This window comes from Carettochelys insculpta, chromosome 8 (genome assembly GCF_033958435.1).
Source record: "Carettochelys insculpta isolate YL-2023 chromosome 8, ASM3395843v1, whole genome shotgun sequence".
In the NCBI taxonomy this organism is placed as follows: domain Eukaryota; kingdom Metazoa; phylum Chordata; order Testudines; family Carettochelyidae; genus Carettochelys; species Carettochelys insculpta.
This window is the reverse complement of record NC_134144.1, coordinates 4,390,491-4,454,735: the sequence shown is the minus strand read 5'-3', so window position 1 is coordinate 4,454,735 and position 64,245 is coordinate 4,390,491. Positions and strand designations below refer to the sequence as shown.

The 64,245-nt window shown below is 43.6% G+C and overlaps 1 protein-coding gene across 1 annotated transcript; it reads right to left on the bottom strand.

Moving 5' to 3' along the window:
• Positions 1-38,915: 38,915 nt before the first annotated feature.
• On the bottom strand, positions 38,916-58,335 carry COPS8 (COP9 signalosome subunit 8). The gene is made up of 8 exons (XM_075001633.1): positions 58,174-58,335; positions 54,721-54,791; positions 52,463-52,511; positions 50,992-51,124; positions 48,503-48,610; positions 46,278-46,340; positions 42,844-42,885; positions 38,916-40,583 (listed from the first exon to the last, which is right to left on the bottom strand). The coding sequence occupies exons 1-8, from the start codon at positions 58,249-58,251 to the stop codon at positions 40,504-40,506; spliced, it is 624 nt and encodes a 207-aa protein (XP_074857734.1). The 5' UTR covers positions 58,252-58,335; the 3' UTR covers positions 38,916-40,503.
• Positions 58,336-64,245: the final 5,910 nt, after the last annotated feature.

Genomic DNA, 64,245 nt, shown 5'->3' with positions numbered 1-64,245 from the left:
TGTAATTGACCCCTAAATGTCTTCTAAGAGCCCAGTAACCAGTGGGAGTGTTGGCAATGCTGCTAGACAATATTGACCTCCTGTGGCTCAGCAAGTTCTCTCATTCAGCGCCAGTCAGGTCCCGATGAAACCGGACTAGAGGTTCAACTTGTACGTGTAGCAGCACAGCATTCCTATCCCATCTATTTGGTTCAGCAGAGGCCGACAAGGAGGAATACAACCTGTAGGATCATCAACGCTAAGTCCTGCAGAATTCAGGATGTCCTCTGTGCAGACTACTTACCTCTCAAATGAGATCAGAGCTCAATGGGCACAGCTGCTGTCTACCAGCTGATGTATCTGCTCACCATGTTATCTCTGACACATTACCTACATGTGAAGATGCATAAGTAGAAAGGCCTGAGGTGTGGGAAGAGTGAGGACTTTGAGAATAAAAATGAATTAGAAGGCAAAGCAGAAAACCCAGAGTAAATGACATGTGTGTCAGTGTAACTTTCAGAAGCTAATGTGGAGTTAGCAGCAGAAGGAAATAAAACCTGAGAAATCAAAACCACTGAACAAGAGATTCACTGGAAGGAATGAACATCATAAACAAACTCTTTGTTCTGACACAGACTTGCAGCAGTTTTCTATTTCTCCCTCTCAGATGATCGTGAGCAAACAGTTCCCAAGTCTGAGGCAGGAAGGATGGCCTTGGGGATGAGGCATCAGAGTGGACCTCCAAACATCTGGGTAGCATTCCTGGCAGTCTCCCAGCCTTCCCAGAAGTCATTTAGGTTCCAACCCTACACACTGCTTTATGCAGGTCTGAGCAGAGCCAGTTACAGATTCAGGGCCTGAATCTCTTTGTACTCCAGTTTCCACATGCACAAGGCAAATGAGGATGCTACGACCCTCCCTCCTAGGGGTGCTGTGAGGACACGCTGTTTACTACTTGTGCAGAGCTCAGATATTATGTTGATGGGTGCTATTGGTCTGATCCAACACCTATTAAATAAATCAAAGTAAGTCTTCACATTGACTTCAATGGACAAGGGATCAGGCAGCATTTAAACACTAGGTCCAGGTCTACAGTAGACCTTAAAGTCGATAGTAGACACACAATTCCAGTTATAGCAATTGTGTCATTGGAATCAACACATCTATCAATTTACCTGGCTGTCCACCCTTACTCCTCATGAAAATGACGAGTACAGGGGTCAACCATTGAACACAGGTCATTTGATTTCGCATGTCCCCACTAGGTGTGCAAAATCTAACCCTAGAAGATCGACCCTGACTGGGTTGGTCTACTGGATAGTGTAGATGTACCTAAGGTCAGTAGTAGGAGTGGATGAGCTAGAGACACCTGAGTGTCATATGTCAGAGAGGTAGCCATGTTCGTCTGTATCTTCAAGAACAACAAGAAGTCCTGTGGCACCTTATAGACTAACAGATATTTTGGAGCATAAGCTTATGCTCCAAAATATCTGTTAATCTATAAGGTGCCACAGGACTTCTTGTTGTTCTCTGAGTGTCATAGAATCATAGACTCCTAGGGCTGGAAGGGACCTTAAGAGGTCACCTAGTCCAACCCCCTGCCTAAAGCAAGATCAACCCCAACTCAGTCATCCCTGCCAAGATGAATGTACACTTCCAACGATGCAGCCTTTTAACCTTCTAAACAAACTTTAAGCTCATTTCGTCTGGAAGTGATCCTTCTGGTTGTTCAGAGCCATTTGATATTTGACACCATTTTGCAAATATGACCAGATAGCATTCTGAGCAGCAACGGTAGGTCACAAGCACCTCGTAGCCAAACCGCATTACACAGAGATGAATGATACGGTCCAATCATAATTCCCATCCCACAATTCAAATTGCTGGATGGATATTTTATGGTGGTTAAGGTAAGCATAATGAACACTCTCCATTTTCAGATGATATACTTCTTCATGCCTTTGATGTACAGTAAAATAGATGCCTTTAGTAGGCTGAGTGACCAAATGAGCTTTTTTCCTTTCAGCGTGACTGTTCCCTGTTGACAATGAAGCGCTGTGGTTAGAATAAGTCAAAGCTTTCTGCCAAAACATTTTCCCCCAATGGAAAGTGGCTTATCTGACAAAACAGATCTTTTCACCAAAAAAGTCTATTTTCACTTACAGTGTTCACATTCTTTAAAAAAAAAAAGCCTTCCATAAACAACAACAAATTATTGCACTTTTTTTTAAAAAAATCCGTTTTAAAATGGAAAAAAGGAATTTTTGGCTCTGAAATAGTCTGAAGAAAAATTTCTTCAGAAATGGGAAAAAAATCCTCTCACTGAAATAATTTGCCAGGCCAGGGGCAGGGGATAACTTCTTGACCAGCTCTTATTGCAATAGGTAATCCTGCCTCCTCATGCACATTCATTACGGTATGGTATTTAATGACATGGTCATTTCCAGTGCGTTTTTGTGCCAGCACTTGCGGGTATTCTGTACTGGCATCTCTGCAGCCCCAGCAATGAGATTTATACTGGCCTCAGGTTTTTGTTTTTTTTTTCTTTTTACAAAAAAGGCACTGGTCATTTCCTATTATGCAGACAAGATACCTCCATCATTCAGGACTTGATTCTGCCACCCTTACTCCCTTGGCAAGTATCTTGTGCAAGAGTTACCCTGTTAACAGACTACACGTAGATTTAAGATCTACTCAGCATGAGCAAGGGTGGCAGAATCAAACAGTGAGTGTACAGATAGGAGAGCACTCAGTCAAGGAGTTCTAGTTATGTAGTGAATAACCCTGTTACCGAGGATCCGTCCTCAATGAGGGTCATATTCTGTTTGACATGTCCATAGCACAATCTATTCTGGACTTATATCACAGTAAAAAGCAGCAGCTCTGGGGCTTGAGAGTGCAGACTGGACAGTTGAGTAGAAAAATCTGTCAGTACTGAGACTGGGTCTCCATTAGAAAATTAGACTGGTTTAGCTGTGCTGATCAGGGGTGTGAAAAATTCACCACACTATTTCTATTGCGCCCATTGCCCTGGAATTGGAGGGTCCCTGTATAAGACTATACTAAGCAGAGGAATTTTCTAAGTGGCTCTCTGTAACAATAACAGACAAGCAGCCTGCTGAATTGCAGTTGCATGTGCATCCCAGCATCTTTCCTGCATTTACCGGCCGAGACCCAAGGATCTGATTCACATTTTCCACAGCTTTCTGCAGACTGGGAAAAAGAAAAAAGAAAAATCAGTCAATAATCCTCCATCAGTTCCCCCTCCAGGGCTCTTCTTCAGGGCTGCTGCTAGCTAGAACAGATTTCATGTCTGAGATCCCTCCAAGTGCATACCCATGTCTGTTTGAGCTGACGTGAGTTGCTACAAAACCCGTAAATCTCAAAGAACTAAGCCACAAGATGCTGATTGCCTCTTCATTTACTTTGGAGGAACTGCATTCCCAAGGGTTTGGGGTGGGATTTTTAAGTTCTCTTATGTTTGTTTGCAGGCCTTTCATTAATAATCCCCATAATAATAGGCTTTATTTAGTGTTTGCACATGTTCCCTTTCACTGATGTTTCACTGTGGTGGGGCAGCCAGTGATTCTTACAGAGCATATCTGCTGTTGGAAACAGGCATAATTAAAACAAACCTTGAGCTCAGTGTTCTCTCTAATCTCTTCCACACAGGTGCAGATTTTTTTCCAACCATGTGCAGAATAAATTTTTTACATGTGCCGATGCATGTGTGTATGCACACCACCGGTAGAAACACAAAATCTAGCTGTGAGTGCTCTACTAATCAGCTAGGCAGCATTTGAATCACTCCTGAGCAGCCACAAAAGCCCATATCTAACAGGGAACGCTGCTTGCGGTTGAAGTTCTCCCATGTAGTTCAGGATGTGGGAGGGACAATTAGACCATAGTTTTTAAAGTGGCAGCATCCCACTAATGCAGTTCCACATTAGAACAGTTTGATCTTCTGCAGTAAATCTCACACATGTACAAAAGGTAAAACTACTCACTCTAGAGCCTATTCTGAACCTCAAGCTCACATTGGAATGTACTGACTTGCATTCTACTGGCACCAATAGGATGACTCCTGTGGGTAGCTGCTCATCAGTTTGTGCACAGAGTTTACACTCCGACCCAAAGCCTTTCCTAGCGATAACTAGAAAAGAAACATAAAGGGCAGTGAACTACGCCACTGAGAACCACTGCAGTCCCCAGGGCAAGGTAGGAGGGAATGCCAGCTCCACTCCCAGATGGGGAAGAGCCAGTGGTGGAGGGAACAGGACCAATGACGGAGGGGCAGGGCCTCGGCTATTCAGTCCTTGTTGCCAACAGGACTATGGCTCTGCCTCACTCCACTCCCTCCCAGCCATGTGTACATGCAGCTGCACTGCCGCAGACATTCAAAGTGGGCTGTAGTTTGAGCTGCTGCCACTGCTACTTTGAAAGGCCAGGCCCAGGGGCAACTTCCCCCCATTGTGCCCCTGTGTCTGCAGGCCTGGCTGGGAAACAGAGGCAGCGAAAGGCAGAGGGCGTTGGCCAAGGTCACAGAGCAGGACAGTGTCAGAGATGAGAATAGAAAACAGGTCTCCACTCCACTGGTATTTTTTCCAGAGATCCAAAATCAGAGCAATAAGCTTTAAGTACCTACCACTTTTCCATCCTTGCCAGTGATCTGAAGTTGGGGAAAATTCAGCTTTATGTTCCTACAACTTCTTCCACCAGAGGATCTTGAAGTACTTTATAAGCTTTCGTTAGTGCTCTGATGTAGCATTCATTTCATGGATGGGTGAACCATAGCCAGGAGAGGTTAATGAAACTGAGCACCACTGACTGTAAGGAAAGTTGTAGGTAGTCAGGGTCTCTAGAAATTAGACCCTAAGTCATTTGCCTGGTATCACACTGTAGGCAGAAGAGAACCCAAGATTCTGCTTGATTCCCAGTCTTCCCACCACACTGCTGGACAACTCTGCCTCATCTCACTACCTAGACGCCAAGCCAAGCACCCAGGCCCAGGCACATCCTTTGCATGTTGGGTAGGAGAGTCCAGAAACCACAGGACTCTGGGAAAGATCACATCAGCAATAGCCAAGAGAGTCTGTTCTCATGCTTGGCTGTCAGGGGGACTTGGGAAGGAAACCACTGTGACCCTAGAATCATCTAATTAGGGAACAACCAAACAGGGAACTTTTGAAGTGCATTTTCTCTTTCCCAGTGATTTGCAAGGAGACTGGCTGACTAGTTTCTCATACCAGACACACGGACTGGGCTATATCAGCAACCATATTTACACTGGAACCTTTAACACAGACTTTTTATAAAAATTTACTAGCTGCCAAGACAAAAGTTATCGGTGCATCCTTAATACAGAACAGCACTGACACCTAGTGAACTCTGGAGGACATCACAGGGGACTATTTGGAGCTACCCCTCTGTGTGTCTAACCCATGCTGGGAACGATTACACCAATGCAAATGCAGCTTGCACTGGAATTTATGGAAAAGTTGTAAAACATCACAGTGATCGAGAGGCTGATCCCCAGCCCTTGCACCAACCCCAGCTGAGCATCTCGCTAGATGGAAGTTTCACCTTCCACAGCACCTAGAGTACTCAGCACTGTGGGTCCCGCACCCTTGCCTGGATTTTTTGATGCAGGAGCTTGAGAGTGCAGGAAGCCTCTGCTCACATTTTCCTCCTACTTCTCTCACCAGGGATCAGACGCTTTCTCCCCATAGCCCTGGAATCTACTGAAATCACAAAATCTGTGGGATCTTGGGGTTATTACCATGAGTGAGAGCTGATGCGTGGAGACCCAAAGCCTCCACAGTGACTTGCTTCCATGTGGCTCTGGTATTAGTAACACAAAACCCTCCCGGGTGTATTACAGACACATTTGGAGGAATTCCTGCTGATCCAAAAGACAGTAACTTGTGTGCATTCTGCTGCTGGGAAATTCTTCCCAGAGAAACATGGTGCATCCAGTGGATGGGCTCCTCCATTCCCTATTCCAACAATCATGGGAGCCACCTGACTCACAGGCTGGGGGCCAGGAGGCAAAACAAAAGAGCTGGTGCTCTCCCTGATCATCAGTTTGCCCCTTAAAGAGAGATATTTTATTATCCTCCCCCAGGATATTAAAACGCTCATTTGGACAAATGTGTGGCAATCTCCTTTTGAAACTGTGTTTCCTCTGCCAATGTTACTTACTACTTAAGACATGCACTGCCTAGGTAAGTAGGTAAGAAACCATTGGAAAGTCTAGGACAATACCATTTGCTATTCTAGCTGTTCTTCCATTCTTCAGAACTTACATTTCAAGGAAACTTTTTTGCATGGTTGAAAAATACCAAAGGACGTCATCATCTCTGTGCAACCACAGCCCGCAGTCAGACTTGAACCTGGTGAGCTTAGAGCAGGAGCCTCTACAGTTTGAGCTAAAAGGCACTTATTTGTCAGCTAAGGCCATAGAGGAGACTTATTCTTTTTCGTCTGTAAGGGGTCTAGGTGCCATGACATGGGACAATGAACCATACCTACATGTCAGGGTTACGCTGGCACGTCACAAACTATTGGAAGCATCTCAGCTTAATAAAATATGGAGGCTCCTTAATGACCCACTGGCTATGTTAGTAAGCTGACAGTGTTAATGATTAATGCCCCTATTTGTCCACAATGTGAAATTCCCTCTTCTGCACATGTGGGTGCCTTTGGATCCCTTGCTTTGTGGGTCATCTTTGATAACAGGCACTGCATGGATCATCCTCCTGGTGAGGTATTAGGCAAAAAGGAACTTCTCTGCTATACTAGGCTAGTGTTTAGGTAACTAAAGAAGTTTGGGAGGAACTCTGAGCCACTACTGCTTTAAGAAATTACTGAAGTGGGTTAGAGAGATATTTTTTTTATACATGTAACTAAGTTATTTGGGGAAACTGGTAGTATTTACTTGCCTGACCATGTATGTTATTAACCGCTCTTTAATTGTTTCATGACTTTGCTTTTGTTGCAATGTTAATACTGTATCTGGAAAAATGTATTTGCAGAATCATCAACAATAGAAATACTGGATTACTACAGTCACAGGTGCCAACTCTACTCTTTACAACCACCTACTCTTTGCCCCTCTCTTTAGCTAGTCAGAAAATGGAATTTCCACTCTGTGAGAGGTTCTGACATTTAAAAACCTGTCTTTGGTCCAGTTCAGAAGAAGTCAAAATTCATAAATGGAACAAAAAATCCAAAAAGCTTCAGTTCAGTAACATTGGAATATATTGTTTACACAATGTCAAAATATACTATTAACTAATTAAAATGAAAATGATCAAGTGGGAAAAGTTTTTCTACCTTACTGAAGACAAGTCTCAGAGGGGTAGCTATGCTAGTCTCTATCCACAAAAACAACGAGAAATCCTGTGGCACCGTATAGTCTAACAGATATTTTGGAGCATAAGCTTTCTCACTGTTTTTACCTTGCTGAACTGTATCAATATAGCAAAGAAAAGAGAAAAATGGAAGGATTCATTCTGACATTTCCAACAGAATATTTGGTTGATATTTAGATTTAGATATAATGTTAGATTTAGATATAAACATTTCCCTGCAATCATTAGATTTCAGCAAAACTGACAGAAGAAACTTGGGTTGAAAAATTTTGACCTCTTCTAACATACGTTCTAAAATTGCAAGAGACTACAGGTGAAATCCTGAGCCCATTGAAGTCAACCCCCTTCCTCTGGTAGGTATTCTTTGCCGCATCAGACCAGACCATGTCCAGCAACCAAAGTTAGAATTAGTTCTGGGTGGAAATTCCTCCCCCTCCCTTTTTTTTTTTTTTGTCAGTATTTTTTGTGGCGAAAGGTCTGTTTTGATGGACTTCTCATTTGTAAAAAAAATCTTGAAAATATCAGTACGTCCCCTTTTGACATTTTTTCAATGAATAAAACTCCTTCTAGAGATGTCCCTGTTGGTGCTGCTCCCCAGGTCAAGGTGCATCCCAGTGCTTTCAATCAGAGATGTTGACAGCAGTACCGTCTGGGCTGCCCATGTACTCTGCCTGCCTCGTGACCTGTCATCAGCACATGTACAGCCCAGGCTCCTCAGTTCCTTCCGTACCTAGAGTCTGCTGCCTTCCGTTCTTCTAAACTCATTTTTCCTCACCAGTGGCTAGTCAATTATTTAGCCTTTAGTATTAGTTAGCCTTCCTTCGTAGGAAATTAAAACAAAAACAAAAACCCCTCATCTCTCCACTGAATATGCTGGGTTTTCCAGGATTCAAGAGGCGTTGCTCTTGCAGAGAGGCCGTGCCTGTTTCAGATGACCACTCCCAACGTGTTTGCTGTTTGGGGGAGTGCCCTGTACCCCCAAAATGCATGCAATGCCAGAAGCTCAAGGCGTGAGCATGCAAAGACTGGGAACGGCAGGCAAAGCTTTTGCTTCTTCAGGACTCCCTCAGGCCAGCATCTGAACCAGGACAACCCCTCTATCAGAAAAAGATAGGAAGCCCACCAAGAAAAGAACAGCTTCTTGCTCTTTGCCTGGCAGACACAACACCAAAAAATTACAGCTGCACTCCATTTCTTCAGTACCAGCCACCCCGTGGCTCAGCCTATATGACTCTGCCGACATTTCCAGCAACAATCGCGAGTTGGTGACCCTGTAAGATGGCGCCAAAGCAAAGTGCTGTCAGCTACCTGCCTGGGATTACCTCAGTACCCTGGTGCTCAGCACTGTCTCTGTGCTGCCGACAGCCATTTCTGCTTCGGCCCTGCTGCACTGCTTCAAACTCTAGTGCCACTGCAGCAGCACACAACGCTTAGCAACCTGGCACCCACACCACGCTTAGCTGTCATGGTGCCGGCACCAGCTCAGTTGCACATAGCACCAGACTCTTACCCTGCACCGAGCCATCCATTGTGGTTTGACACCACTCCACAGCAGTTCCTCAGTCAGGCTGACCTGACAATACCCATTCCCTGGCATCTGCCCTCCTGGATGTGACTTCTCATCACAGCCCATCACAGCCCCTTCCCACTGGTCCCACATGGGACTACTATAGGACAGGGCATACTACCTGTCCTGCTTCCTGAAGACAAACTCACAAACCTCTCCCATTGGTCTCCCACGTGGAGGCGGACCTCACAAATGAGTCACCTGGAGTGCTGCAGCCACTAGGACAGCTCTTGAAGGAGAAGAGGAGGTTACTAGTCCATGCACTAACCGATGGTCTTTGAGATGAGTGTCCCTGTGGGTGGCTCCACTACCCACCCTCTTCCTCTCTACTTCAGCTTTTCATCTCACTCCATTGCAGAGAAGGAACTGAGGAGCCTGAGCCAGGCATGTGATGTTTAAACAATGACAGCCTGCAAGGCAGGCAGAGGGCGTGCATGGCCAGGACAGGTACTGCTGTCAAAACCTCCAATCAAAAGCACTGGGACAAACCTTGGCTTGGGACGGAGCACCCACCAGGAGATTCATCTCAAAAAAGTCTGTTACTGCACAGGCAAGTGGCCTCATCTTTTCAGACCAAAACAACTTTTTTATTTCAAAAATTTGAGTTACTCTTGGAATAAATTAAAAAGTTTAAAAAATGTAAAAATAAAAAGTTTAAAAAATGTAAAATACTCTGATTTTTTTAATGTTTGTTTTATTTTCAATCTGTAAAAAAAATTGAGATTTTTGACGTCCTGAACTGGGGGAAAAATGTTTGAAAACTCAAAAGATCTGGCAGGACAAGAGTTTCCTGCCGAGCTCCAGTCATACTACACCCACTTTCATCTCTAATCCCTGCCAGAACAGTTGACTGTAAACTGCACAATTTTTCCAGCACAGGGGTTTTGAGGATCAAGATGAAAATCACAAAATCCCACATTTCTTTGGACGTGAACATTCCCGTATGACCTTCCCAATCACCTTCCTGCTAGCTCTGCTCCTGAGAAGCCTTGGTGCTCATTGTAAGATCTCAGTCAAGGCCTCTAGGCACCACTGAAATACAAATAATGACATCCAAAGCTTGATCATTGGTGGCTGAGGTCCTTGCTTGTGGTCTCTGCAGACCTTTAAACCTGAGAGGAAGCCATTTTTCTGTTTCTTCAATCAATTACACCACCCTCTATACACAGATCGGTGCAAGGTGTGCTCCGTGTGATGTTTTTAAACTTTCCAAAAATAGTGCCGTAAGTTGCAGCCAAGGTTAACACGGATGGAATTTCCATGGAAAGCATTAGTAGGAGGGAGGGGAGCAGGGTGGATAACCTGCACTCGTCACAGTTGTGTGGGGGAAACTCCTGCCCAACTTTGCTACCTCAGGCTGACTCACTGGATTTATATATGGAATAGGTAGCACCCTTGCAATGCGTGCCAGCATAGCCACTGCCCCAACTCAAATGGCCCTGTTTAAACTGGGGTGGTACTGCTTAGCAAGGGGGCCGTCCCTGGCACCACTGATTCTTCTTTGAGTGGGCTCCCTGTGGGGGGCTACAACCTAGGTGTTGATAAGTCCTCGTGCTGGAGATGGGAGATTTTTACAGCAGTGGTTTGTTGGACCATGCACGTGCAGGAGCAGTCTTGTGGCATTTGTGCCTAATGTATCACGCATGCAACCCAACCCTCCTCAGTTCCTTCTCTACCATTCTTGGCTGCAGATGGCGCTCCAAAGCAGGCTCACGCATCTGATGAAGCGGGTCTTTGCCCACGAAAGCTTATGCTGCAAAATATCTGTTAGTCTATAAGGTGCCCCAGGTCTTCTTGTTGCTCTCCAAAGTGGTGTTTCTCCTCACATCTTGGAAAAACAAAAGCTAAACCCAATGATATATCTCTGGCATGATTGTGTTTGGGAGGATATCAGCATAGGATGGTGTGATGGGGCTCAGGGTTCCCCAAGCACTGCACCCCGTCCGCAGGCAGGAGTGACTCTCACTCAGCGGGTAGAACAGGAAGTTTATTAGGCGACAGAGGCCCAGTTTGTCACAGAAGAGTCAGTGCAGCAGTCAGAGACAGTCATTCCAACCCGTCCTGGGGAGAGGAGCCCAAGGGGTACCTCTCTGGGGTGTAGCTTCCCCCCACACCAGGCTGGCTGCCTTCCACCTCCCTCTCCCCCCAGCCTCCAACTGCCCACCTCCGATTCAACAACCCCGGCTTTGGCTCCTCTCTCCCCTTTGTTCAGGGGAGAGGTGTTACCTGCCAGCCTAGGTTATAGCCCCAGGGTCATCCTTAGCTGCTGGGAGCTGCTCTGCTTGTCTCATACACATCCAGCCTGAGTCTCACACATGCACTCCCCCTACTCCATCACAGATGGGCAGGGAGAAGTAGATTGACTGGGGGCATATGTTAAAAAAAAAAAAAAAAAAAAAAAAAAAAAACCCCATGGTTTTGTTTCATTTTCAGATTGTTTTAGCTTTTTCCTTAAAAAAACATGAACCTAGCTAAATTTCAAAATGAAGTGTGATTGCAAAATGAAAAGTCAAAACATCTAGCTTAGTGAATGTAAAAATAATAATAAAAGACCCAAAACTCTGATTTCACACACACTCCTTTTTTAAAGGATTTTTTCCAACCAAAACTACTCACCAAAATTGATCCAAAGTAGTCAATAGTTTTGATTTGAACAGAAACAGTTCCCCTGCCCCCAAACAAACTAATCATCTGAAAAAAAAATTGCCCAGCTATCAGCATGCTCTACATTAGCTAGTCTTCTGTAACAGCAGGGAAAGCAAGGCCACACATCTGGACTATGGTGAGATGTGAAATACAAAACTTTGCATGCTGTTGTTGGTTGCATGTCAGCCCTAAAAGCCCAATGGGTGGAAAATATCACAGGCCTCAGTTATGTTTTCTTGTCATTGGAAAGAACTATTTTATTACACTATTTTAAAATGTTTTAGGACAATGCAAATCTGAACTGACTCAGGAATACTGGGTACCATTCATCTGAACCAGCCTGGAAAAAGGCACCTCTGCATCAAACCATTCAGCTCCAAACTGCTGTTATCCCTAACCTGCATGCTTGCCATCTCATGAGTACAACATAAAGCTATGTAGTAAAGGACAAAATGTAGGTCCCTCCACTATTGCTGGTACTTACCCAACTCCTTTTACCATCTAAGCACCTCATAGTTGTTAATACATGTACTGAGGTTGAGCGGTCTCAGCCTGGGACAGAAGAGTTCAGTTAACTCTACCACCATGTCACTTTGCTGGAAGTTCCAGGACCCGCTGGAAGTGTAAATGCAGGACCCTGCCACTCAGTAGGCGCCGGATGTCTACACTAGAGAGAAGCAGCTGCAGCAGAGCCCTCAGCCAGCTGGGGTGGATGCCGATGCCCGGAGACAGTCTGGAGAAAAGACTAAGCACTGCCTCAGGCGATGGAGACACTCAGCGGGAAAGTGGAGAGGGAGCCACTTGACATACAGATGTGAAACCAGGGTCCAGCAACCTTAGCGCCAGTAGGAGATAGTCCAGCGAAGCAAGACGCTGACTTGGCTGTGTTGCCAGGCCACAACGCAGTGACCTACACTTCCCTGCTGTCCCTGGGCTGGGGCCCAAAAGAGCAGAGAGGGCCTCAATCTACTTCCAGCCCCAAATTCGGGGCTGCATGGATGCTAAGCCCTAGGCCAAAGATTGATTTGCTGACCCCTCACTCCACAGGCCTGATCCCTTGCCCGTTTCTTGGTTTAGCCCATAGAGTGAGGACCTGAGCCACAGTCTGCTTATCTGCTTATCCCTGTCCAGGAGGCCTGAGCTACCACTTGCCCACCAAAGGCCTGGTCCCCCTCTTCCCCACCCATGATGAGCACTGGTTCCCCACCACTGCCAAGGAACCTGACAGGGTATTTAGCCTCGCAACCTCAAGTGATGTAGGGCCAGGCTATAATCCTGTTGTACAGATAGGGAACCGAGTCTCAAAGAGGCTAAGTAACTGGCCCAACGCCCCACAGGATGTCTCTTGTGAAACAGGGAACTGAACGCAGGTCTTCTGACACATAAGGCAGTCTCCTAACTCCTTCCTCACTACCCACTGATGTGCAGGCAAAGCGAGTGGAACCCAACCACGGGTGCGGAGTCAGAGGCACACCTGTGATTTTCAACCCACTGCTCGCAGAAACAAGCCATTCTATGGAGCTTTGACCCCAACTCCATTCAGGAGGCGCCTGTTCATGAACGGTTTCCCCTGCCCTATTCTCTGTGCTGTTCCGCTTTCTCTCTGGAAGGGGCTGGAAGAGAAAGAGTGTGACAATGAACTCATTCCAGAGTCTCAGCCAACTCGTTAGGAAACCCGGGTGTTAAGGAGGCGCTGCCACGGTATTTGGAAATCTTCTGTCTGGGCACAGGATTTCGTCACCTTCCTTTTGAAGACATTGGTTTGAGACATTACTCAGCATGCCCAAGGGGAGGTTATCTACATCTCTCCAGGCAGAGAAGCTGGCACCACCTCATTATGTGGCTGATCCACAAGTAGAACAGAAGGTGCATACGACGCCAAACACGTCACTTTAATGGATTTACCATACTGTGAAATCAGAGGGTTTGAAGAAACTGTTACGACTTCCAGTCAGTGTGAACTTTTCATTGCTTGACTCAGAAAACTTTACCATTACTTCCACGTACAGTGCTGCTCACTTCTGCAGGGACGTGCCAGGCACCAAGATGATCAGCAGGATCTTTGTGCATTTCTATGAGAGGGAAATTAGATCAAGGTGTTCAGAGGTAGTACAAAATTAAGGTGTCTTAAATGGAGCAACCTACAAAGGTCCTGATTTTCCGGCAGTGCTGAAGACCTACCCTGTGAAAATCAGGCTCCTCTAAGAAATCTCAGGTTGGTCACTTCTCACAGTCTTGGCCTTTGCGCGTGTGCTTTGAGTACACTTTGGCTGTCAGCGTTTGCCACAATTTACTAATTTCAAATCAACTTCTTCATGAAACTCTCCAAGCTAGAACAGCTAGGACTACATGTGGGTTGAGTGCCTAAGTAGTAACAGATGTTGGGCATTATCTCATAGCTCTCCTGTTTCATACTGCCATATAAATTGCTACTACTACTGGTAATTGTCTAGTAACAAGACTAAGAAGTGATATTTATATAGTGCCTCTCATCTGAAGATCCCAAAGTACTCAACAAATTTTACAAACCAATAATAATACTTAGCACATATACTGCTATATTTCTTTTAAAGGACTATAATACCAGCTGGCTCTCATAACACCCAAAGAATTGTAGGTACTGTACTTTGTTATTATTCTTGTTTCACAGATAAAGAAATGGGTGGGGAAAAGTTCAGTCGTTTGCCAGAGGCCACAGAGCAAATGGCAGCACTGGGATTGTAACTCAGAAGTACACAGCTTCTAGCCCACTTTCCGTTGCAATAGAGCAACCTGGCTCCTAAAAATCTACGTACAGTGGTAGTTTCAATGTCATAACATTCTGACACTCCAAAGCTGCGTCTACACGTGCACGCTACTTCGAAGTAGCGGCAGTAACTTCGAAATAGCGCCCGTCACGTCTACACGTGTTGGGCGCTATTTCGAAGTTGAAATCGACGTTAGGCGGCGACACGTCGAAGTCGCTAACCCCATGAGGGGATGGGAATAGCGCCCTACTTCGACGTTCAACATCGAAGTAGGGACGTGTAGACGATCCGCGTCCCGCAACATCGAAATAGCGGGGTCCTCCATGGCGGCCATCAGCTGGGGGGTTGAGAGATACTCTCTCTCCAGCCCTTGCGGGGCTCTGTGGTCACCGTGGGCAGCAGCCCTTAGCCCAGGGCTTCTGGCTGCTGCTGCTGCAGCTGGGGGTCCGTGCTGCATATACAGGGTCTGCAACTAGTTGTTGGCTCTGTGTATCTTGCACTGTTTAATGAAAGTGTGTCTGGGAGGGGCCCTTTAAGGGAGCGACTTGCTGTTGAGTCCGCCCCGTGACCCTGTCTGCAGCTGTGCCTGGCTCCCTTATTTCGATGTGTGCTACTTTGGCGTGTAGACGTTCCCTCGCTGTGCCTATTTCGATGTTGGGCTGAGCAACGTCGAAGTTGAACATCGACGTTGCCAGCCCTGGAGGACGTGTAGACGTTATTCATCGAAATAGCCTATTTCGATGTCGCAACATCGAAATAAGCTATTTCGAAGTTGGGTGCACGTGTAGACGTAGCCCAAATGAGAAGCAGCAACCTTTTCCCCAGCAGCACAGTGCAAAGTTACACCATTCTCCCGGCAGGAAAGCTACGACTATCAGATGAAATTGCCGGGGAAGTTCAGATTAGCAGAATATAAACATGACACTGGAGCTAACGTGTCCTATGCCTGCAAGAAGTTAAATGGGATAGTCAGAACCTTAGTTATCCCTCATGTCTGAAGGAGGGGGCCCTTTGCTTCTGTGAGCACCAAGACCACAGGGGCCTTGCTTCCGGACTGACTCAGAATACAGAGTGCTTTTCATTGAACCACCAATATGACTCTCTGAAGCAGCACCCAACTTCTGCCCTTCCTGTGCACGACTAGCCCACAGAGGTCAGATTACAGCATCTTACTGGTCCCCTCTGGCTTGTGCATCTATGAAAGGCCAAGGAGGTGCCTGTGATCACTGAAAACAGCAGCACAATAAAACAACCCAAGACCTGGCTCGGATGTGCAGAACTGCCAAGATTCATTATAGGCGGAGTCCCTTTGATGGGTTCAGACCCTGCAGCAAGGTTGACATTCACTTCATCTATGTACAGACCAAGTAATCAGGATTTTTATAAGTGAAGGGAAGAGTAGGGGAGCTGAGATCTATCCTCTCAACTGGAGGCAAGGACACAGGTTGGCTTCCTGTGGACACTAGTCCACGCAGTGGGATGCAGCAGCCCCTCCATAACATTTGCACATGTGCTAGGGAGACTGGCTCAGTTCAGTGGTGGATCCCACTCACCTCAAGAGTAGCCTCCATGGTGGAGCTTACTTGGTGCAGAGTTTTTGGTTGGCCTTTCATTCCAGGACGAGAGCCACCAGGTAACATGATGTAGCTGGTTTTCAACCAAAGGGCAGGCAACTCTTCCTGATATGATCCTACTTTCAACTTCCAAATACTGTCCCTAGAAAATCGTGCTCCCTCCTTGCACCACAAGGGGACTGATGCTTCATTGGCCCTCCACCTTGCTTTGTTACTGAGCTCTTCGTAAAGCAAATGTAAAATGTGGCCATTCTGGTTTGGCGGCATTTCCCATTTGTTTTGCAAATGACAACCGAAGGGGCAATGTGGTAGTGATCAGGCCCTAACATGTTGGACACATGGGACATGGTAATATGCTTCTTGTTTTATAAAGTCTTTTTTCGGTTGCCTGCTTCTTTTGTTGCTACTGCTGCTTTCCGCATTCTGCACTCCTGCCTTCCACTGGCATGGGGAAGAATGAGAGAGATGGACATTGTAAGCATTTTCAGCTACAGGTAGAACCTCTCTCATCCAGCACCTCGGGACCTGACCAGTGCCGAACAAGAGAATTTGCCAGACCATGGGAGGTTAATATTGTCGAGCAGCATTACTAACAGTTCCACTGCATACTGGGCTGTTAGAAGACATTTAGGGGTAAATTAGAGCTAAATAACAGCAGAGAACGCTGAGAGCCAGGACTGGTGGCTGTAAACTTTATGGGACCACAGGAAACTTGGCCATGCCCATGGTAAGTGGTCACCTGGCTAACTAAAATCATGCCGGATTATGGAATTTGCCAGACAAGAGAGTGCTGGATTAGAAAGGTTCAGCGTGTGTCTAGTTTCTACCAATCATACCTAAAAAAAAACTCAGCAGGGAGGTGTCTGGCTGGCAGCTGGACCAGATAAGAACCAGGTTTCGGAGCTATTCTCAGAGGGAGTCCAACAGCAGCAAATATATAAATAACATGAGCTGTAAAATCAAAAAGGAAACATTTTATGGGATTGGTGCTCAGGGGCTGGGAGGAGAAATCTCATCTAAAGTGAAGCCCAGTGCTTCTTAGCTGAAGTAAATCACGTGACTATTGTGGAGAGCCAGGTTTCGTAACCTATCCCAAGAAGAGTACTCACTGGAGAACGGCGGGGATGGATGGGGCGAGAGAGTGTGTAAAAGAGACCAGGGCTTGTTTTTTTCATCACCAAGAAATGTAACAGCTTTTATTTCCTTCTATGACTCAGTGTTCCCAGATGGAAAGAGCATACACATCATGGGTTTGGCAAGCAGCCCCACTCTTATTTCCCACCAGTCCCATCCCAACATGAATCGAAGACAACTGTTTGTTTAGCCACTTCAAGTCACTGGCTTTTGTTCCAACATCTTCCTCAGGCAGCAGGAGGGGTGTAAAGCAGAGGCCAGTGAGGGGTTGGGTGTGGGACCTCTCTCTAGCTGCACTCGATAAAGCACAAGTGCTACTAAATAAAAACAAATAGGACCCCCAGAGGCCAGATCCTCAGTTGGCATAAGGCAGAATAGTACTGTTAGGATAGCCGGGCAGCAAGAGTGAAAAATCAGGACAGGGACTAGAGAGGGAAATGGTCACTTGTATAAGGCAAAGCTCTGAATATCAGGTCCAGCCCTGTGAAATCTGGACAAGCGCTGTTGAAGTCAGTGGAGCTACGCCACATTGTACCAGCTGAGAATCTTAAACCTGCCATCAACACTGCTTACTCCTTCTTTCCCATGCCTTTCTACGCTATTAGCAAGAATCTAACACACCAGTGTGCTCCTGAGCCATGCTGGCACAAGCATTTTAGATGACTAAATGGTCAGGCACAGCAATACTCTGTACCCCTTCTGATTGTCACCCGTCCCTCATACTCTGGGCTGCACACAGAGTTCTGGTTTTAATATTAGCTCTCATTTTTAAGCTAAGGGTAGTGGGCAGGACAGCAGGGTTTGCTGCACTGCTTCCAAGTGTGGCTGCTCCTGCCAATGTGAGCCCGGGTTCCATCTGTCTCTGGCCTCAGGTAAAGAGACCTGCTCAAGGTGATGACTGAAGGCCAACAGCAAACCCAAATAAGGGAAAATGTTCCTCTTATGATGGGGACAGTGGCCCACTGACAACCTCAGACTTATCTGCATTTGCAGCTGTGTGGTCCCAGGATATGAGGGAGAAGCTTTCAAGCCACACAGATTTCTTCTCAGAGAAGCTTGAAAGCTTCTTTCTCTCACCAATAGAAACTGGTTCAATAACATATAGTGCCTCACCTAGTTTCCCCAAGGAGACAGAGTGAATCAAAAGATATTGGACAAACATATAATCATATAGTCTTAGAACACTAGAACTAGAAGGGACCTCGAGAGGTCAACAAGTCCAGTCCCCTCCCCTCACAGCAGGACCAAGCACCATCTGTATCAGCCCTGTTAGATATTTATCTAAACTATTCTTAAATATCTCAAGTGATGGAGATTTTGCAACCTCCCTGGGCAATTTATTCCAGTGCCTGGCCACCCTGACAGTGAGGAAATTTTTCCTAACGCCCAACCTAAACCTCTCTTGCTGCATTTTAAGCCCATTGCTCCTTGTCCTATCATCGGTGGCCAAGGAGAATAATTTTCCTCCCTCCTCCTTGTAACACACTTTTGGGTACTTGAAAGCTGCTATCACGTCCCCTTTCAGCCTTCCCTTTTCCAAACTAAACAAACCCAGTTCCTTTAGTCTTCTCTCTTAGGTCCTATTTTCAAGACCTTTAATCATGGTCCATGACTTAGACCCAGCCCCAGAATGCATATGGTACCCACTGCTGATTCGAGAAAGTTCTCCACATTTGTGACCTGGAATGTACCTACCCTTCACTGAGGACAGGTATCAGGTTTCATCATTCCACTTGCTGCACAGTACAATGCTGCTGTTGCTGGCATAACCCAAGTGAGGCTTGAGAAGGATGGACAATGTGGTTGTGCTCTTGAGCAGTGGTTCTCAAGCAGGAGGCCAGGGCCACCTGAGGGGCCACAAACAGGCAGGCAGCCCAACAAGGCCAGCGTTCTATTCCCTGGGGCCCACAATAGAAACCTGAAACCCCACCACCTGGGGCTGAAGCCAGGGCCCTGAGCCCTGCCACCTGGGGCTGAAGCTGAAAACTGAGCCATTGTAGCTTCATGCCCCCCCCCCGGGAATTTCTCTGCCTAACTCCAGCCCTGGAAAACCAGTGATTGTGGCAAAGATGGGCCATGGAGTTTTTACAGCATGTGGGGGTGGGGAAAGAAAAAGGCATGCTCCATCCTGCCTTTAGTAAGTCCCAGATAACAAGGCACCCTGTTTCTGACTGCTTGCTATCTGCCAGGTTTCTGTATCACCTTTCCACCACAGTCGCCTGTGCTCCCACTGAGGAAGCTACGGATGCTAATAGAGATGAATTTTCTCAGCTGCTAGCAGCAATGACACAATCTGTTCCACTGCACAATGAACTCATTGTACTTGGAGAGCTCAATGCCAAACCAGATTGTCCCAGAAATGGCTTTGATGCCATCCTTGAGCCATTCTGTTCTGGTAAAATATGTGACAACTCCGTGAGATTTCTCTCCTTTTGCACTTCGCATAATATTACTGTCACTGGCAATAGCTGTGCTTAGATGTCCATCAGGAAACCTGGATATCTGGAAATGACCAGACAAGAAACAACCTGGACCATACAGTCATCCAGAATCATACTATAGTAAGGTCATATCAGACGTACAGAGGAGCAGAAGCCCTGGAAAATATTGAGTACTGTCTTGTTGTCGGCAATGGCAGTTAGTCTCCAATTTCAGCACAAGTTTGCCTTTTACAATACATCAGGCACAGTGCACAGTGAAAATTCAGTCCTTGTTAGCCAAAATTTGACACTCTTGGCACTCTCCCAGCTGATACAGAATCAGAAGGGACAGTCAGGCTACGTCCACATGACAGCCTACACTTGAAATAAGGTATTTGGGAAATTGGTGCTGTCTCAACAGTGCCAAATGTTGAAAAACTGCAATATTTAGGGGCATACCCTACTCTTCCTGCAACGAGGAGTATAGGGGTGCCAAAATAGTGTGCCCGTTATTTTGAAAACTGTTCCAAAATGATGGACGCATGTCAAAGACATGGAGTTACTATTTTATCCCCAAATAGCTCTGCCACATCGACATAGCTTCAGAGAAGCTGTATGTGCCATTCCAAAAGTGGAATGCTATAGGCAATGCCCTTGCCTATTTGATGAGACACTTCAAATTCTAGAAAAGACATCTGAGGCCAGACAATGCTGCTGAATGTAGCCATTTACAAAATATGTTTCAGGTGAGAGCAAAAGTGGTTTGTGAAGCTAATTTTGTGAACTTGGAAAAAGAGGAAGAAAAGGGAATAAAATCTAATAGATTATGACCTATGCTCAAAGCTATTCAACCCCTTCCAGTGAAAACTTTGTGCAGAGTTTAGGCTGATAATTATGCCTGGTAGAATATGCTCCAGCCAAGGAGAGGTCCTGCAACGATGAAAAGAATATTCTGTGACTGCACTTAACCATCTTGAAGTGACTCCACATTGACATCTGGACTTGTTAGTAGTAGAGGCAATCCATGACCCTGAAACATGTGTAGACATAACTATATTGGGAGAGGTTTGTTCTGCCCTAAAGAAATTGCAAAGCAGGAGCACTGCTGGTGGCACAATACCTGAAGTTCTCCAATGTGCCATAGAACTCATCAGTGTAACATTACACCAATGTTTTTGCCTGGCCGTGGACTACTAACCAGGATACCAGCAGAATGGAAAGAACAGTTCATCGTTTGCACGGGGAAAGGCCCATGCACTGAATGCAACAACCATAGACCAATAACTGTGTTCCCAGAAAAAAAAATTGTGTGTCCTATTTGCCCCACTCTAGCCCCAACATGCAAAATGCCATTGAGCAATGCAACCAGGATTTACTGTTACTGTTCTGCATTAACATGGGACCTACATTTGCTCTTAATTTTTTACCTGAGATCCACCAGAGATTCAATTGTCCCAGGACAATGTCATACACAGACCCAAAGGCAGCCTTCCATTCTAAAAGACACTGGCATTCCAATCGTCATCTTGACATTAATTCAAGATCTACATAATGACTGAAGGGCCTGTGTGGAATTGAGGTTGGACAAGTTTTGCACTCAAACTAGCATGAAGCAGCAATCATGGTCTCAGCATTGTTCTGCCATGCAATGTCCCCTTACATATCAGAATAACTCTTGGTTCAAACTTCCTTTATCAATCTAGATTATGCTGATGATGGCCTCTTCTGCCAGGATGCAAATGACCCTTAGAAAGCATCCAGCATGTAGCAGCTGCCTTGGGCCAATGGTTAGTTGAGCAAAAACAAAAATCCAGAGTGATGGTGCAAAAATTGTGATACAAGATATCCGTGCTGCTGGACACACCACGGATGTAGTGGAAGGTTTCATCTATCCACTGGGACAAAACTCTGAGCTCCCATGAATCCCCTGATTCATGTCTCTTGGGGTAGGAGGCTCAAGAGAAGGGGTGGAGTAAGGTCAGGGGCACAGCAGAGACAGGACGAGATGGGGCAGGGCATGGGGCAATTGAGGCAAATTTGTTCCTGGGCTGTGCACTCCCTAAGAATGACCCTTCCCACCTTGTCTCCTTGGCCATCTTTTTGTTATTCTGAGCAGCGGGATCAGCACTGCTGTTAAGGCTAATCCTCCTACACTGGACAGATGACTTACAAAAATCTGGGAAGTCTCAGCCATGGAAAAAATGACCTGTCTTTAGAGTGATTCATATGACATATCTGAGCACATGGTTCCCTTTTATTACCAAGGCTGAATTAAGCTGTGTTGAAAAAATAAAACAAATATCCAACACACTTTTCCTTGAGCTTTATAGATTCCCATCAGCTCTACTTGTGTGACTCTTGGCTACTTTTTAACCAATCGGTGTACATTTATAACTTTACTTAAGTGCTTGTATGGATCCTTTTGTGGCTGTAGCTCATGCAATCATAGATGCTCTTCAGACCCTCATCCAGCAATGTTGGTTGACACTCCCTGAAGATCCAGTTTTCTGTCCCATCTACCGAAACCAGCACCCTTCCTTTACTGGAGCAGCAGGTGTCTGGGACTTAGCAAGTGAGCTCTGCATGGAGGAAAATTCAAAGATGTGGATTCTGTCTGTTTTCTTAGAGTAACTTTTTTTACCTACCCCATCCCTCAGCCCTGGAACAGAGGGCTCAAACAGCATGCAGCTCAATTCCTTCTCTCAGGACCCCCAGCCCAACACTAATGCCTAACTTCCAGGGTGCAAGTCTGCCTCAAGAATCAACCCTAATCAGCCCCCAAACCAGACATCACATGCTCCTTCTGCTGTCACCACCCCTTCTGCCCCAAACCTTGAATAAAAACAACACCACATCATCCTAACACTAGACCAGTGCTTGCATGATAAGAAAGAACTTGGAAGATGATGTGCCACTTCCAGCACCTCATGATACCTGACATAACAGTATTACTGTGACTGATTTTTTTCCTATACATTTTTATTTCACACATGTGTTAAAGCTATTAATATAATAACTGAAAGCAGTTGCTTTTTGATGTTATTAAGGACATTTAGGCTACGGCTACACAGCAAAGGTATTTCGAGGTAACTCCTGGAGGTAGTGAGGAGTAAGTGGGTGGGGATTAAGAACAGAGCTATGTTTGGACGCAAGGGAAAGTATGCTGTGATGGGTATAGGGTTGATGCAGCTTCCCTTCCTCCCACACACACACCCTCTGAACATGCATCACAATTCCTCTCAAGAGCTCCTCCTGGAGTTGCCCGGCTTCCATCTACCTCATATACATGGCTGAGGGGCAAACAGAATCAGTCTCTACTAATGTGTTTTACCAAACGTTTCCGATAGGCCTCCCAAAGGAGCCCTGATCCCTCTGTCTGAGGCTAAGTCTTAATCTATCGTGACAGGCATTTCTACAACTGAAAATGTTCTCCAACTCCGTGTGTATATCTGTGTCTGTGTGAGAAAAAGCCAAAAAAACAGAGAGTCGGTCTTCAATAAAAGCCTGAGCATTGGATCAAAAAATGTTCGTTTTCATTAAAATTTCTCCCAGCAAATAAAAAAATTCCTGATCAGTTCTAACCAAGACCTAGCTTCCCTGCTTCCTCACCCAGGTGACTATTCTCGTCAGAGAATCCGAGGGCTGGAAGAGACCTCAGGAGGTCATCTAGTCCAGCCCCTGGCCCAAAGCAGGACCAACCCCAACTAAATCATCCCCGGCAGGACTTTGCCAAGCCAGGACTTAAAAACCTATAGGGATGGATATTCCACCCCGTCTCTAAGTAACACCTTCCAGTGCTTCAGCACCTTCCTGGTGAAATAGATTTTCCTAATATCCAACCTAGACCTCCCCCACTGTAACTTGAGGCCATTTCTCCTTGTTCTGGTGCCTCTTAGAGCTTATCTTGTCAGCCTATAAGCAAAAGTCCCAGTGCTACTACTTACAGCATGTGACAAATGTAGCCCCCTATGAATATGCTCATATTTTTAAAAAGCCTTAATTTGCCTGTAGATGTGAGATTTTTCTGAGGTCTCCAATCTTGCCCATTAGATCCAGAGATGGCAAATGAAGTTAACAGAGCTCTTCAGTTTTACAGCAGCTGAGTTACAGCTCTGTTATACTCCGCAGGTCTGACATGTAGTAGGCCACATGGCCCTTGATTTTATCCATTATTTAATTATATTAAGCTCCTCCATGTTTTTAAATTTTATACCCTGATCCACACATTTTATACAGTTATGGGCCAGCTCCAGCTCACATAAAACTCAAAGAAAGTGTTGTCACTGACTTCAGTAGGAATTGGATCAGGCCCTTAGGAGACAAACAACCTAACTGGAAAACATTTTTTTGAAAAAAAAAAAGCCATTACTCCCAAGACTAGACAGTGGTAGAAAACCACAGAAACATATTGTTCTCACTCTGCTTTCTACCTGCCTCGGAGACCAAAGCGTTTATCAAACACTTATTTGAAGCAGCAGAAAAATCTTCCTCCTCCCCCAGACATTAGCTCAGCTGAGAGATGCTATTGACTTTCAGCTATCACTTATATATATATCTCTCTCTATATATATAGATAGATATATACACACACACACACACACACACACACACACATAATTTCAACCCTTTGCTGTTACTGTGCAGAGGAGGTGGGGGGCGCAGGCACTGGAAATTCTTTTCTGGTGTTTCACAGGAAGCTGAGAATTAAGCCTTCTCCTCTGGAGTGTTTAAAAGGTTGAGCTCTCTTATCTGTCCACCTTTTCCTTGCATTGCAGAGTGAGGAACTATTCTTTTAAAAATCTTACAAGAAATGACAAAAAAATCAAGTAATAAAAAACAGATATAAATGAATTAATTAATGGAGCTGATTGAGACAAAAGGGTTTCCAAGCAAATGCTGTGGGATTACTCTAAACGGAAACTAAAACGAGGTCACTGCCAGAATCTGATAACTCCAAACCAGATTTCCTTTGGTAAACAAATGTTGCAACACATTATCTCTGTGAAGACCTCTAAGGACCTCATGAACTCTCATGGATGCCAGGCTCTTATTTAAGGGGAAACACATAGCACCTGAGCAAATGAAATTAGATTGTACTGAAATGTAAAAGATACAGGTTGAACCTCTCTAATCCGGAACTCCCTTGTCCATAATCCACCATGATTTTAGTTAGCCAGATGACCACTTACCATGGGTGTGGCCAAGTTTCCCATGGTCCCATAAATTTTGTTTCAAGCCCCTAGTCCTGGCTTTCAGTGTTCTGTGACATTATTTAGCTGTAATTTACCCCTTTCCTAAGAGCCCAGTTAGCAGAGGAAGTGTTGGTAATATGCTAGGCATTATTGACTCCTGTAGTTTGGCAAACTCTATCATTCAGTACCCATCAGGTCTTGAGGGTGCTGAATGAAAGAGGTTCAACATGTACAAAAATTCATACTGCAAGACCAGCGGAGCTGCCTGGACGGTCCCAAATGCATCGTAGCAGCCTCACTGAAGAGTGCAAACAAAGCCTGTGGAATCCAGCTCTCTGCACAGCCACCATGCAGATGACACTCATTTTCTATTCAACCTCTCCCCCTCTGCACATGAGTTTTCAGACAAATTCTGCTCCCTTACTCGCCCTTACAGCTTGATTCTCATTTACAATGAAGGCCACTATTCACCACTGTGGCCATGTAAAGCAAGGACAAGACTTCTAGGCGCCCTCCAGAGGTAATTCACTCTAGGCCTTCAAGGGGCCTGCTCACATACTAGGCACAACTTGATATAAGAATTGCAGGATGAAGGCCTTAGGAAGCACAAAGATCCACTACTTTAAACAAGAGCAGAGTGGACATCCCAGGTGAGGAGTGCTAGCTATTTGCTATAAATTATACTTCCTCAGCATTATAGTTCACAGTCACACTCGGAGTTCGTAAAACAAGAGGATATTTGACTGACTGCAGACCCAGACTTCTGGATCCCTCAGTTAAATCACTGCACCCCAGCTAACATGAACAGGGTTACACAGGTGCAACTGTGGGCAGAAATTGGTCTATTGTAATTTGTGCACAAAGCTGGCCTGCTCATTTGCTGTTCTTTCAAAGTAAATGAAAAGACACAATCTTTATCATTTTCCCTGGGTTTTAGAGCCACTTGGGCCTGGACTTTGCTGCTGTGAATTGTGGTGGAAAAATGGAAACACTTAACTCATCATCACAGATGACTCCAATGTTCTGATCACTAATCGCTACTGAACTCCAACTCTTTACTTGGTTCATGTACTCTAGGGGGCTCTGTCCAGAATCTTATCAACTTCCAACAGCTCCCTATGCCCACTTCATACTTCAGCTGTGTCCAAAGACATGGTTCATGTATGCAAGAGTTTCTCTTTTCCAACTGGGCAGCAGCAATTTGCATATATTAAAATAGATGGTCCAAAATCAAAAGAGGCAAGTGTGCAGTTTGAGTAACACTTTGAGCCTTGCACACAACAGCCCTTTGCATCCAAATCTACGGGACAATCCAGAATACTGATGAAGGGACTTCCAGTGATGGAGAACCCACCATATCCTTAGACTAGTTGGTCCAATGGTTAATGACAAATTGCACCTGATTTCTAGACTGAGTTTGTCTCACTTCAGCTTCCAGGCACTGGGTGTTGCTTAGCCTTTATCTGCAAGAATAAAGAGTATGCTAATATCAAATCTTCTCCTCATGTAGCTACTTGAGGCTCAATTGATGGATCAATTTGCTTCTTAGAGAAGGTCAATAAATTTAGCTTAAGGCACTTAACTCAGGTGCCTCTCAACACATCCCAAGAATGATGGGCATGGATGCTTCTTTCTGTTGATCTCTTCATCTCCATCTTTTCCCAAAGAACACCTAGAAAGGTGCACTCATAATATTCACCCCTTTCTTCTCATATCAAGAATATAATGGAACTGGAAAAGGTTCCGAGAAAGGCAACAAGTATAATCAAGAGACTGAAGAGGTTTGGGCGGTTCATCTTAGAAAGAGACAATCATTAGGAGATATGACACCTGTCACAACAAAGCACATCTGGTATCTGGTTTCATAACAAATTCAGGTCAGGTTTGCTGAGTTTTGGAAGCCTGTCAGTAAACCTGGGCTGAATTATGTATTTTTGGGTGGAGACCATAGGAAAGTGACTTATTTTGCCTGGTTTCAATCTGAAATTAGGCAGAATACAGCTGCTTTGGTTTTGAGACTCTGGATTTGTTTCAACATGAAAAATCTGTATGAAAATCAAGGGGTGAAAAGTCATCCACAGTGGAACTGGCAAACAAAGTGGGCAAGAATTGCGGAGAACTGAAACCAAAATGTTTCACACAGATTTTGAGTTGTTTGCCCGTTGAAGCCTCCCTTATCATTGCAGAGTAGCACAGAATTACCATGGCTGCCTTTCTCCCATTCCCTGATGGGTCTACAGAGGGAGAGGGGCTGTTTTGAGCCCTGAAGGTCCACAGCTGTCAGCAGGCATTAGAACAGTTTTCAGACCTGGCCTACTGAGAGACACATGTTCCTCCACTAGGACATGGAGTTCCAGAGCCAGGAGGGGCAGGCAGGTGGCAAGATGTGGGAAGTGCTGATGATTGGTTTGTGCTCCAATGAACTGAGTACACAGCTAACCTATGCATAAACATGCTCGTTGTATTGTCCTGCCCCAATTCCCAATGACCTGTTGGTATCACCCCTCACCTAAATTTGAGACTAAGACAAGGACTATCAAAGGCTTGACAAGTGGATTAGTAGATCAAAGTCAATGGAAACTGGGCATTTAACTCCCATAGGAGATGCTGAAAGTCTCCTCTAAAATCTTTGGGGGCAGGGGCTATCTTTTATGTTACGGTTGGACAGTGCCTAGCACTGCGTTTGTCAGGCAGACTTCTAGGCACTACCGTAGGACTCTGAAATATGACTATCCATGCTGCTTACTTTCTCATGTTAGAAATCCTTTGCAAACCACTGGAACTGTCCTCTCATTAATAGATCTCTACATCCTAACACAGGTAAATCACCTTCAGAATGAGGGTGCCATCTACCTCCAGCCAGCAAAACATCACCACATTTTTGGTCCTGAGTGAATTAACCCCCACTCATCTCTCTCTCTTTCAAGGGCTGGTTGTCTACATCACCCTCCAGGCAGCAAATGCATATGGAATCACTGGAATAGTGGAGCAGCCATCCCTCTGAAAGCTCATGGTACTTGAAGAAACATTAATATTTGGAAAGGCTGTTTTTTTTTAAAAAAAACCTTCCTATAACCTACTGGTAATTCCCCTTCTTTATAAGATGGAACAAATAACTCATCTAAGCCTTTATTTAATTTACCCCAGTACATAACCTGCAGCCTATTGATCCCAGACACCACCAGCAAGTGCTGGACTATTTTCCATCAGGTGATATATAGCGCCATCCCAAGCAACTTTCCCATACCATCATCACTCACCCATGAGGAATTATTCTCCTCAGGATTCCGAACAGTTTTAATTTTTTCACTCATTTCTGATCTGGCAGGTGGTCCAAGAAATTTTCCTGGAATGTTCCCAGGCTACAAAGGCCCTGTTTCCTCTGAAGTTGAAGGTGATTATTTTAGTTACGTTCAATGAAAGAAATGTGTTCTCCTACCTCATGCAGCCCTTCAGTGGGCCTGGTATTACTGGCTAAAGAAAATCCTACAAGCAACAACTATGTTTTTCCCTTCCTGATTTTCGTCTCCCAGCCCATAGTCACCAAGAATCATAGGGCTGGAAGGGACCTAAGGAGGTCATCTAGTCCAGCCCCCTGCTTCAAGCAGGATCAACCCCCACTAAGTTATCCCAGCCAGGACCTTGTCAGGCCAGGACTTAAAAACCTCGAGGGATGGAGCATCCTTCCAATCATCCTTCCAATCATCACTCAGGGTAGATCTACACAAACTGGAGTACAATCTTGTGCACTTAGTGGGGATGTGCGAAACTGAACTTTCACGGCTCCACAGTTGACCCTGGTGCTCCTCAGTAAGGACAGCCAGGTAAGTCGATCCCAGCTATGCAATTCTCATAGCTGGAATTGTGTATCCAAGACTGACTTTCAGGTCTAGTGCAGACCTGCTCTAATTTAAACCCTGCCTTTCCTGTTCTCAAAGAGCACATACCCCTAGTAGCCAAACAAATATCATGGTTAATTATCTAATAGCCCAGCTGTGCTCTATTAATCCCTTCACACCAGCTGGGGCTATGCAGGCAGCCAAAGACCTGAAAGAGGCTGCCTAGATAAATCCCACAAGTTAAGAAAAAGGCTCTTGGGTCACATTTTGAAAAACACTTTTACAAAACATTGCAAAATCACCAGTTCTGTGCACACATGGTGAGATGAGTCACTTCTGACAATTGACTGGAACCTTTGGAATGTTTGGCGTTTTCCCCTCCTGTTTCCATATGCCTCTGGATTTAGTATTATTAATTATTATAATTGTTACAAGAGTACCTACAGTTGACAAGCCCACATGCGTTCCCATTGCACTAGACACGGTATATACACAGACAGTCCCAGCCCTCAAGCTGCTTATGATCTAAATAGAAAAAAAGCCTACAAAGAACGAGAGAAAGGAAGTATAATAATTCCTATTGCAGTTATCCTAGACGGCTAACTGAGACATAGATTGATTCAGTGACATTCCCACAAACAGTGGGTATTATTACTGAGATTCAAACCCAGAGGACCTGAGCCTCAGTACAGAGACCATCCTTCCACTTGGGTCTCCAGAAACAGAAGCAGCAGAAGGCCGGTTTATATATAAAAAGGGGCATTCTAGCACCATGTCCAATCTGACTAGAAAAAGGGAGTTTCACATGCAATTGGACTGGACATTCCTAGACTGAAGCAGTTCAAATATAAGGTCTATAATGCAATGCTTCTCAGCCAGGCATGTGCAGAGGTCTTCAAGGGGGTACATAAATTCATCTAAATAGGTTTCTAGTTTTACAACAGGCCCATATAAAGAGCACTCAGGAAGTCAGTACAAACTAAGATTTCTTACAGACCATGATGTGTTATACTGCTCTATATACTACAAACAAACATAAGTACAACATTTATATTCCAATAATTTATGGTAAAATGAAAAAGTCGACAATTTTTCAGATGTTCAGTGACACTTTTGTATGTTTATGTCTGATTTTCTAAGCAAATAGTTTTTAAGTGAGGTGAAACTTGGGGGTATGCTAGACAAATGAGACTCCTGAATGAGGTACAGTAGTCTAGAAAGGTTGAAACTTACTGCTGTCATGTAGCCAAACCATTACTCAACAGAAGAGTCTCCCTGCATAAATCAAAGCGCATTCCCTGGTGTTAAAAATATCGGCTGAATTTGTACATTGAAATTCTCTTCTCTGAGCCTGTGGTAGCAAGGAACTTCGAAACTACACCGTTCTTTCCCTCACATTAGCAGGAGAGCCAAGAGCATATAGTAAGGAGAGCAAAATGCCAGAGATGTTTTGTACCTTGTGGACCTGAGATGGAAATCTTGCCTTTCAAGTTTCAAAATGTTTTGAACTAATTTTCCATCATTTAATCTCTCAAAAAGTGCAGCTATGCTAGTTATGGTTTTCAAACTCTTCCTAAACTATCAGCCTCTGGTTGGTAAACAAAGGAAACCCTCAAATCTTTCATTGTACAAATACTTTGCTACAGACCATTGCTGACTTTGGAAGTTCACAGCTTCTTGTTAAGTGTGTAGCCTGAACTCCTGCTCTGTGATATCTGTCCTGAAAACTGAAGAGGCCCTTGTAAATAAACAATTAACCTAATAGCGGAGTCTCTGAATTTGATAAGGTTAAGAAGAGCTTGTCAGAAAACGCCCACTAAATTTACACACTCAGTACAAAATACCAAAGACCTTGTATTTCGAAGTATTTAGCATTCTCAGGAGAATGAAGACTAAAAGCAAGACTTTCACAACCTCAGTCATGGAGCTCCAGTACACAGATGACAACATGGTTGTTGCTCTTTCTCCTGCAGCCCGTCAGACCATCTTAAGCCCTTTTGCTGAAGCATACGAAAATCTCTGCCTCATACTGAACATCAAAAAGATCAAGGTGCTTGATCAACCCCTGCCTATGGGACAATCTCATGTACCTTCTATTGAAGTCAATGGAGAACTGCTGGAAAATATGGAGCATTTCCCACACCTTGGGAGTCATCTTTCCACTTAGTCAACCTCGACGCAGAAATCCAGGATTGTCCAAGCCATGCATGCTCTGCTTTCACCTGCCTGAGACAAAGGGTCTTTCAGAACTGGGACATCTATCCCAAGACAAAGCTCCTTGTATACTGTGCAATGGTTCTTCCAATGCTACTGTGGACACGTGAAACTTGGACAACACACAAGCTTCATTGGAAGGTACTTGAACAGTGTCAACACTGCCTCAGAAGAATCCTAAATATCTCTTGAGAGAATAGGTGCGCGAACACTAGCATCCTGGAAGAGTCGAACATGACCAGCATTGAAGCCATTATCATTCTTCAACAACTTCATTGGACTGGCCACGTGGTTTGGATGTCTGATCAGTGCCTCCCAAAACAGATTGATTTTCGAGTTGGAGGAAGGACAGAGGAGTGTTGGAGGTCAGATTAAGTGATATAAGGACACCTCAAAGGCACACAAGAAAAAGTACAGCATAAGTTTCGACATTTGGGAGAACGTTGCCCAGTGGAGAGTGGTAACCTGTGAGGGTATGGTGCGATTTGAGAGTTCCTGCTGCAGCGCAGACAAGGAGAAGCAAAGAATAAAAAAAAGCAGCAAAAACTGGGAATTTTTGCTTCGCCAGTGAGGTTCTCGGCTATTTGGTGCATGCAGTATTCATGTAGCTGTGCTGGTCCCAGGGTATTAGAAGGACAATATGGGTGAGGTAATACCTTTTTATTCAACTAATTACTGATAGAGCATTTGAACTTAAGCAGAGCTCCTCTTCAGGTCAGCTAGGGCAGAGCTCTGTGTCAGCTTGAACCCGACAGACAGCAGTTGGTCCAACAGAAGATATTACCTCTTGGCACCTCAACTACCTTGTCTGGATACCCTCCAGGCTCTTGTGGAAATTCCAGAATGTTGGGCTCAGTCCCACGGACAGTCCCTGTCCCTTTCTGCTCCTTTCCCAACCCTCCCCAAATCGTCTCACCCCCTTTCACAACTGCTACCCTATCAGATCTGCTCCATCCTACATCTGCTGCTATTCCCACACTCTGGCCTTGGCTCCTGCATCTGTAACTGCTCCACACACCCCCACCTGTCTCAAAGCCTACTCCCTATCCCTTCCCTTCTTTGCTTTATCTCTCTCCAGTCTGCATCTTTCTCCATGTTGCCCATGCACCTGCAGAGGGAGCTCTGAAAGCACAGAGCCATGTGGGATTGAGAGCAGGGACACTGCATTGTGGCACAGCAGTCCCCAAAGGAGGGGCTGCAGTGTAGGAACACCCCTACACCCTTGGCCTGGGGCATGCTCAGTACAAACAGAATGTCCAGAAAATTTCTCTGCCAAACTCAGAAGCATTCACTGAGCCTGTGTGAACTAAAATTTTCTTTTTTTCCCAAGAGCCTTATAACTTGGGAGAAATGTTCAACCAGGATGGCAAAATGCAGTCCTGATACTATGCTAGGCCAAGCTCCACCAGAGCTGGAAAGTCAGTGAAACAGCGGTAATTCATTTCTATCTAAACCAGAGCAAGAAACTATATTTCTTTCCTTCCCTAATTCTCAGAAATGGCTGAACCATTTTAGTTGAACCTCTCCCTGCCAGCCCACAAATTTAAATCAATCAATCAGCCTGAAGCAGAAACCTTGCATGGAAAAATGGTTTAAGTCTGGGCACAATTACAAGCAAAGGAAGGCAGGAGCTTTACAAAGGGAAGTGTCAGGCAATCTTACTTCTTGACATCATTACCTGGACTTCCAATAATAACTGTAACGTGTATAAACTCACAAGACCTCCTGCCTCTTCTCCTGATTTATAATAGCTTTTTGTTAGCAGCAGATCTTCATTTATCAGAATAGGAAGACTGCTCAAATTTATGTACACCCTTGTAACAATGTACTATTTACATGCACACCTCAGAATGTAATGGTTAGTGTTTAACATGTAAATATTGAAACAACAAGCTGATCAGATGCAAATTTTTTTTCAAGCACAATAAATATCATAAATGCTCATTTCAAAGGCTGGATCTTCTGAGCTAGCTCTCTTTCTAAAGGCACGATGCGGTTAACCTGGGCGACATGAGCTGCGCGCAGTGTTATTTTTAATTTGGGAACTCTAAAAAAGAATGGATCTGATTCCCACACTACGGCTAGTATTCAGTCCTTCATGCCTGTGCAGTGTGAATGACAGTAGGAAATGCAAAGCAATGGGGCTCAGGCTCTTCAATTATTTTGAGGACCCAGAGGCCTGCTGCATTAGCCATCACCCAAACTGATGCAATGGTTTCAGAGACTGTGACCCTAGTGTGCACCATGGTTAATTGGGTGGACAATGGACTGGGTGCCAGGGGATCTGGGTTCTCTTCCCCATAGTACCCCTGGCCTGATGCGTGACTAGAGCCATCTCTCTGTGTAGCTACCCCCCAAACCACACATCTTGTCTTTTTAGACTGAGCTCAACCTCTAGGAGCCACTCCAACACAAGTCAATAGCGAGGGACAAGGCCACATTCCCCACTGTCGTTCCAGTCACAGTTATGACTGGAGGGGTGTTAATGGGTCACTTCACCTGGAATGGTCCCTTGCAATATGTACTAACTACAGATCCTAAACAATCTGTTCCACCACTTGTCTTTAGCCGTGAGTGCATTTCCCATGCCATGAGCAGTGTGTAAGCTTGAAAACACTTCTGTCTCTCACCAACAGAAGCTGGTTCAATAAACGATGTTACCTCCTCCATCTTGTCTCACACCCATGAACCAAGATAAACTGGTAAATTATGGACACACTTTTTTAATCCTTGTCTCTTCCTAACCTCCTGCCTTTACTCAAATGTATGGCATCTTCCATTACAGTATTCTCCATTCCAAGTTTTCACTGTGCCTCTGAATCCAGAAGACTGGTCAGTAACACTGAATGCCGAGGGCCAAAATCTGCTGCACTTATGCACACTGATCAGTGCTTTAACATTGTGATATAAATGGGGAGAGCTGCAGGAGGAAGAAATCCCACAAGAAAAAAAATGGCACAGACTAGCCCTGACCCATCCATCTTAGGGATGGGAACCATTACAAAAATCTCCTCCCCAACCCTCCACTTACCCAACACAAACTGAAACCAACAATTGGTCATAAAAGTTAATGAGGCAAAAGAAGCTCTCACTCTCTCTCTGATTGGGGCAAAACATGCCAATACACAGTGGGCTGCTTGTGCCAAATCTACCCAGCTTCAGTCCTTATAAAAGAACTGGGTTTTAGTTTTTTTAAAAAATGAATTTAACCAGTTAGAGCATAATCCTGGAATGTGAAGAGCACCCATGATTCTCAGTCTTCTTTGGACAGAGGAGTAGGTTCCCAGCACCTCTCAGGACCAGCACAACTGATCCTCATTGCAAAACCACTAGTGAAAACTAGGGTTTCGGTCATTGTGATTATGTGGAGAGACACTCACATCTGCTAGCTTACCCCAAGCTGTGGGCACTGTAATTATTTGAACCAGAGTAGTGCCTGGGTCCAAATGGAGAGCACAGGCCCATTATACTTGGCACTGTGAAATTACAGAGAGGGAGTCAGAGAGAGCTTCTGCTCAAAACAGCTTACTATCCAGAGATGGGAAAGGGACATAGAAACATGGAGGTGGAAGGACACTCAAGGCGAGCACAGTACCAGTGTCAAAGCTGGGACTAGAAATGAGGCTGCCTGCCTCATCCATCACAGCTGGCATCACTTGGAAGCCAAGAGAAGCATTTTGGTGTCTGAATGTAGCATTCAGTGTAGTAATAGATAACAATAAGTTCTGTGGCACGTTATAGACCAAATAGACTAAACTGGTCTATAAGGTGCCACAGGACTTGTTGTTTTTGGAGATACAGACTAACTCAGCTACCTCTCTGATACTTAGCAATAGGTAGTTCTTGTTAATTAATTCATTTGAATTGGTAAGTATAAGGCTTTCAAAAGCTAATTTATCTGAAAATAGCCAGGCTAGATGTGGGCCTAAGCCACAGTATTCAGTCCCAGATCTGAAAGCAGGACAGTTTAGCTCCAGGATGGTGTGTGTGTGGTTTTTTAAACTTTATTATGCATTTAAGATTCAGACACAGTTTGGATTGAGACTATAAATTGCCCCAAACCATCAGGGTGTTCAGGCTTTGGTAACCTCTAATCCAAAAAGAGGTTTCTAAAACTAAAGTTTGAGAAACCTGACATTCACAGTAGATTTACTCAGTCATGGCTGATCAGCAGCTTCTCAAATTACAGAAGCAGTTCCCTAGCTCTTACATGTCCACCTGCTGTGAACTGATGTAACAAATCCCTTGGTTGTCCCACTGGCTGGTGGTAGTATGTGCATACAACTGCACACAAAGGATTCTGTAATCATTGGTATGCCTTATGTGTATCCAACATAAATTTCAAAGACCCTCTGAAAAATCAGTTGTACTGAAGTTCTAAACAATTCCAGAAGCCTGATCATGTCCCATTTCCTAATGTACAGGTTGAACCTCTCTAGGCTGGAACTCATCTGACAACATCCATAACCCGGCATAATTTTAGTCAGCCTGATGACCAAGGGTGTGGCCAAGTTTCCTGGGGCCCTATAAAGTTTGTTTCTGGCCACAAGTCCCAGCTCTCTGTGTTGTTATTTAGCTGTAATTTACCCCCAAATGTGTAAAGAGACCCGTAAGCTGTGGAAGTGCTGCTAATGCTGCTAGATAATATTGACCTCTCCTGGTTTGGCAAATTCTCTTGGTTCAGCACCAGTCAGATCCCAAGGGCGCCAAACTAGAGAGGTTCAACCTGTACCTAATTCAACCTACAAAAACATTTTGAGTCAGATATGAACTAATCATATTGAGAGGCATTAAAACCCTTGAGGATTTGAGATGGATGGTGTCAAAGGCAACGGTGTGCAATTAACTCTATATTTAGGCAGTTTTAGGCAACTCAGCAGAACATCTGTTTGTACTTACTGTTTCCATTCCTTCTGACATGGTCCATGAAACATACTGAATTGTAACTAAAACAAATTAAATGAATTTCTATTCTTATTTTCAGAAGCTATTCCCTGGAGAAAGCTCCCAAGTTGTTTACTGTAGTAATATATGAAAAGGTTTCCATGTTGGATACCTGGTATATTTAAATACAGGATAAGGTGGAATATGTCATTATGGCACTAAAACAGTACCTGAATGCCAGTTTATACGAAGCTCAGGAAGAGTATTATTGTGGACTGACGCAATGGCTAAAAGCCATAGGTTTTCTAGCACTACCCCTAGGCAAAATAAAATGTGATGTCCCCGCTATTCTTGCCAGCAAACTTTGGCAGTTTGTTGGGTAAATTTGGGAATGATTATTACCGACCTGGGGTAACCTGTTGATGCCTCTCTCTGTCAATATTGGCTTGACCTTTCCCCAGGCATCTGCTGGCAGATGCTCTCACCAACAAATCATAATCCTTTCCCTGCCTGACTGCACATGGCTGCAATGGTTCTTTATGTCAAAAGTCTGCTCCTCCTGCCCATGTTTCTGCAATGGATTCCAGATTGAGGACTGTTCTCTGGCTGAGAGGCAAATCTTCACCTTTATGCTGGGTCCCTCAGAGAAGCTCCCACTGCGCAAATATTTTATTTATGAAGAGACTTGCCTCTGACTATTCACCTAGATAGAGGGTCTGCCTTTATGTCACTGTTAATCATTTGACTAAAGCCATACTATTGCTTTAGGACTGCCTTTTAAATTTTATAGGACATAGAACATAGTCAAAATCACTTTAGAATTTCTTTACTCACCATAAAAACAAAAAAAAAAGCAGTCAAGTATCACTTTAAAGACTAACAAAATAATTTATTAGGAGAGCTTTCGTGGGACAGACCCACTTCTTCCTCTTCTTCAGACCCACTTTACTCACCAGGGAACTCTCCCAGTGCTCACAAATGGAAGACACTGATATAGTGCTGATGTACACTGCTGGGGAACCTTTCATTGGCAAGAACCATGACCTTCAGTTCTAATCTGTAGTCCTTGCTGTTCCAGAATTAAAAATCTCTGTTAGTTGGGTCAATGTCTCCCACATTATGTGTACAGTTTAAGAGAGAAACCTGACCAAATGCAGATTTGCACGTTAAAATGCGTGTCTGATTTGTGGTTGATAATGTAAAACATCCTTTAATGGCTGGATTTATACCAGAAAAAAAAAGGGCAGTCCTGTAGCACCTTAAAGACTAATATTATTTATTAGGTGATGAGCTTTCATGGGACAGACCTACTTCTTCAGATCTGGAGAATCCTCAATAATTTAGGCCATTAGACATACTGGGCCAAGTCAAGCCCTAAAGGAAGAGCCTTCCCTCCCTATATTTTCTAGCCCCACAAATTGAGGATGACAATTTCACAAGGCAGGTAAGAGCCACAGTTAAATGAACAGCAATAAGCTATAAGACTGCAACATGGTCTGAACTATGCAGAAGAAATTGTACATTTAATAGCCTGTGGGATGTGGAGAAAGAAATGGAAAACAACCTCAAATGGAATTTTTTATTTTCAAATCATCCAAGTATCTTTCTGTTCCCAACCAAATTCTTAGTGGTTTCTTAATCCAAAAAGCCTCCCACTTCAGAGTTCCAGCTCTGAGGTCTGGAGAGAAAATGCTGGGGAGGAACGCCAACCCCCACATTTCCCACTTCAATTAAACAACAAATAAAATTAACAAATATTATTTTTCCTTTTCTCCTTGAAGAGCTGAAAGCACAGGGTTAAATGCATCTAAAGCTGCTGACGGAGGTATTTAAATAACAGCAGATTACACTTTAGGAAAGAATTCATCTGCCTAAGTTTTTCACCAATACAGAGTTTTGTTTTGAAGAGGGAAACAAAGCTGTGTTAGACTAACATGAGCGCTGGAGACAGATGCAAAGTGCAGTATGAGAACACAAACCAATCCGATGTTGATTTCAAGGGAATAATACTGGTGCTCCCATTCAACAGCAGCTAGCCAAAGTCTGTTTTCTCTTCATTATTCAGCCCTTAGGTATTGGCCTGTTATGCTGCCAAGCTTCTGACTTTTTCTACCCAGCATTTTCATCTTCTGAACCAAGGAGAGTTAAAATATTATCCCACCACCAACTCTTAGAGACAGAAAGAGGCATCGGAGGTGCACAGCTCCTCAAAAGCCCAAGCAAAATTGTAATTGTAACCCCCACTTCCATTCTTGCATCTCTGTGTGGGCCTCCACACATCCCTTGCATGCCACGGGCACCAGATGCCCCAGATGACAGAAAGAAGACTTTACTATATTGGATACCTGATTCTTTCTTAATAATAATAATAATGTTGGGGTAATTAAACTGTACTTTAATCAGATTTCTCCGTGTTATATACTCAATAGCAAAACAAAAGTATCCCCACACTCAAATGAATTATTTAAATCCTGTAGTCGTTAAAAAGAGCATCTAAAATATGGGACAAATACCTGATTTTACTTCCTGTAAGCTGGCGTAAGTGATTGTCCGATATCTTTGAAGATGGTTATCAAGACTGCCCCGAAGATGCTGAAGAGTCTAGACAAGACATCCACCATAAAAGACGAATGGCTTAGTCATCATGAAGTCAATACTGCCATAATGCAAGAGGGATAGACTAAAAGAGGCTACTGAAATTCACCAGTCAAGCCCAAATGAGTCTGTGAAATGGAGGTTCCCCAGGTTCGTACCAGCAGTATGGCTTTGTTGACTAACACTTGAGTGTAGATGCAGCCATTGAGATCAGCTCTAGGAAGGCTCAACTTAAGGAACTTGCCAGAGCACTCTGGTGTTCACTTCCGTTGGAATGCAGACCCAGAGTTATATGAATGTCACCTCCATCCTCAACATGGAAGAAGGCGTGCATAACCTCTGACCACCACCCACTTAGAAAGTGTACAAACTGATTTCTTGTTTATAGTATAATCCAGTTTCACTACAATAGATTGACTGTAAGTGCTTAAAGAGGTAACAAACAGAACAAAGCAGATTACTAAGAAAATAAAGCAAAGCACCCAAACGAAATTTGGCTCTGAAGAAATTGGTTGCAAAATGATAATTCATCTTTCTAGGTAATGTTTTAGGCATATTGCTTCAGAGGCCAGGTATTTATACTGTGTATAAATCTTCATTAAGTAACTGTGTAAGCATAATATACAATATTAACCTTGGTACAGCAATACCATTCAAACTGACCAGTTAAACAGCCTATACCAAACCTCCAGAGCCATTAGATTTGAATATTTACTCTTTGAAGAGGGAAATCAAAGCAGGTAGACAAGCGTAGTTGTAAACATGTTTTAATATCACTGACATTATATTTGCATCCATATTTATAGAGATCCAAGACTCGGATGGACTTCAAATAAATAATCTTTTGAAAGTAAATGATTACATGTAAAAGGGGTCTAAAAGCAGCAGTGCACTGGTTAGCTCCCCTTCCCCTCCAACCCAAAACAAAAGGTACAGTAGGTAGCACGCACTGGGAGAATGCCACCACAGGTAACAGGAACCTGCCATCTTCGAGTGACAAACAACTGATTATAATCGACAACAACCAAACAAAAGGGAGAGAGGAAGGTAAAGGCGTGCATTGTCCTTTAAAGCACCACTATTTGCCATTTCCATTTCTAAATAATAGGATCAGAGACGAGTGACTAAGTTGTTTCTTTTCCGATGCCGATGTTCATTTTGAATACATAGCTAACACAGCAGCACTATTGGCTGTACGCAGCTAATATAAAGGATGTCTGCCACTTGAACTGACATTGCTGCATGTTCTGACCCATTCGACATAGATTTCTTTTATTCAAGGCAGATAATTTTTAAATTCCTTTCCAATGACATGAGTAATCCATAAAACTAAAAAGACAGGCAAAAAACTAGTGTTGGTGAAACCATCACCAGCCTATGACACAAGGAGATCCAGGCTTTAGGGCAGGATTAAGAATCATGGCATAAGTTTCTAACAAGTGGGAGGGCAAAATATGGGTCTGAGCACCCCAAGACTGGCTGCTCTTAAAGTTAAACCCTCCAGAGGCAAATGCTTTCTCTCAGCAAGTGAAGTGAACATTTGCCTCACTCTCTGACAAAAACAGCATTCTGAAATGCATTCTCTAGGTGCCCCATGTAGATTACAAATAGCCTGAAGTAAAAGCTTACATACCCCAGCCTACAAAAACAGTTGCCACAGAACACTCAAAACTAACCATGGGGGAAATAAGACAACTCAAAAATAGATAAGCAATGGGATACAAGAGTGACCAGTTATTTAAAAAAAAATATTACCATAAATGAAAGGAATCTTTCGGAAAATAAGCTACTGTAACTTAAAGTTCCAGGTGTATGTTACTTAGCGTTTATAACTATGTATTGTACTCCTCACTTTGCAAGTGCAGGTGGAACAGCTTTCCCCTCTTTAAACTTAATCCATTTGTGACTGTTTTTTGTAAGTATTCCATTGCCAGCAACGGATGCATCGAAGCCACCGGTACAAAGGGCCCAATGATTACATTAAATCTGCTTTGCTGATGGAAACTCTTCGGTTACCTTCTATTTGCTGCTTTGCAATAGTCTCTCTCAGTGCGGTTGGAGAAAGGTGCCCTTCCCACTTTAAATCATAAGACAATAAAACATGTAATACTGCTGTGTACCTAATGGATAAATAGTATGGGAGTTACAAATTGTTTCACCTACTAACTTTGCTTATACAAACACATAAGGAACAAAATATATGCTCTCTATATTTTATCAACATATTCCAGTAGTGGGGGCTGTGGCTGCAACATTTAACAAACAGGAGAAAAAAATTAGATGTAGAACTGCCAGTACACAGGATTTCCAGGTTCTGTCTTGAACACAGGGTTGGGCAATTAATTTTCAAGAAAAGCCACATAGTCAGTCAATCTGGCCAACTGTTGTTCGTTAGGAATTGGTGGAACGGTAGCAGGTTCTATAAAGAACACAAACACACAAAGAATTAATAAAATTAAGGAGCCAATGAGAGCCCAGCATCTCCCATCCCTGCTCCTTTGACATTAAAGGAAAAACATGAACCAAATTTCTCAGCTTGTTTCCTCATAGGCCCAACATGAAGTGACATTACCACTCACGAGACCTCCAGATACTCTTATGTTGTTCAGTGGGGGGGAAAAGTTATCTATTTGGTCCATAACATATCATGACTAACAAATATTACAAATAAACTAGCATGTATCTATTGCTTCTTCTAGACCTCTTCAAGAATTATTTGCATGTATTTGAGAACTGCCACATTTCCAGCACATCATGTCTGTTTGCTAAGGCTGGAAAGAACTCCTGCAGCATCTTCACCTACAGTAAAGGCCCCGTAGGTCCTGCCTTCCTCTGCAACAGCACTGTCAAAATCTACTGATCCTCTGACAATCTTCAGACATTCGAGAGCTGGGTGAGGGCTTGGGGGCTTCAGCCTTGCAGGGTGTGCCAGCCAAAATACAGGGCTTCAGCCCTGCTTCTGCTGGATCCCCGTGCCCTGAGAGACCCCTCTCGCAGGGCAGGAGGCCTGGGACCCTTCTCCCCGCAGTGTGGAAGCCCCAGACTTCCTCCACCAGAATGGAGCAGAGTGGGAGCTCTGTGAGCCACACTAACTGCAACAGAGCCATATGAGGCTCAAGCTGTGATTTGGACACCCAGATCTAGAAATACCTGATGAGTCATCCGTCTCAAAGATAATGAGAGACATAACTAATCAAGGCATGATGGAAAGAGCACTGCAGGGTTGGCAGGAGAAGGCAGCCATAGTACATGTGCAAACGCTACAAAAATGCTGAAGCTTGGTGTCCACTAGGCAGGTAAGTCTACCACAGGTACGCAATTCTAGCTACGGCAATTACGTAGCTAGAATCAACTTATCTGGCCATCTTCACAGAGGGAAGACAACAGGAGAAACTCTCCTGTTGATCTGCCTTACTCCTTTCAATATCAAAAGGATTACAGGGGTCGACTGTTGACCCCAGATAGTTTGATTTCACGCATCTGTACCAGGCACACGAAATCGAACTCCGGAAGATTGATCTTGATTGGGTTGATCCTCCCTGTAGCATAGACATACCCTAAGTTATTCAGTGGCTAGGGTGATCTGCAGGTAAGAAAGGAGGGTGACTGAAAGTGGAAGGGAGAAGTAGAGAATGAAATTCAGGAGTAAAAGAAAAGGAGAACAGAATGAAAATAAAGGGCTGTCAAGAAGAGATGCACGAGACAATTAGGAGAAATTAAAAATATTATAGAGTGAAGAAAGGAAAAGGAGATCACAAGTCAAAACTAAGGAAAGGGAAGGCAGGAAAACAATGTAATACTGAAGAGATTCATTCTGAAAAGTCTTCTCAGGTGTAAGAATATGTAACAGATATCCACCTCGCCTGTGTCTAGAAAAGGAATCCTCAACCCCAAGTACATGGAAACACCTCACCTCCAGACAGAGAAAAACAGACAGCTATCATTTAAAAAACCATACTTGCAGAACATGAGACTTCACACTGGCTAGGAAAGACCTACCACCAGTAAATGTAAGTTTACTAGGAACCTCTGATGCACAAGTCAAACCATCGAATCAGATTTATTCTGGACATACGAGGTTGTACAATATGGAGAACAGCTTTAGGTGCCAGCGTCACCAATGAAAACTGTGCAGTTTAATTTATAATGAAGACTTCAGTTTAGTTTTAAAAAAAATTAAATGAGAGGCAGAAGCAGAAAGATCCACTTCAAAATTTTCTTCTAAAGGAAAATTTAAGAACACATTTTTTGCATCACACAAACGATATAAAACCACTTAAACACTTGCAACTTGCTTACTTGAGAGGCAACTGTCCTTACGACAATCCCAGCAGAAACACTTGAGCTGGAACCTGCTCAACTTAAGAGAGGGAACTGGCAGTTCTCTGAGGGTGTTTCTATTTTGGAAGCAGCTCTCCACTTGGTCTAAACTAGCCTGGGTTTTACTGGCTCCTGGGCATGCGACAATGCTCATCTTCACTGAAATGTCAGTGGGAGGAGGGCCTGAGGAGGGAGTTAGTTTTGTCTGACCAGAGAGCGAATTGCTGTTTCTTTGACATTTCTTAAAAGGTGGTGCTGGGTTAGCTATTTGTCTTGCTTATGTATGTAAAGGGCACATAAGAGAGTTTCCAAAAGGCAAATTATTAAAACTTTTAAAATCTATGAAAATGAGTAAATACCTGATAAAGGAACAAATCTGTTAAAGGAAGCATCCAGTGCACCTGAAAAAACGCAAAGGAAATATTAATCTAGACTATGCTGTAACGTTCATTAATTCTTATGTACTTCACCAAAATTGTCTAAAACTATACAATTCTTGGAAACAGAACTGGGTAATATTTTCATGCACATTTTTCGTGCATAATATTAAATACGTTCATTTCAACTCCTAAGCATAGTGAATGACACTGAAAATGACAACTGGCCTCTTGACAATTTCATTTGTCTCATAATGGCAGTTCAGCCCCATACAGCACGTTCAGTTACATGCACTAGTAAGCGTTGAATGGGCTGCAGATAGTTTAGCTGTAAAACATCACCACACAGTAGAGGGAAAAAAATGGAGGATTTTTCTCTTTGGCGGAGTCAGGTGGTGTGTGTGTTCCAGCCTCAAAGCAGTCAATATGCCCAGGCTAAGTCAATTTCTTTGTCTTGTCTGGACTATATTAAATCGTAATTTTCTCTTTGGGTGAGCAGATTATAGCTGTTCAGGAGTTCAAGACAGTAGGATTTTTTCCCAGCTTGTTAAATGCAGCTGTATCTTGCTCCCAGAATGTACTTTCTGGCAGATTTGATCACCTCTCTTCCTTGCTTTTATGGTGTTGTTTAAAACCAGTATTTAAAGTTCAGCACAGCAGTCTCTTCTCTTCACAAAATTTTACTCCACTTTTTACATAAACCGACATTAATAAGCACTGCTTTTGTTAAAGACCAGCATTTCCCAGTGTGTTGTCTTCAAAAACTTGGTTTATCTTTCCAATACTATATCACGATTAGTTAAGAATTTGTTGTTGAATGTATAACCTAGTCTCAAAACACAGACATGAAAACACGTGATCATGCTGCTACACTGCACCACTGCCTCTGATACAAACTTCATTTTACCCTCAGCAGATTCCGCTCAACAGCAACCCAGGTCTTAACATTTTGCCAAGAATAAATCCCATCTCACTGACTTTAATGCTAATGGGATTTGGATACAGATAGCAATGTGCCACTCATTCAGAACTTCTTTTGGAAAAAAGACCCCAGTTGCAGGCAGGTTTGGTAGGTTGCAGCCAGGAATGGAGGTACTGGGAAGCACCTGCCCTATTTGCAGCCCTACAAACCTTCCAGCAGCTTGTGCTCAGCACCTCCCAGCGAATCCTTCGAGGGCAGCACACCTGCAAACCTGCCTGTGCACCAAGACTGCATGGGAAGTTAGGTGCTGCAGTGTGGCAGGGGAGACTAGGGACAGAGCACTAGTTAGAACCTAGATACCAGAGCTGCAATTGCTCTCAGCACTGCAGGGTACAGAGGACTAGGATACAAAGAGCCCAGGTACATGGAGAGCACAGGAAGAGCTACCAAGCACTTCCAAGAGCTCCCAGTACCCCTCACAGAAAGGCCCAGTGCCTGGCCTGCAGCAGCTCTCCCTGCATGCAGGTTAGCAGGGCTACAGACGGAGAAGGGTCATCTCAGTGCTTCCGACTCCAGCCTCACAAGCCTGTCTTTTACTTACTGGCAACTGTTGAATAGCAGCAACATTTGGGAGACAAACAGGTAGCTGCTAATAAGCAGAGCTCTACTTTAACTACTCACAGTGCCAGTTTTCAGGGAATCCTCCTTGTGCAGGGAAACAGCAAATGAACAGGTTCAGATAATTCTTATGTCAGCTGCCTGCACTAATGTTTTCAGCAGGCTCAACTCCATATGTTCCAGCAATTTAATCACAAGGAATGGGAAGGCAGATGCTCTAAGTCTAGCAGTAAAGAACTTAAGTGTGAAACACCACACGTTTCAAAATAGAAAGTTTTAACTAAACTTTATTAAATTAAGAAATGTGAGTTAAGGCCATGTAACATATTCCACTGAGTCATCAGACCCAACAGTAAGTAGAAGGGAAGTAGGAGTAGCTAAATGTCCTGTTTCCTTTTGTTTAAAATGGTTCTGTTCTTTATAATTTAATTTCTACTGCTTCTGCCAAAGCAACCGATTCATTATTTCTTATATTCTGAGCATCTCATATGGTGCTCCTAAGTTAGCCCTTATTATACAGTCTTCTCCAACTCTGCCTTATCAAGTCGGCGTCAGTGACTCTTGTTCATTGCCTCCAAGGCTACGTCTACACGTGCCCCAAACTTCGAAATGGCCATGCAAATGGCCATTTCGAAGTTTACTAATAAAGCGCTGAAATGCATATTCAGCGCTTCATTAGCATGCGGGCAGCAGCGGCGCTTCGAAATTGACGAGCCTTGCAGCCCCGCGGCGCGTCCCGACGGGGCTCCTTTTCGAAAGGGCCCCGCGTACTTCGAAGTCCCCTTATTCCCATGAGCTCATGGGAATAAGGGGACTTCGAAGAAGGTGGCATCCTTTCGAAAAGGAGCCCCGTCGGGACGCGCCGCGGGGCGGCAAGGCTCGTCAATTTCGAAGCGCCGCTGCCGCCCGCATGCTAATGAAGCGCTGAATATGCATTTCAGCGCTTTATTAGTAAACTTCGAAATGGCCATTTGCATAGCCATTTCGAAGTTTGGGGCACGTGTAGACACAGCCCAAGAGAGCTTCTCAAGCACGTATTCCAAGCTGACACCAACTTTCATATCCTCCTTTGGCATTGTGGCCCACCTTTTTTCCCCCACGTCTTCCTCATCATCTTTATCCCATAATTACTAGCTCTTGCATTGGTCAATATAACCCACGCCATTTCACAGGACCCAGCCATCTCAGTCAACAGTCCTTCAGCTTTTCCATAATAGAGACCTTCTGCACCGTGGCTTGTACTATTTTATTATACAGCATATCAGCTCATCTCACTCAAGAGCTCCCCCAACAAGCATTTTCATTTCAGCAACGTGAAGCAGTAGTAGCTCTCTCACTGCTTTTGGCTAGCACTCTGAGCCACACGTCATGGCTGGCCTAGTCATTATTTCATACTCTTTGCTCTGTAGGTTACTCAGCACAGAATTCCCACCAACTCCCTTCATTTACCCCAAGTACTATTCAAGAAGCTCCCTAACAATTACGCTCTCAGAATGGCCCAAGACCAAAACAAAGTATTTCAACTGCTGTACAGACATCAATTTTACTTGCTCCTTCTTGTCCCTTTCAAAGGTGCATTGCACATTTCACATCTTCTGTCAGTTGACTTCTATGCCATTTTCCTCTAATGCAGCCTTGAAAGTTTAGGCCTCTTTCCAGTTAGTATTTATCTTTACAGAACAATGTCACTGGCAAACACACACACACACACACACACACCACAGAGACTCTCCCCTGATCTTCTGTGTCAAGACATCCGTGTTATACACTACAAACTCAGCATTTATTGGGCATAATGTTAATTCCCGCTAAGGATACAATACGAGAACATTTAAACAAGATCCAAAATGCACCATGGAACAACAGCTCCACCTACCCGGTTTTTTAGGCATTACCATACGAGTTGTTGAGTCTGCTTGCCATCCTTGTTCTAACACACCTGAAAATGCATTTTAAAAATGTGTAAGAAAAATTATTACATTTATATGTATTCCCATAGCACCGAAGAGCCCCAGACACAGACCAACACCCCATTTGGTAGGCACTGTATACACAGAACACAGACATGTCCCTTCTCCTGAACAGCTTACAGTTTAACTAGACAATGCAGACACAGGGTGAGGGAAAGTGTACAACACAAACGGAGTGACCAATGTGATGACAGCAAGTGTTATGTTAGACTCAGTTTTTTTCTCTGGCTTTATTTAGGAGGCAATCAGATAAACAGATAGTAACTTTGGAGAAATGATACCCTCCCTGTGTGTTTGACGCTACTAACAATTCTAAATTCCCACCCATTGGAAAATGTCTGAATCCCTTTTACTACCACCCCACCTTTTAAACATTTATTTCACAGAACAGCTCATGACAAGCTTCACTGATGAAGACATTTAGGCTACGTCTACACTTAGCAAAAACTTTGAAATGCCCATGCTAATGGCCAGATCGAAGAATACTAATGAGGTGCTGAAATCCACATTCAGCGCCTCATTAGCATGCCAGCTGCCGCGGCACTTCACAATTGCCACATTTCGCTGCCACGTGGCTTGTCTACACCAGCGTCCTTTTTGAAAGGACTCCACCAGCATTGAAATCCCCTTCCTCCTATGAGCTCATAGGAGGTTTTGGTGAAAATGGTAAAACGTAAAAGCAAATTGCTTAAGCTCATAGGAATAAGGGCACTTTGATGTTGGCGGGGTCCTTTCAAAAAGGACACCGGTGTAGACAAGCCATGTGGCAGCGAAATGCGGCAATTTTGAAGTGCTGCGGCCGCTGGCATGCTAATGAGGCGCTGAATGTGGATTTCAGCACCTCATTAGTATTCTTCGATCTGGCCATTAGCATGGCCATTTCTAAGTTTTTACTAAGCACAGACACGGCCTTAGTGTATATATGACCTTCGTAGAAGTGATAGTATCCTGTATTCAGTCAGGACTGATGCAAAATGTTTACTTTTATTTTCTCTCCTGAAGCATGGACTTCATACAATCTTACAGAAAATGGAATTCCTCTGCTATTTCCAAGGAGGAAGGTTTATTGTGGCTCCTAATCTAGTAAGTAGGGGTAACTGGAGAGACTCAAATACATTTCCAGTCCTAAAAATTAAGCAATTTGCTTTTACATTTTCCCTTCTCGGCCATTTCATAATAATCTCAAACTTATGCTTATTTTGGATCCTTTTTCTACTTTGTTTTACTGTACCACCTTAACCTCCACGCTTTGCCTTAAAATGAGTTACAAGAGCAGCAGTGGAAGTGGGACCTCATTAGGAAAGAACTGAGTAGGATGAAACCTATTCAACAAAATGGACCCCACGTTACAGGTATTTCATAAATCATTAATTATTATGAAATGTTATTTAATATATACATTTAATGCTTTAATTTTACTTTAGTTTAATCCAACAAGCTGAGTGAAACAGACTAGGAACCATCACTATGGTTTCTAACCAGGGCCACTTTTTGGTTCTCATGTACAAGCAACTGTTTTTGAAACATTTGCATTGTAACACTTTGAAATATTTAAATTCCAAAAAAAGGTTTACATTAATTGAAACCCTATTAATTAGGGTTTGTAAAGATTCTCTTATGGACTATAGGGCAAAAGTTAACAAACAGTGTTCCATTTAAAAAAAAAAAAAATCAGGAGCAAGCATAAATCCATAGATCCCTGCAAATCTACAGATCACTGCTTTATAGCCACAGGTATCTGCATCCATGGATGTGAATGCAGCTCATTTGTGCAGAAACAGAAGTGGACAGAAATGTTATATTTAGAACCCTTGAAATATGCAGATATTGCTTTATACCATTTTTGCAGATATAAATCCCATTATTCAAATTGACTAAAGGATAAATTTATTTCCAGTTTTCCTTCAATTTATTTGAAATGTTTTCACCAAAACACAATTTGCCTACAATAATGAAGTGGCTAAATATAGAGGGCCTGCTGGCCTTTTTCTGCCTTCGAGTTAAGAATGAAAAATGTTCTTAAATCCCTTTTCTTTTATAATGCGATTCTTTAGTTGGTCATTTTAAGCCTGGTCTCAGCCTCCAAGCAAATTTGTCTGTGTAAAGACAATACAAAAAAATAGTAAGCTACCTTTCACAGCTTCTTCTACAGGAAGTCCAACAAAGGCTGCAAAATCATCTGCAATTATTGAAGTATATGCCTGAGAAACCAGTCCAAAAGCTCGTCTCCTAGTTGCATCTATTAAGAGGAACAAGACAAAATTGTAGCAGTTTTTAAAACACAAAGCAAGTCCAAAAATTCTTTTTGTGTCCTCACATAACAACGGAGAGCCATATTTCTGAAAATCTGCTTGATACTAAGATTTGATATGTACATAGGCGATCTATAAATTAAACAGAGCTTCAACACCACTGACTTACAGATAGAAAAACAGAAGCAAAGAGATTAAAATAACTTGCCAAACACTGTGACACAGTTAGAAATGGAACCTAGCTCACCCGTCTCCCAACTCTGTGCCTTATAATTTAATTCTTACTGATGTTAAGCACAATGGGCATGTGGTACAGTCTAGTTATTTTGCTCTTGATCCCAGGACTGGGTTCATGCAGTATGACAGCATTGGGATAACACGTTCTGGAAATCAGAAAATTCAGTTGAGTCTTTCAAAACGTTTTTGGTGTAACACCAGAAAGAGCTAAAAGGCCTCCAATTTTATTTTAAGTAGAACTGAAATGTTCACAGCTATGCAATTTTAACTCTGCAAAACCACAAAAATTCAATCACTAATTTAAACTTAACTGTAATTAGTTAATAAAGGATGAATGGTTGCATAAATTACAGATTAATGTCTTCAATTTCTGTAACACTTGGTGCTTTAATCCCAATATGTCTCAAAAGTAACACTACATCAAATTGTTTCCTTATTAGTAGAAAGAATGAACTGGAAATTTGGGAAGGGACACTGAAACAATCTGCAAGAAAAATAGTTTCACAGACTCTACTGCCCTCTTGAAGTGAAAGATGATTAGCACAAATGTTAAACAGAATATTACTACTCAGAAAAATCTGCACCAAGTCTCTTGAACTTTCAAAAAAGAAAAAATAGAACCTTGGCTCATAACTGCTTGTATTAGGCAAATTCCAAATAAGGTTCCTTAGAATCCTGCTAGCTGCAAGAAACACTAATTTTAAAGGGACACTTCCAGAGGCTTGCAAAATCCAACATACAGACTTATTTTGAAGGTTGTGTCATATTAGAAGCTTGATTATCACTATTCCAGATACGCAAGTAAAATTATGTCAGAGCAAAAGAAGCATATCATTCTATTTATGGCACATTACTGTGTTTATAAAAAATAATTTAAATCTAATTCTGAAACTGATGTATTTTTGTAAAGACGTTTTATGAAAGCGTCATAGCTGAAATCTGTCAAGTAAGATCTCTGAAGGCTTTGGGACAATCTTCAAGCTTATTTTTTATTCTTAACAAGATATGTTGAAGCAATACTTTCAATATGGCGTTATTATGAACTGATGATGTCATCTGTATATTTCAATTTTTCAATTAGAGGTCTATTCAAGAAGGTAAGAGCCATTTTTCTCTTACTTTTAGATTATCTACAAGTTTTGATGAGAAGTCCTGTGACACCTTATGGACTAACAGATATTTTGATAGTTTTAGATGTTTAGAGCAGTAAAATATTTCTCTGGTTCATATATTCCACATATTATTAAGTATACACATTGTGATAACATGGAAGGATCACAACCAACCAGGCTGGTCACCACTGTGGTAGGTTAAACTTCAGTTTAGAATATCTACTTAGTTTCTGAAGGTGGAATAAATACTTGCTTCCCACCCCCACAACTGTATATTATTAATGTACTTTTTTGCATTTATTTATTCTAATGGGAAACCCAGGCAGTAATATATTCCTAACACAAAGCCAACAGACCTAAAAGAACATTGAAAAATCTGAATCTTGAACATCATGAAGAAATTTCTTTTTGTATGTAAGTGATTTATAAAAGCAGTAGGTTTTGTACATTCAAAATATTCTGTTTAGCATTAATAGTATTTCATTAACATTGTGTTTGAAAAATAAGCTTTGCCCTAACGCTGCAATGTTCTGTGTGCAAGTAAAACTTCTGCTTATGCAGAACTCCTTACAGAACCAGGCCTAAATTTTATTTAAATGAAATACTAATCAGATTATGAACTGAACACATGCAACAGATGCAGCAAGGACTGTCACTCTCATGTGGGCCTTCACTGTCGCAGTCAACGCTGCAAATGATGATCCCAAATGGAACTACGAAGGGCACGATCCACAGTCTTCATAGACTGAAGGATGCTACTCCTACTACTACTACGAACTGATATATTGGCAAAGTGCTTGGCTGAATGTCCTTGCTCCAAAGTATTTACAAGGTAAGCAAACTTGTTCTCATAGCAAATGAATATGTATTAAAAATCCAATCCAAAAACACAACCTCACAGAACTCACAGGGACTCTTGATCAAGGGTTAAAGGTAGCATATATGGCCAACAAAACAAATTCAAATTAGACTTTTGTCTTTAGTCTGTGTTAATTTTTCAAAACAAGTATTTTTTGTACCTCTAAGCGCCTCCATGATTGGTTGAATAGTCTCAGACCACTGATGTGCGCTGATTGTTGTATAGATTCCTGGAAAATCTCTCTGCCAAATTCTTTGTCCTACTGACCAAATCCCGCCAAGTTCAGAATTTGCCTACAGTGACAAAGCAATCAATCAAAAACATGCCGCCGTGACCACCCCACCACTAATTGCATTTTGCTGAACGTAAGAATTTCCCTTTCTGATTTATGAGGTATCACAATAGCAGTTACAATTGAAATACCACAGTAAATCTTCATTTCAAGATTCAGGTAGTACGGTATCACATAAGTCACTGATACTGGTATAAAAGTGGTTACCCAATTCAAACAAATCTAATTTTCTTACACTGACAAAGCATCTAATGTTACAAAACACAAGCCACACACAGCAAAACACATTAGCCTATTTCATCTTTCTGCACCCCTGCCTTTACCGCCCAACAAGTGTCCTGCAGCCCATCCAGGGCCTGCTGACATCAGATCTAGTAGCCAGTGTCAGCCCAGCTTTCAATATTCACGTGTGATCTGGACACCAAGATACCAAAATTTACTAAATCCTACTCTACAATGATGGTTTAATCTGGCTTGTGGCTACATAGCTCCACTATCTTTTGAATGTGCCTTATATGGAAGCATTGTTATTATTTCTGGTACTTATACATCTCTATAGGCATGACACACAAAATGTGCAGTTTGATTCCTGCTACACTTCTCGCCCATTTTATTTTCAGTCTATCCAGTTCACCAGGAAGTGCAAAGAGGAAGAAGAAAAAAAACTTTTTCCTGAGACGTGTCTTTTAGGATTCTCATGTAGTTCTGCATACCATAGGGAGAACAGTAATTTACACTGTAGCGTCTCCTCAGGCCCAGATAGTAAGTCAGACAGAAACTTCTGAAATTCATGTTACTAAAAGGACATGTTCACACAGAAGTATAATTATAAATAAGATCCAGGGATGTTATCAGTGTTCCCAGATACCATTCTGACTTTTTGAAAAGTTGTCTGAGATTGTAAGTCAATTGCAGGATATATCTGCCTGACTTTTGGTACCTGGCAGTACTCAGAAAAGGAATTTTTCCTTCTTTCTGTCCATGGCAATTTCTGTTGTGAGGAACTAGATTTTCAGTAACAACTATTGCTGATTTGCTGAACTCCAGTATATTTTGAGGTGGCGGCCTGAAAGGCTGATTATTTTTGGAAGCAAGAAAGACAAGAGAACACTTTGCAGCAGCAGACGGAGGGAAATGATCCCTATCAGTGAGGAAACAGGCTGATAGGGCTTGTCAGTGCCATCTGGTGGCAAAGAAGTTGAGGAGCTCAAACCTGGGCCATTCACCATCCACACAGCTCAGACCAACAGTGAAGAATTTTTTTAAATGCTACATTTGGAAAAAAACAAGCAAAATGAAGCACAGTACTTCCTTAAATTGCACTGAAGGGAATACTTACAGACTTAATAGCAGGAGGAATTCTTTTCCAAAGATATCGTGCATTATTCCTAACAAACAAAGAAACCTCAGTTAATATTTTTAATTATTTCGTTCAAATGTTTACAGCTAGAAACCTATGTAGAGGACAACAGGATTAAAGAAGTCTTCAGATATAAGTGCTACACTTAATGAGGTGAACAAATCAAGCATTTAGCAGCGTAATACACTAACTTAGGCTATGCACAATATCCTCATAATGCTTAAAAATCTGAAGTATGATGGCTTTATATTGAGCAATTTATAAAAATTCACCCAAGGAAGTCATTTTGAAATAGCTGCAATCCAAGGACATAGTAAAAGCCAGTGTTCAAAGAATTCTGTAAAGATCATATGAAGTTCATATTTTGGTCTTAAAAGCTTAAGTTTTGACATTTGTCAGGTAGCGATCATTTAGAAAAAATTCCCAAAAATATTACATTTAAAATGAAACAAGGTTCAGATAGGAATATTACCAGAACCAATAAGCCTACATATCAAGGGATCAACATAGTTCAGCTCCAGGTTTAGTGATGTGGGTTTAGCAAACCTAAATTGATAGACTGTCATGACATTGAAGTTGAATGAAAACATTCCCTGCAATATTGCAAATACAAACAGCAGCATGTGATAACATCAAAGAGAAACTGAAGTCTATTTCCATTTATCCAGACTAGTGAAATGCAAGCAGCAAGAAATAAACAAGATGTAAAATTCTCACCTGAAATGGCTCAATATGCTATTTAGCAATATAGGTATTTTTCCCCCTTGTTTTTAAAGTGCCCACTAAAAAATTCATAAGCATTTTAACTGGGAAGTTTGTACTGACCCTCCTCTCCTATCCGCAGCCAGAATACTGATACCACCATTTATCCACAGGATTGAAGATATTTCTCTGAACTTCCATTGTCAGTAAAGGTAAATACAGCAATTTCTGATCTCACTTTATGGTATCCATGGTTAGAGGTGGATTTCTTGAAACACTAAAAACTGTATGTGTGACCCTTGCTATCAAAAGTCTCAAAGCAGGATCATTTCTAATTGTGCTTATATACCCGTAAGAAAAATGCAGATCAATGTAGTGACATTGTATACACACACACTGTAAGGCTAAGAAGCAAAGACTTACAGATTTTATCTATATTGTTGGTCATCTGAACAAGCTTACAGGATTTTCCAGCAGCAATAAAAAAGTGTTAAGTATAATTTGAAAAATAACCAACAGGTCCAATCTCCACACTGTCATAAATTTCAGATTAATGATTAATAATTTCAGATCCTGTGTTTACCAGATCAAGACTTGAATCAGGGCTAGCTGGGTGGCAATACAGACAAGATTACAAGTTACCATTTGATGACTGGGCACCAAAACAGTCAGAAGAACTTATGGGCACCTACCAGTTGCAATACAGGTTTGCAGTCTGTGGGGGATCTCATTTCCCCTCTCTAATATTTAGGTAGCCAACAGCGGTCAATAATATATTTCCATGCACAGCTGACTAGAAGGTTGAGACCTTTTCTTTATTACATGGATCGCACCAATTTTCCACGGTTATCCCCAGAATAGAGCACAGTAATTCACATTACATTGGGCTATGCTGGAACACTTCTTTGGAATCTTCAGCTAGTGAAAAATACAGCCTCTCCCAGTGGGTGGCAAGTTAGAAACTGTGCTTCCTGCGTCGCGCCTGCTGCCAATCTGTTTCCAAATACAATATAAAGCTTTAAGTGGACTGGGTAATGTCTGCTCGAGAAACTGACTCTTTCCTTGCATGAGATCATAGCTAGAGTTCTTGAGAAGAAAAGTCCTCTGAACCAATTGCAATGAATATGAAGACAGGACATTTCAGCAGAGATTTGTCCATTAACTCTGGACAACTACCAAACATGAGCCCACAGAGCTGTGTAAAAGGAACACTCTAAGACTCATCTGATTTTCCAGACTTTCAAGAAGGGGCAGGTGAGAGAAGAAAAAAATAATTATAGGGCAGTAGGATTTATTGTCCTTGACAAGTTGAAAAGGAAGAAGAGAATTATGAGATCTACAACATGCCATTAGTTTATCTGTAAATTTGCTGTTATTCTCATATACATGTGCCCAGTGCTTTGGATAAATGTATTTTTGTAAACCAAACAATTAACACAACAGTTTCAAACAGTTCTGACAATTACAGGTCAAATTCTAATTATGACAGAGTTTCTGTACATATAGATTTTAGGGTGACAGTAACTGCTACTTACATGTCATTGTGCAGCAGGTATAGTGCTAGAAGCTGACCATAAACTGGTGGTGTTGCAATTCCTCCAGGGGCCTTAAAAAACAAACTCAACTCACTTGATTGGATTACAACATTTTAAACAATTAAGAAAGGAAACTGAAGTAATTTTTAACTAAGTACCTCTGATTCCAACTGGAAAGAACCCACAATTTTAACCTAACTCATAAAATTAGCTGTTTTCCACCTCAAACAGATTACCTGTTCATCGCCATTCTCTGGCTTTGTGATAATTACATAATACACAACATTAATATTAAGGTTAAGATTTTAAATTCCAATAAATCAGTAAATTCCTAACTAAGTTTTCTGCTGAAACCTTAGTTCTGGTCCCTAACATGGGTGGATTACAATAAGCTTATGTTCCAACATATCTGTTAGTCTATAAGGTGTCACAGGACTTCTCGTTTTTAATAAGGCCTTTTGTTATATATCAATTAAAGCACTGACATTAGCAGTAGCCATTATTCTTTAAGATTCCAACAGTTCCCATCCAAGCCCCGTTTCTTAGGTTTTCATGTACAGCAAGGTCAAGACATTTGCGAATTTAACGTTTGCAAATTCAATTATCTGTGAACGATGGCCTCCTCTGTGTGGTAGCAGGACAGGAAGGTGTCTCACCCGGACCCTCCATCGTGCGTCCGCCAAAGCCCCCCACCAGTCATCACTCCATACCAAAGCAGCCTGCATGAAGAGGCTTCTTAAGGAAAGGCCACCTACAAGCGATACTCCCCGAGGACGCACCCCCCCCCCAATGTAGCGGCAGAAGTGCAGGTCCTACATCAATTTCATTCCCATTCCCCCAGCATAAACCCTTCGGGATCTGGGGACTCAGCTCAGCAGACATGCTCCATCGCACTGCGCGTGACTGCGTTCCAAGGAAATACCGTACGACCGTTAGGAACACCATCCTCACGAGCAAGCGGCAGCGCGATGTGAGCTCGTGTCTCGGGCCTGCAGCTCCATCATGAACAGCATGGGGAAAGCATGCATGGAGCTAAAGCATGCAGCTCTTCAAGTGCTGCCAATTTTGTATACAGGCGGGACAGCTGGGGGAGGGGCTGCCTTTGGCTTCCATCTGTGGGCAGGGGGTAAAACAATATTCATGAAATTCAACATTTGCAAGGGTTCTCAACACCGAACCCTTGCAAATGTCGTGACCCTGCTGTATAACCTTCCTAACAAGGCCTTTAGTTTCCATGTAGAACTTTACTATGCTTTAGTTCTACATGAAAGCATTGTTTTTATTTTATTTTATTAAATACAGGCTGACCAAAATTCCTCTGGTAATTTTGGAGATGAAGGGAATTTTTTTCCATTGATCACCAACTGAGCTTTGTAACTTCAAACATAACAGGCAATATGATAGCTGCACACTGCTAAGCTTGACGAATGTTTTTAAAACAAAAATCATAAATTTGAAAACATGGACCTCATTACACACATGAAAAATATTTAAAATTTCAGTTGTGCTGTGTACAAAAGGAAAAAATGCTTCAAGTATTTTTATGCAGACAATTGCACAGCTACTTGATTTGGTTAAAAAGATTTAACAAGCCCATTTATTGAAACACAGCAACTGAGAATTAGTTGCAGTATTATGCTTGAAGTGCAGGAGAAAAGGGGTAAGTCATCCTTCAGCTCCTCAGATCTGATGCTAAGATAACTTACAGCTACCTTAAATTTCCTCTAAAGTTTATGTTGCCGCTGAGTTCCAACAACTCCATGCTCCCAACTGCAGTAGGGGAGGGCACAGAGTTTGCTCAAGCTGCAGTAGAAAAAAAGTTGACCGCAGCCTTTCCAGCTTCCACTGCTGTTATTCAGAACATTAAGTATAGAAGTGAAAGTGACAAGATACTCATGATTACAGATAAAATGATTAATCCTAGGAAGTAGACCTTACCCATGAAAGGATGTGATGAAGTGGGTCTGTCCCACGAAAGCTCATCACCGAATAAATCATTTTGTTAGTCTTTAAAGTGCTATATTTCTGCTGCTTTGTTTTGTTGGCGGACAGACAAGCACAGCTACCTCTCTGCTACTAGTAACTTTGTTAATCTGTAAGGTGCTACATGACTGCTTGTTGTTTGTGAAGCTACAGACTAACACAGTTACCCCACTGAGATGGATTACAGGCACGAACAAAGCACATACGGAGCAGGACCCAAAAATACACAGATGGTTTTATTAGTAGAGAACAATTTGCTGTAGTCCACAGGCTTTGGAATGTGTGGGGGGGAAAAAAGAGAACATTCCTTCTTCCAAGTGTAACCAACACACCTACGTATGGTTTATATTGCTCCAGGTAGGTGCACCTACACCACTTACACAAAGAAAGAATGAGTCTTCTCTATAACCTTAGCTGAGATCCAGGGGGCTTTTAGCTCAAACTGGAGAGGCCCTGCACTAAGCTCCAGAGATCCCAGGTTTGTCTGCCTGTGGGCAGTTACACATGCAACTACCATCGGTTTTGGGGGCGGGGGGAGGGAAATTCAGTTTTATTACAAAAGGCCCAAGGGATAACCCCGTGGAAGGAACTATTATTAGTAGCACCATTATGGTAACAGATCACAGAATCACAGAACACTAGACCGGAAGGGACCTTGGGAGGTCATGGAGTCCAGTCTCCTGCCCTCAGCAGGATCAAGCACCATCTAGACCATCCCTGATCAGTGTCTGTCTACTCTGCTCTTAAATATCTCCAGTGATGGAAACTCCACAACCTCCCCAGGTAACTTATTCCAGTATTAACCACCCTGACAGCCAGGAAGTCCTCCCTAATGTTCAGCCTAACCCTCCCTTGCCCGTTTAAGCCCATCGCTCCTTGTCACAACCCCAGAGGCCAAGGAGAACGGTTTTTTTTTCTCCCTCCTTCTTGTAACGCTCCTGTCGGTACCTGAAAACCACTATCATGTCCCCCGTCAGTCCCCTCCCCTCCCCTCCCCTCCCCTCTCCTCTCCGCTCAGCGAGCCCCGTTCTCTCGGTCTCCCCTCAGAGCCCAGGCTCTCTAGACCGCCAATCACTCTCGTTGCTCTTCTCTGGATCTTCTCCCTTGCCAGGTGGGGCCCGGAACCGGACACACCACTCCGGCTCAGGCCTGCGGAGCGCTGCGCGGAGCGGAAGGGCTCTGCGGAGACTGGCGCCGGAGCACGCCGGGCCCGCTACGGACACACCCGGGCCCGCCTGCGCGCTGCCTAGGACCACTCCGGGGACACGACGGCCGGCCGGGGGCGGGGCTGGGGGCGAGGAGAAACAGGCGCACACAGAGATCTCAGGAGCGGCCCACCCAGCCCCAGCCCCAGCCCCAGCCCAGCGTGCGATGCGCTCGGCCGCGCTGAGCTGCTCCCCGGGAAGCGGCGGCCCCTCGCAGCGCCCGTGGCTGAGGGGTCCCCCCGCCCAGCCGGGCCCCGGCCGCTACCTCCAGCTCCTGCGTCTCGCACTGCTCCAGCAGCTTGCGGAAGCTGAAGGCGGGTTCCGCCATCACCGCCACTGGCATCTTCCCGCCCGGCCCGCGAGCCGCCCCGCTCGCGGCCCTCAGGAGGCGGCTGGACGCGCACCAACCCCCCCTCCTTCCGGCCGCGGCTCGGCGCGCTACGCACTTCCGCCCACGCCGAGGGGGCGGAGCGGTGGTCGCTCTATCCCGCCCGTCTCGTGTGCTCTGGAGGACTGGGGAGGAGCTGGGGGGCGTTACTGTAACGGAGGCGGGTGTTGGGGAAGAGGAGATGGGGGTTGGTGGGGGGTGTTGGGGAAGGGGAGATGGGGGTTGTGGGGGAGGGGAGGTATTGGGGGGAGGGGGTATTGGGGGGTTGGTGGGGGAATGGGAGATGGGGGTTTGTGGGGGAGGGGAGATATTGGGTTGGTGGGGGGGTGTTGGGAAAGGGGAGATGGGAGTTGTGGGGGAGGGGAGATATTGGGGGAGGGGGTATTGGGGGGTTGGTGGGGGAATGGGAGATGGGGGTTTGTGGGGGAGGGGGTATTGGGTTGGTGGGGGAAGGGGAGATGGGGGTTTGTGGGGGAGGGGGTATTGGGGGGTTGGTGGGAGAGGGGAGATATTGGGTTGGTGGGGGGGTGTTGGGAAAGGGGAGATGGGGGCTTGTGGGGGATATTGGAGGGTTTGTGTAGCCAGAGGGAATATTGAAAGTGGCTGTTGGGAGCGGGGGTTGTGGGGAAAGGGGATGTTGGGGGGTTGGCGTGGAGAGGAGAGGGATATTGTGGAAGTGGCGTATTGAGGGGTTGATGTAGAGGGAGGTAGGAGATGATGGGAACAGTGGGGGGTGGGGGTGAAAGGATGTTTTGGTGGGTGGATACAATACTATGTTTAGACAATCCCAGCATTTCACAGACATCTGTAACACTGAAGTCCGTAGCACGTGGATCTCCATTTCCTACGCTGAGAAGCTCAACGTGCAAGATCAAAATTCTCTCACTAACTGCCTCCCTCTGCAGCCTAGAGCCCCCATCACCCCATAGCTCTGTAGGCTAATTCCCCCACAGCAGGTATGTTTTTTAATTCTGGTTTGTTCTTTTTATGATTTATGAAGAAGTTCTTCATCTTGTTAAGGGTTCTTCCTGCCCCCAGCTCACCATCTTATTTCTAACCATATTGGACATCAATGTTTTATCTGCCTTAGGATTCTTTCAACAACAAAAAAGAGAAACATTACGACATCTTGAGTAACGGAAAGCTTTGTCTGCACTCTCGTATGAAGGTCTTGTGCTGCTTCCACAGTCTCCCACACATGGATACACTTCACACTGTGCACAGTTCCAAGGAACTCATCCATCCAGCTCAGAGACCTGCCAGCCTGGATCAGCTTCTGGATACAAGATGGGTTATAAGATGCTGAGAGCCATCGCCTACTATGTCTGTGTTTCATATTCCCATCCTCTGCTGGGAATGTATTCACAACTCCATTGTAGCAGGCTTCCTTGTTCACCTCCTTCATGTCATTCCTGATGTCATAGTCCATTCTACTTTGCTTCTGCTCCAATGCCAAGGAAGAAAAATACAATGCACTCAAGTTACTAACTTTGCGTTCGATACTGAGAGGTGCCAAGTGTCCTAAATTCTCATCAATTTCCACGTGGCCCTTAGCTACTGATCCTACCAAGACTTATGCATGTGTACAGCTATGGGCACACCTATACTTACCTGCAGATCAATACTCAAGAGGTCAATATTTCAGAGTCAGATTTAGTGTATTTCGTACAAACATGCTAAGTCAAATGTTGAGGGCACTCTCATAGACTCTGATGCTCCTCAGGAGTAAGGGAAGTTGATGGGAGCATTTGTCTGCTGTAGGGATGGTGCCAAAGTTTGAATCAAGGTACATCAACTCCAGCTTCATAATAAATAACAGCTGGAGTTGTATATCTAAATTTGAATTTATCCCCTGGTGTAGACCTGGCCTAGGTAAGATTGGAGACTATGACTAGCTTTTTCAGGGGCTTACAGCTACGTCTGAAAAAACCATGCAGTGTTACAGTGCTATGTAAAAAAAACTGGAGAGAGGCAATTTCTGACAGCTCCTTTGTCCATGTCTTCAATATATTTTTATGCCTAATACTTATAGAAGAGTAGTCTCTGGGCAATATGTAATAGTAGTGTACAACAGCGGAGGGGGCAGTTTTCTTTAGGAGAGCTGGCTGCATTGAAGGGATATTTGAATGTCTGACCATCAGTGGCTGCATTTGCTCAGCGAGAAAGTTGGAACCCACCCTGGGATTTCTGCTTAGAATTTTCTTTGAGTAGCTTCTCATCTTTCTCTCAGGTGGTGGCGCTGCTGCACTGTCTGTTGCCATCTTTCCCAACTTGTGTACCGCTCCGCAATATTCCTAAGTAAATGCTGACCTTCCCTTCATGCTCTCTGTGCCCAGTGTCCTTAATGATCTGGCTTTGACTTCTTCAACTCAGTGAACTTGCTGCCACGTCTACAGCAGTTGCCTGGAAATTCAGACATATGGACCCAAGTTTTTCTAGTGTCTCTTACAATTTCCAGTTATGCACTGGTTAGTCAGGTCATCTCATTCAGAGCCTGATCCCACTTCCATTTCAGCCAGTGGGAATCTTTGAGTTGACATCCGTGGGGTTTGGATCAGAGGCTCACTAGCTGCCCTATGACTCCTAACTCTTCTTTCTTGCCTTGATTTTGGAAAGTATGTGTTTCATGTGTTTAAATGCTTTCCTGAATGTACTGAATCAAGGCCTCCAACAACACGCTTGTGTTTCACTGAGATAGATTGTGAGTTTTCTGTTGGCCTAAATCTCTGTTGCATTTGATTTTGGCACAGATTAGATGAGATCTGTGTGGCTGGATGATATAGGCAGTGGATGGCCCAGCAGGAGACTACGGGGGCCAGGTGCAGCTTTAGATTATATTACATTTCCTTAGTTTCCATCCTCGTGGGAAATCTGTTCCAAGGTGGTCCCCAGGGTATCTGCTGACTGAAGTCAGAGTGGGCTCAGGCTCTGAATGAGCTAACCTGACAAACTGGTGCATAAGCTACCACCATGGCTTCATTGGAGCCTCAGCACCAGTGTGATGCTTGGAGCCTTAGCACCAGCATAGGGGGATGGTGTCTTCCCACGGAAAGCTTGACCTAACTGATGCCCAGCTGGTCATGCCCCTGCCATCCCTCCAGGGCTAAATCTCAGCAAGGAACGCCTCATAGCAGCTTCTCACTCTTTAACCGCACTTCTTGTGGGAGGGTGTAATCTGGCCAGTATCATTAATGAGCAGCTAGGGCAGCCATATGCAGCTGCTTGTCAGCAACTGTGTTAGACTAGACCCACTCTCCAGAATACTTTTGCCTAGTAGGGGTGAAGTTTTTGAATGTCAGGGTGCTGGATAAGCTAGTCAATATGTGACAGTTGATCCACAGTGCTATCTGACCATGCCCCTCGATGACTGTTGTGCCATTTGAATGGACCAGATTGCTCAGGAAGCCACAGACTGTGGTGGAATTGTGACCAGTATTATCTGGAGATGATTTTTTTTGCTCATCGGTGAAATCCTCTTGCACAGCACTGCATGAGCACATGTACTGTACAGCAGCGACTTCTGCTTATTTAATCTTACCACTTGTTGTACACATCTCTAAACCATTGTAATTTCAGTAGTCAGAGAAACGTAGCAAATGGTTTTCCATAACTTTTGCTGCATGTATTGTATTATGGAGCAATAATAGACTTTACTGTGTCTAGTGATGCAGAGATTTTGGGGGTTGGGAGCAGCACGTGTTGGGGAGTCATCATGTTGCTAGTATTAAAGATCTCACTCTGCAAATGAGTGGATGTAATGACACCCACATTTTCTAACTGTCCACTGATTTGCATGCCCTGCTTGAGATAGCTTGGAGCTTAGTTTTCAAACATACTGCAGCACTCCCCTCTCCAGTTCATAGAATCACAGGGATGGATGAAACCTCAGGAGGTCAAGTCTAACCCCCTGTTTAAAGCAAGCCCAATCCCAACTAAATCATCCCAGCCAGAGCTTTGTCAAATCAGGACTTAAAAACCTTAGGGATGGAGATTCCACCAACTCCCTCGGTAACCTGTTTCCATACTTCACCGTCCTCTGGTGAACTGGTGCATCACCAGCTGCAGTCAATAAGAGCAACAGGTGCTCAGCTCTTGGGCTGAAGATATCTGATGTGAGACACCTTAAATCACAGGGAACTTTTATGAATTTTGATGCAAAAGTATTTTGAACAAGTGTCATCCACTCTGCCTTGGGCTTGGAAGGGCTCATGTGCACATGGGCTGATCTTTCCCAGACTGGGAAGGATTCACCACATGCACACGTTACTTGAGTGATCTTTTGTTATGGCCCTGCTATAGCTTGAGCACCCAAAATGCTCACTGACTTCAAGAGGAATTTGGTGTGACTTGATTGCTTACCAAATACAGAAAGTGTGCTCTGCTCATACGAAATATTAGTAATATTGTACAGAGAGGCTCATCAGATGCTACGATCACATCTCCAAAATCAAAAAGATAGCTACGATATTTCTCATAATATGCTTTGTACATGTAGCTAACAGTCTTCAGGTGTATTTGCATCCATATGGTTTCCTTACAGGACTTTATTAACTGATGACTAGTGTATTTCCCCAGAGCTGGTTCTTTGGGGAGACATATCAAAAAGCAGTGTTTTATGAGCCTGACCCAAAGCTCACTGAACTCGAAGGGAGTCTTGTGATTGACTTCTCTAGGGTTTGGATCAGACCCTGGGTTCTTTACAAGACGTATCATGGGCCAGATTCAGCAAATGGGATAAAATTTATGCCCTCTTATGCCAGCCATGAATTAGGTCATGGAGGATATGGGGGATACATTTGCTGCACAATTAGGGCGGCCTCTGGAATCTCCACTTCAGTGCATCTGATGAAATGGGTCTTTGGCCATGAAAGCTTATGCTCCAAAAAATGTATTAGTCTTTAAGGTGCCACAGGACTTCTCGTTGTTTATTCTCACATTGGACAGCTGTTCATACAACGAGAAGGGGAACCAATATTCTTTTAAAAATCAAATAAATAATTCCTTTATCAATTGCAACAATAAAGGTCAGAACGAGTTCCTGAGTGTCTGTAGCATGTAATTCACTTTATTTGCTTTAAAATAAAGTGGAAAAAGTTAACTTGAAGCAGTGATGAAAACTCACCACAAGAGGGTAGTAGTTGCAAGAGAATTTCACAAAGTAAATTTGAAACAAACAAACTAAAAAGCTCTTCTGAGGCATATGAGTTTTACACTAGCATAACTCACTTGAATTGATTCTCCTCTACTTGTCTTTGAAAGAAGAAGCAAGCCCATGACATACTTTGTGTCTTTATTGGAGCATCATTTAAAATTACACCGCCCCTTCAATGCTTGAAAAAAAGAAGGGTTGTTTTTCTTGTGTGTTGTTCTCTTTTAGAATAAACTAGGAAGTAGGGGTCTGACTTTGGATGAGCTCGCTTCCAAGGTATTGGCTGAACATTGGCACTGGTTATTCCAAATAATGAGAAAAAGGCCCTAACTATCTAACTCAGTAGAAAATACCCATCTTCTCCGTTAAAGACAGTCCTGAATTGCCTAGTTTGGGTATGGATCTGAATCTCCCAAAAATTCAAGGGTGTTTGGTTCTAGGATTTTAGTTTAGCTAGTTTTACAGATAAAAGAGGCCATCTAGTAACTCTAGAGCCAAACTTAAAGGCAAGGAGTCATTGGACCTGGGATTCTGGTTTCACCCGATCTCCAACCTATATGGAATTAGATTATATTGATCATATCAGTGATTAAATGTCCACTAGATCATATCAGTCAGTCCTGCTTTCAAGCAGAACTTGGAAAACAATTATGGAACGAATTGTGAAATAACATGAAAAAATCAGCAGTGCAATAGCTCAATAGGCCACCGATGCTGGCTCTGCGGCAGAACCATCCACCCAGGGGAAAGATCAGCAAACCACATAAACTGAAACCACACCAGCAGGCTGCAATTCCACA

Excerpts from the sequence above, each read along its gene's own strand:
- COPS8 (XM_075001633.1), bottom strand. The coding sequence starts at position 58,251 with ATGCCAGTGGCGGTGATGGCGGAACCCGCCTTCAGCTTCCGCAAGCTG. Across the intron at positions 42,886-46,277 it reads GGTAATGCCTAAAAAACCGG|GTGCACTGGATGCTTCCTTT; the intron begins GTAGGTGGAGCT and ends GCGTTTTTTCAG. Across the intron at positions 40,584-42,843 it reads CAGATTTGTTCCTTTATCAG|AACCTGCTACCGTTCCACCA; the intron begins GTATTTACTCAT and ends TGTTCTTTATAG.